We start from the raw sequence: 62450 nt of genomic DNA, 5'->3' as shown, positions 1-62450 counted from the left end.
TCAGAAAACATTAAACTCCTATAATGCAAATTCTTTTTAATCTTATTCTTTTAATTTTATTTTGCTTGTATTAAAGATGATTCTTATCAGCAAGTAATGCCTGAAACACATTATGTAAGCTGTAAGAGTTGGCAACTCAAGAGTTAATACAAAGATAAACTCAGAAAACATTAAACTCTTATAATGCAAATTCTTTTTAATATTATTCTTTTAATTTTATTTTGCTTGTATTAAAGATGATTCTTATCAGCAAGTAATGCCTGAAACACATTATGTAAGCTGTAAGAGTTGGCAACTCAAGAGTTAATACAAAGATAAACTCAGAAAACATTAAACTCCTATAATGCAAATTCTTTTTAATCTTATTCTTTTAATTTTATTTTGCTTGTATTAAAGATGATTCTTATCAGCAAGTAATGCCTGAAACACATTATGTAAGCTGTAAGAGTTGGCAACTCAAGAGTTAATACAAAGATAAACTCAGAAAACATTAAACTCTTATAATGCAAATTCTTTTTAATATTATTCTTTTAATTTTATTTTGCTTGTATTAAAGATGATTCTTATCAGCAAGTAATGCCTGAAACACATTATGTAAGCTGTAAGAGTTGGCAACTCAAGAGTTAATACAAAGATAAACTCAGAAAACATTAAACTCCTATAATGCAAATTCTTTTTAATCTTATTCTTTTAATTTTATTTTGCTTGTATTAAAGATGATTCTTATCAGCAAGTAATGCCTGAAACACATTATGTAAGCTGTAAGAGTTGGCAACTCAAGAGTTAATACAAAGATAAACTCAGAAAACATTAAACTCCTATAATGCAAATTCTTTTTAATCTTATTCTTTTAATTTTATTTTGCTTGTATTAAAGATGATTCTTATCAGTTTTAGAGCCTTATTTACACATACAAATTCTTGTTGTGGGCTTCAGCTATGTAGTTATTTATAGAATGGGATTCTCCATCAATAATGTAATAGCTACATTAAAATCAAACAATTCCACCAATGGTAGGCAATCTATGAGTTTGAACATTCCACAACAGGGTCTTAATATTTTATCTAATTTAGCACATTTGTCCAGACATAGACCAAATCTAGTCAAAGAAAGAATGATTTATTTTACACAGATTTGTTATCTGACAAAATCAGTTTATTCAATTTCAGAATAAACTATAAACCCACCCACACTTTAATTTACTTTTAAAGGCATGCAGTTGTGTATGCCTACTTTTTCAGTGTCTACATTAGTTACTTTGCATGTGGCTCTATTTACAGAAGTTGGTACAAAGTAGTTCTCCGTGCAGTTTATACAGAAATAAGCACTGCTCACCTGATCATATGATTATGATCAGACCAGTATAAATCTTTGCTACATTTACCAACTCATGCAACTGCAATTATTAAACATGAAAAAATAAGGATATCATATAGAAAGGACCTTTGTTGAGGTCCTAGATTTCAACATTTATCCAAAGTAAAAAAAAAACAGTTATTAAATGCATGCTATGCATGCTATCATGCAGTTATCCTAAACCTCTTGGTTTCAGTTACTCAGACTTTACTGTTCAATCTCTAACGAAATCTTCCATACATCAAGGCAATGCCATCTCTTAGTTTGTTTGAAGCATATCTGGTACAACTCAAGACAAAAGATTAAAAATAATGGATTGACCAAGAGTCGTAGCTTTTGTTTTTGTTCTTTCTGGGGTTTTTTTTTTGAGGAAACCTGAATAAAACTTGAAAACACTTTGCTCATAACCCCTTACCTGTCACTTCGCTTGCTTCTAATGCAGCCATCAATGATTTCTTTTACCTCTGGGTTTTCAACTTTGTCAAATGCTTCAGGTCTTATCCCCTATAAAAAAAAGAGGAAAATTCCTGTTTTATGTATGAATGTGTGTGTGTGTATGATTTGGATTTTTAATGTAGCTTTAACAATTTTGCAGTCATATTGCTATGATGTCTGCAGTGTGGCAGTTTATAGTGATGCCTAGCACTGGAGCATCATGTCGCAGACATGTAGCGTGATGTCCCACCCAGTCACATTATCCAAACATCAGGCCGACCAGTCCTAACACTAACCTCTTAATGCTGAGCGCCAAGCGAGGCAGCTGTTAGTACCATTTTTACAAGTATTTGGTTTGAAACAGGTGGGGATCGAACCCACAACCTCCTGCATTCACTAGGCCACCAGAGCGGTCTTGTCTTGTTGAGTATTTTTGGTCTCCTCCTTGGTAAATTATAACAGCATGAACATGTGAACTTTTAGTGCAGAAAATTAAAGTCATTTCCAAATTACATTTTTTCCTTCTCTTTTATAATGCCCTAATTATAGGGATAACCAAACTGAATGATATATGCATCACTTTTGTCCAGATACAAGTATGATCAAGGAACACCTTTGTTTTCTGCAAATGCACTGGTCAAACTGAAAGCATGGACAGCCAAATGATACAATAAATCAATGTAAATAAAACATACAATCAACAGATACCTTCAATAAATATCACTGAATGATCAAGTTACATCATCAGTGTGATAACAATAGTTAGTAAACATTTAAGCTGACCTATGCCAGGTGACTGAGATGCCAAACCTGTGCTCTTGTACCTGACTGCAGACTGAACTAATACTGAACTTAATAACTATTAAGTGACAAGATAAATATTGTTGTCGTCGTCGTTGTTGTTGTTGTTGTAGGGTTTAATGCCATTTTTCAGCACACAATAAGCTATACATGGCGGCCAGTATTAACGGTGGAGGAAGAACCTGAGAAATCCCCAGAAAGAACCACTGACCCTCGAGAAGCTACTGGCAAGCTTTCTCACATACCCACATTGGCCGAATCCGAGACTCGAACCCATGCAGACAGGGGTGAGATGGCAGTGATCCGTAATTAGGATATAAAGTTTTTGTCTCAGAGTTTTGTACAGAGTAAGATATATGATGTGAGAATGTTTTATATACTGAAACATATGGAACCATATTCATATGTGGTTATATCGCAAGAATTGCACAAGACTGACGTTTGCCAGTTTGCCACATCTGATTAGTAGGTGGATTCAGTCTGCCAAATCTGATTGGTTCAGTACTGTCACGTGGTTAAAAACCAATGGATATATCTTGGAGTAGAAGATAGTGCTTGTCAGATAACTGCAGAGCGCCACGAAATTCAACACCTGTGAAGACCGATATCCTTTTTAGGTAATGACGTATATAAATTGCTATAATAATAATAATAACAATAGTATAGGACTGGCAAAGCAATAATAATACTATGAATTATTTGGACGTTATTATGTTGTTGTTATGGGGTTTAACGCCATTTTTCAGCAATGATAGGCTATACATGACGGCCAGTATTAATGGTGGAGGAAGAACGCGGGAAAACCTCAGAAAGAACCACCGACCCATGAGAAGCTACTGGCAAGCTTTCTCACATACCCACATTGGCTGAATCCAAGACCCCAAATGGCGCAGACAGAAGTGAGATGGCAGTGATTCGTAATGGTGAGCGCTTTAGACCACTCGGCCACTCAGGGCCCCTTGGACATTATTAAATGGAAAAGCTAGTAAAATAAGCAATACTTTGAACATTTGAACAGCAGTATGCAGAGGCAAGCATTTTGGAAAACTACATAGGAAATGTTTGAGTAAGTAAATTAAGCTTCTAAATTGTCATAAAGTTATCTCCCATCACATTGGTAACCTGGGCTAAACAAATACAAAGCAAATCTTCAACTCATGTCTGTTGGGGTCACTCTATGATTTCCAATCATTATTTCATTTATTTAACACTGAAACATTTATTTAACACTGCAACAGACTATTATGTGCTGAGACATTATATTGAAATGATCCAGGAACAAGACATCGAAAATTAACGTCAGTATCAAATTGTTACAATACAAGAGTGCAAGCAACAAGCATTTCTTTGCAGGAGTATATTTGTCTTATCCCAATGAATAGCTTTCCTGTGTCTTAGTTGTGTTACTGTCATTATACATTTTTGTTGACTTTACTGTTGAATGGAACTTCTTCAATGAACTCTCCCTAGCAGACAGGAAGCCAAGGTTGCTTACAATATTATTTAAATACTTTCTGCTCGAAATAAGTTCTAAAGCATCTAATTTTGTTCTATTTCAGAGGGCAACTAACTGGTGGTTTTTGGCAAATAAATCACCGCTCTGGTGGCCTCGTGGTTAGAGCATCTGCCTCATATGCAGGAGGTCATGGGTTTGATCCTCAGCCGAGTCATAACAAAGACTTATAAAAATGGTACTACTAGTGGCCTCGCTTGGTGCTCAGCATTAAGAGTTTGGTGTTAGGACTGATCAGCCTGGTGTCAGCATAATGTTACTGGGTGGGACATCATGCTACATGTCGGTGGCATGATGTCCCGGTGCACGACATCGCTATGAACTACCACACTGCAGACATCATAGCAATATGACTGAAAAATTGTTAGAGCTACATTACAAATCCAAATCACACACATCCACTCACATGGAAATAAATCATAAATGTGGTATAAATTACAGGATACTAGATTCTGTGATTATTAGTTTTTTTTGCATATTCAAGACTTAAAAAATGAAAAGACAACTGAATGCTTTTGCATCTTATTTCATGTACAATAGTACATTGCAAAGGTTCCACATACATCTATCATTACAATGGAAAAAGCAACAATATCATAAACTGTTAAAATAATAACAAGCAAGTAACAGCAAGGCCCTCAGCATGATTTCTGCATGCCACAATATGATTTCACTGGCATATCAGATGAATTTATCTTGAGTCAACAGGAGATAACTTCATGACAAAGGATGTCTATATACTTACACTGGTCACTTTCCTATAAATCTGTGCAGCATTGGTGCACTCCTTGTATGGGTATTCCGAGGTGGCCATTTCCAACATGCACATACCAAATGCATAGACATCAACTGACTCATCATAGTGCTCTTCGTACATTTCTGGGGCCATGAACTCTGGTGTACCTTAAAGAATATAAAGACGTAGGAGTCTTTGTACTGGCTCGCTGAAATGGGAAAATGGGTGAGGGAAACCCTGATTAGTTAATGCTCACACCTTCATCCCGCAAAACTATAAACCTCCCAGCAACCAATTTCACATAAAAATCATCTAAAATATGTGAGGCTTATCTTATTATCAAACCTGTATAGTTTAAATCATAGCGTCAAATTTGATTTCTCATCAACACATCATCCATTTTTTTCATGTCTCTATCTGATACATGTTTAAAACTGTTTTTCTTTTGTTTTTTTTAATTTGATTTAAAAAAAACAGACAGAAAGGATGGTTGCTGGGATGTAAATAGTGATGCAAACCTGCAAAGAAAGAATTTCAAGGTATCAGTAACAGAACCTGAAACTTGAAAAAAGTATTATCTTTTTACCTGTCTGTCTTACCTCATCCCAGTGTGAAATTCATGGGAGGCATTTAAATTCACAATCCTCGCTATGAAAAACAAAAAGTGAGACAGTAAGACTCCTACAAAAATTTGAGTGAAATGTATTTTAAAAAGATGTGCATGGTAATATTTCTCAATCAAAGAGCAACAAGAAACAGAACCAACCATTCTGCATGCAATAACAGAAATACATTTGTAGCGGAAATGGATATTTACGACCTAATCAGTTGAGAATAAAAATATCTTTCCAACTAATTAAAGAAAACTAATTTTACATGTAACAGGATAAAAATGAAAAGTACATTCAAAATTTCACCAAAGGCATACATTTCTTAATATCTGTAATAATCAAAACTGTATCAAAATAATTTTAAACTGTATTTATCTTCAATTAATGAATGCATTACTTACCTTTTGTTAACAACTGTAATTCTGCACTTACATACATACATACGTGTGAGAAAACCAAACAAACAAAAGAAAATTACCTCAAAATTCTGCTTTTTCAGATATGCAGCTATAAAGGAGACAATCCAGGAATTCATGAGAAATATATGTGGCAAAAACATGATCAAAGTAAATAGCAATAGTTTCAATACTTACTTGAAGCAACTTGAGCAATGCAAAACTAAATCCACAGCTTTCATGGAGCATCAGCCAATTAGGGTACACCTATCATAAAATAATGTGATAACTTCTGCTAAAGAAGAAAGAGCCCACACTCAGGTTTCACAAATCCTGAAGCAAACAAGGAAATACATTTGGCACTTGAATATTAAACAGTAAGATTAATACTTACCAATAACACTTTTTGCAAATGATTTGTTCTTCAGCGTTGCCAGCCCTAGATCACCAATCTTGACAGAACCTGTTGTCCCTGTTATGAAGATGTTGTCACACTTCAAGTCCCTGTGGATGACAGGTGGGGTCCGAGTGTGGAGATAGTACAGGCCTTTCAAAATCTGTTTGCACCAGTTCTTCAACACCTTTGGGTTTATCTTCCTAAACCTCTTAATGTACCTTAAGAAGACAAAGCATCAAGTGTTACAAATGGCTGTAAGCACAAACTTTCCCCCAAGGAAATACATTGTAATTTGCAGAAATAATCTTTCCACCACTGCATATCCTTCTGGTTCAAGGTAAAATCTTCATCAATTTATATCTAACAACTTTTCTCTCTAAAACTATGATAATGCTCAGTGCCCATGCAAGGGTGGAATTCTGATATAATAGTTGCCTGTAATTTCATCCAAATATGCAGAGGAAGAAATCAAAGCATCAGGTGTTTAACAGGATTGTAAAGAAAATCTTTCCTGAGTTAAAATAAGATATTGTAATTAATGACAATCCATTCTTTTCACATTTTTCCGCTATACAATGTCTACTTTCAGCAATGTTAAGAAATGAACTTGTTCACAGCAAAATGTTCATCAATTTAAAGCTAAAAGATTTTCTCTCCAAAAACTATGATACAAACAAATCTGCAAAATATGTAAAGTCTATTATGGGGCAATTTGGATGCAACAGTCACTCTAGTGACAGTCTTTATTGTCCAAATATGCAAAGAAAGTGAAGTTGGCCAGGGTCTTTCTCAAGCTGATGTCTTTATACCCATCCGAGTTCTAAGAGTGTCTGCTTTTGTATTCTGAGTATAGATCAACTCTAGTGCTTTTCTTCTGTTCAAAAAGCTGTGTAAAACAGCTTAAACATAATGTTCTCAAATGTCGGATCAATTTTTGTCATTCTTTTTTGTTTTGTTAAAAATCTCCAATTATATTTCATGAGATTCCTACTTAAATTCACATCCGAATCTTGACAAAGTGTAAGTGCATATATAGCTAACCAAGAGTAAATTATTAATTAGTGGAGGTTTATAGGCTGACTGCTATTAAATGTAAAGATGTTTACCATAAAAAACCTAAATATCTGGGCCATCCAATTTTCCAGACATTACTGTTTCAAATATCTAAATAATGTTCAATATGACAAAAATTTCTAAGCCCTACATCCATTTAATTAAACCAATGTAAAGTAAAACATACAAGTTCTACCCATAAAAAAGAAAGGTGTTTAAACAGATGACTGTCAGAACAACTTTGATTACCTGTCTTTTTGTGGATTAAGTTAACACACAGTCAATAGGCAGTAATGAAGGTACCAACACTCTACTGAGAAAAAAGAATTTCCAAGATTTCAAGACCAGACCATTTCTTACTTTTGACTGCTGAATGCTGCAACCATCTGATCTTTTTTTTTTTTAAATCAGCTGCTGTCGTGCACATATTGGATGACAGCTTGGCACCATTTTCATTTAGACATCATTATTAGTGAGATGAAAACTCCATGACATAACATTACCATCTGATCATACATTCAGGGAGAATAGGGACTAGATTTTTAAGGCAATCATTATGGCAGGCATATTGGATTTATGACTGGCACCATTTTGGACCAATATGGCATGATATGAAGTCTACTGGTGAAAGATCAATTTTGATATAGCCATCCATTTGGAAAGAGTAGAAAAAACATTATTTTTCTGACATAACTTTCCATGGAGAGTAAAATATATGCATAATGGATTAAAGATTGCCCACTCAATGTGGTGGACATGGACAGAGGAGGAAGTGATTAAATAGTAATAGATGTCCACTCAGTCAGTGACCTTGACCTTTGACTTCCATTCTCAAAATCAATTCACCTCATCCTTACACCAAGTGCAAGCCATCTACAAACTTTGTTAGCTACTAATGGTATCAAAACTTGAGTTATTATTCAGAAAACTATTTTTATTCTTTTTCAGTGACCTTGATCTTTGAGCTCTGAACTGAGAAATCAGTAGAGTACTTAAACTAAATGCAACATCTATAATATAATTTGCCTTATAGTGTTAATTAAAAAATATAAACTACAATCCCACAATTTCCACTTCTGATATGACCAAGAACATACTTAAAGACTTTTAAGGGATATTAAAATATAAAATTAGTGGTTTATTTTAAGTTTTTCAAAGTTTAAAAAAAACTGCTATGGTTGAAGACACAAGGCAGTTACAAAATTATCTCCATGGTGAGCATAACATTTATTAAAAATCTGATAAATTATGCTTTCGATTTTGTTTCTAAACAAAATGAATAAACGACAAAGTGAAAATTAATACATAATTAAAAAACAAATACCTGCAAGTGCTAGGAAATTTCCCTAAAAATGTCCTGCACACTGTCCAGCAAATAATTCATTAAAGAAATTTAAACATTAACACAATATCATTATTAGGCCTGCAGTTGTCTACACAATTAATACATAATACGCTGTACACTATATAAAATATCCTGTCCTAGGACCTATACATTTTTTTTTTATTGATTTCTCTATTATATCCCCTGCACACTTTCTATTTGCACTGAACATAAAAAACGTCGCTGTCACTTTCCAACCCTTGGGCATACACTGATTTTGAAAGGATTGTTACCAGCTATGCTCATGGTATTGTAAATTACACATTCTTATGGAGTAATACTTTTCTTGGGTCTCATTATAACATATTTATGTTTTTGTCAACATAAACCCTAAAATACTGTGCAAGGAGCTGTTCAAAAGTTGACATCTAAAACTAGCATAAGTCAAAACTTGTGACAGTTGGAGATCAGCAGTTTTCTCATCAATCAGGAATTTGCAAGCATGTCAAAATATTAAACTTTATAATAGTACCATAAACTAAATAAATGTTGTGAATAATTTTTTTTAGTGACAATATGAATCCCCCTTATTTAGGGTAATGAACAGGTAAATCACCCCCAGTTGTAAAACTGAATTCACCTCACTATGATTTACAAATAAGAGAATTTAAAAGTGAGTCACTGTTTATTGTTTTAACTGCAAGCGAGCTTGCACCTGAAAACTGAGTAATAAATTAAAAATCAAGATAATACTCAACAACACTCCTCAAGACTGACGAGATTAATCCATTTTTATAAGTCTATAGGTTGGTGCTAACAATTGCCAAAGCTGCAGCACAAAGTCTGTACCCCTTCAGCTGGTGATCAGACCTATTTAATTATATATGTGATGATTGAAAAGTTATGAAATTGATATGGTATGCTGATTCTGGTCCAAAAATTTACATCCTTTTTCAGTGTAACAGATTTTTGAGCCTTTAGAATGATGTGACAAACTATCTGAACTACTTTCACGTTGCAAAGCATCTTCCTGTTTGGATCACATGCCTGACTCACTCAATTCAAAACACAATATCAAGCAAGGTTGATCAAATAAAAATTTTAAAAATATCTTTAAAGAAGTTAAAACTGTTGCTCTTTCCTTAAATGCTGACAACAATGTGCCGTTATGGGTCTATCAAAAAACTGATGGAAGAAAATTACCAGAGGTCTTTAACACTATAATTTGAGTGCTTTCTCAATCGCCTAATAAAACAGTGTGCAAAACAAGCATATTTTGTGATGTCAGGATAGAGCATTTCATGATTTTTGATTTTTTTAAAAAGATATTATTGGTTTTTTTTTTAATTTAGGTTTTCCAACCCTTCTTTTAGGTTTTCAAGGTCGAAAGAAATTTTACGTTTCTGAGGTCCGCTGCGGACCTTGTACTTACGTCTTCAATGTTCCTGAAGTCATCAATTCTGTCACCAAAACAATAACCTTCCGTCCCCTTTGGTTCACTTGTTCAAAAGAATCATAGAATCTCACAATATTAGGATGTTGCAGTTCTTTCAACATTTCTGCCTCTTCACGAAATCTCTGCCTTTCATTCTTGCTCCATTTCTTGTCCTGTAACATACAGATACAAGAATTCTAAGTGGATTAAGCCATCATAATTGAACTGAAAATAATACTGTGATGCAATTTAGATTACTGAAATTTCTTTACAAAAAGTATTTTTCTTTTTTCAGTCACGGTAACCTTGATAAGTGACCTTTAAACACCAAAATTTATAGGCCTCTTCCTTATCACAAGTTTATGCCAATCGACGTTTGGCACAGATCAGCAATGTTGAACTAATGTTATTGAGCAGAAAAAATTTCTTCTTTCAGGTAATTTGACTTTAAAGAAGCCATTGTAGCTCAGAGGTAGCAGTAAGTATGTCAAACTCAAAATTGGTTCAAATGCTACTGCCGGACCAGCCTGGGTCAGCAACAATGGTGTATCTCTAAGTAAGGCACTTTACTCCAATTACCTCAGCAACAAACTTTTTTGCTGTGCCACAAAGCACTAAACCAAGCCAATCCCTTGACCCTCAACCTTTTGATCTTGAAATTCAAGTAAATAAAATCTGCTAACTAGATTGTAGACATCTTCCGTTATTGTGTGGAAACAAAATTGTAACAACTGACGGCAATATTGATGGATGAACACCACAATACACTACCTTATGGCAGGAATATAAAAAGAACAAAGGACACATCTTTAAATGATGACCATAATATGTACCAAGTTTCAAAGCAAACTATCAAAACGGGGTGATTACAGTGGTCCCACTCTTGAATGGTCCCCCGACCAGCGACCACCCACTTCTTGCAGCCAGAATCCCTTGGCACCGATGAGTTTGTGTTCAAAATTACCCCTCAAGAATGGCCACTCCTCTAACGCAACCAGCGGCCAACATGTTAATACAAAAATGTAAAATGTCTATTCAGTTGAAATAAGTCTATTCTTAACACAAGAAGAACCTTTAAAAATTAATATTGCTTTAAATGAAGATATTAAATGCTTTATGTATGTAGCTTTCTTACAACATACATTACATATACTTCTCACAAAAAATTTAGTCCCTCTCTGGAAAGTCCACCCGTCTTATAAAGCCACTTTCCTGGTGCAGAAGGGGTGGTTGTATAAGAGGGGGACCACTGTAGTTGCAATCACAAAATTGTTTCATGCAATACGTTTAGCTGCAAGAAAAAAATGGGTAACAAGTCAAAAGAACAAGAATCTCTTGAGGGGCTGACACTCTACTGGCTGAAAAGAATTTCCTCCTTTTATCTGTGGAGTGCTGAAACCATTCAATATTCGTCAATGATAAGATTTTCAAACCAGGTGCTGTGGTGGATATATTGGATTTCAATGTGACACCGTTTTTCATTTCTGACCAACTGGGTACTGTAAAAAGTCTTTTGGTGGAAATTCCTATGTTAATAATACCCAAAGAGCTAAAAATTGTGAGGACATTAATTGATCCATATGCATTTTGAAATGATGGATGTAATCAGTACAAACTGGCGTTTCAATGAAAACCGAAGATCACAATCTTAGACTACACAAGGCTCCAAAATAAAGAACAATTAATGTATAAAAATTGCATGAACAAAGTAATTTATCAATATGCACATCTTCTGATGATAAGCGCAGTATTTACCAAGTTGCAAAGTAATCCATCCAAATATGTAGGACTAGTTCTACTTTAAAAAATCACGGGCCAAATGGAATACATGGACACAAGGATTTGTATGTATCCCTAGCTCTATAAAGCTGGGGTTTCAACATAAGCTGGAAGCCAGCTATAATCACTTTATTCATACAAAAATCACAAACTTCAATTAAAGAATTTTGAAAAAGCTCATTTTAAAAGTTGCATAATTCATCACTGACAATTCAGTCAAGATCAGCATATTCTTCCTTTCCGATTAACTAATAAATTACCCATCACCACAGCCCACCAAAGCCATTACTCCATCAAAAAACAGGTGCAGTGATTCTTTGTTGTTGTTGTTGTTTTAGGGGTTAACGCCATTTTTCAGCACAAGATAGGCTATACATGGTGGCCAGTATAACTGGTGGAGGAAGAACCCTGGAAAACCCAGGGAAGAACCACTGACCCATGAGAAGCTACTTGCAGGCTTTCCCACGTACCCACGCATTGATGCTACTTTCTGGACGTTGCTACAAAATTTCTAATTGATATAAGATCTCAATTTATGTACCACAATTAGACAAAATATCCCATGATTGGAATAAAGAAAAGGAACAGAATTAAGGGAAGGTCACTTTGCTCTGTTAAAAGTTAAGATCCTGAACTAGGTCAGAGATAGGAACCAACTTACAGCTGTTTAACATTGCATATATACAAAAACCTCACTGTATTGAGGTATTTTTAAACAAACCCTGCCAATTGACACAGAGCCAAGTCTGTTGCACCGCACAGACTTTTCAGTATTGTCCTTAAGTCAATAACATATCTCCCCTTTAAAGCTTACTGATCCCATTCATAAAGTTGGTCAAGGTTGTCCTAAATAACAAATACACAACTTGTAAAGGGTTGCACAATTCAATTACAGTCCATACCCCTTGTACAAAATATTTCACATAACTCTGAAAACCCATGTTAGTAATTTATGATATAAAGTAAAGTTTTATGAACCAGTTTTTATCACAATAACTGACGTAATTGGAGAAATTCTTTTTTTAATGCAGAAAACTGCATCCAAGAAATTCATAGGCAAATATACAACCCCTGATAGTCATCTAAAAGTACAAAATGAAAAATATAGCAGCCATTAATTAATTTTGGGTCAGCTGTTGCATGTAACAAGAAATTACATAACATGAAAAATTCTCTTCTTCTCTAATAAAGATTTTCATAATTATTATCCCAACACACACATCCATTATAATCCATACCATTTAACAGAAGTTTCGGTTTACTACTGATCAAACAAAATTTCCTGGAATCCAGGAAAAGAGTTTCTTCTTTCTTGACTGCTTACTTCTGACACAATCTCCAATATAATTCTGAAATAACACTTTCAAGATAGCCACCTAGATGACCATATTGGATATAAAATAAAAGTTTTAGGACAGGGGTGTTTGGAAACGTTGTCATACTTGACTGCAAACTGGCATCATTTGTACAAATCTGAAAGGCCCAGGTATCTAAGGCATTCACTATGACAGATCACTGACATCTCACTCCTGTCTACACAACACGTGGGCCTTGGCACAACCATCATGGGTATGTGAGAAAGCTCATCTATTGCTTCCTGTGGGTAGGAGTTTTTCCCCCATTTCTTCCTCCACCAAACAATTTGGCTGCCATGTATAACCTATTGCATACTGAATAATGGCATTAAAGCTACTTAATGCCTGGTCACTTTCTGTTGAATTTGCTCAAAATTAACAGCAATAAATACCCAAACATGATCATTTATTAATTTTAGTAGGGGTGAGTACTGAATTAAAAATCATACTGTGATATTATTCAACATTATTGCAATATATTGATTGAAGAAAGAACTACAGATTACCATTAATTTACTGAAATAAAAAGAATGCAAACTGCAAAAAATTACTTAAAATTATGAAATTACATAAAAACAATACAGAAAATTAATAAAATGCATTACAGTAGCTGCAATCTAACACAGAAATAGTCTTTTGTCTGAACAGTTCACAGTTTGTGGTTTACTTTTGGATAAACATAAAATGCATAAAACCGCAGATTGGTCTTTTCATTGCCACTTTACCCAGTGTAGTTCAAACTGAATGGCCTTGAAAATCACATGATGGAACTTACTTCAAACATTTTTTAAAAAAAAGATAAGAGCATCAACATGATTTGGTTTTAGGGCTCAGGTGGCGCTTTACAGTTTCACGTAGGGTTAGAATTTTAAAAAAAAAGATTTCCCCCGGCTTTCCTCACTAGTTATACTGGCCATTTAAAAAAGACCTTGTATATCTTAGGTATAATTCAAAGAACCTTTAATTCCCTTTATTTTGATGTATGATTGATAGGTGTAATATGGGTTATAGAGTATACAGCTTGGCCTTACTCCAGATATGCATCTTTCAAAAAGTGCAAGCTCCACTTGGCCATTTTCACTTCCTGAACTTCGGAGGTAAATTGTGTAAAAAAGAGCCAGTAACTTTTTTTTTACATTTTATATATTTGGTAATTCATTCACTGCACTTTCAGAAGCTGGTATTGTCTAGCCTGACAAAATTCATTTTCCCTATTTTAATAGCTGCTTTGGATAGTATACTTTAGAATAATTCAGGCTGATTTTTTAGCACAAGGTTGCAGTCATTTTAGTTAGCAGTGTGCTTAGATCATGTACAATTTCCAAAAGTACATTATCCAAAGAAATATCATCCACATTACATTAATGTAGCATAGAGGTATGCCAACATTCTCTCCATTGTGCATGTTTTAAATGCAAACAACTTCGCCTTACGTAAGTCACTCTCTCAAAAGTACATAATAACTGGTAAGCGCCCCCTGAACATTGTGCATTTACTATATCTCCAGCAGTGGAGAACACCCTCTCAGATGGGACACTTGTTGCTGGGATGCACAGTAAGGATTTAGCAAGCCTAGCTAAACTAGGAAATCACTGCTCATGATTTTTCCACCACTGAAGAGGATTTGAATTCGAGGGAATCAACGGAAACACGCTATAGTTCTTAACAAATTAACCCCTGGTGACGAGTATACTAGTCGTACTTTACCTCCCTGATCTCCCGTGTGCCTTGCTAAAGTGGCTGAGTTTGCATAGCTTGTATCCTGAACACCGAGTTTGAGAGGCAGTATTTATCAAGGCCTTTCTCCCGCTCGACGAGTTAAATCGGCGCAAACTATTGGTTGATTTAAAGCCATTTCCTACTAATGCAGGCAGTTTAACCAATATAATTTTAGCTTACATAGATAGAGCTCACATTGCTGAACAAAGGGAAAAAAATTCACTTCATTATCAGTTGATTTAGTGAAAATATTTCGATTTTAAAATGATGCCAACTGACGAGAATCAGCCTCTAGGAGCAGACTTTTACTTGACGGATTCTGACGGAGAATCTTCTGGATTTTCATCAGACGAGATCGATAGTGACATTGAAATAACAGCGGTAGTGATGAGAATGTTGAAGAAGATGGAGAAGAGGGTGGAGAAGAAGAAAATGAAAGAATAGCTGATCGGTGGATCATAAACAATAGAACATGCATTGGCAATACACAGGACCAACACCCGGGCCAACAACGGATTTAGATCCTGATGCTAATGAATTTAACTGTTTTGAGCTTTATTTCCAGCATTTTTATTTCAGTTGATTGTAGTTGTTGTTGGGTTTAACGCCATTTTTCAGCACGCGATAGGCTATACATGGCGGCCAGTATTAATGGTGGAGGAAGAAACCGGAAAATCCCCAGAAAGAACCACCGACCCTCGAGAAGCTACTGGCAAGCTTTCTCACATATCCACACTGGCCGAATCCGAGACTCAAACCCACGCAGACAGAGGTGAGATGACAGTGATCCGTAACGGAGAGCGCTTTAGACCACTCGGTCAGTTGATTGTAGATGAGACCAATCTCTATGCAAGATGAAAGCAGGTGGAGAAAAAAAATCCAAACTGGAGAGATGTTACAGAGAGAGAAATTAAAGCATGGATGGGGAGGAGAATTTTTATGAGTATTCTTCAGCTCCCTGAGACAGCCATGTACTGGTCAACAGATGCCCTATTTGGAAACCTAAGTATTAGAAGAGTAATGAAGAGAGATAGGTTTGATAAAATATCACAATATTTTCATATAAATGATAGTCATAGAAATCCTCCCAGGCTTCAACAAGGTCATGACAAGCTGCATCATGTGAGGCCAGTGTATGATGCCATTCAAAACAGCTGCTTAGAAAACTACAATCATCATCAAAATGTAAGTGTAGATGAAGCCATGATAAAATTTCGAGATAGGTTATCTTTTCGCCAGTATCTACCAGCCAAGCCAACAAAGTATGGAATCAAGGTCTGGATGAGGGCTGACCCAACAAATGGCTACACCAATGAATTTCAAGTCTATACAGGTAAGGATGCAGGTACCAGAGAAGTTGGATTAGCAACACGTGTCGTTATGGACCTAACAGAAAAGATTTGGGAAAGAAACCACATAGTAAATGTAGACAATTATTTCACCAGTCCCGATTTATTCAAGAAGCTTCTACAGAAAGTTGCATATGCACGTGGAACCATAAGATCTAACAGAAGAGGATATCCCATACAGCATCTTAATAAAAGAGACATTAAGGTTCAAGGGGAATTTAAAACAGTACAGCGTGGCGAAGTAACAGCCTGTATTTGGATGGACAAGAAGCACATGTACACTCTATCAACAGCAGAAGATCCAGCAGCCATAGAGAGGACAGTACAGTGCAAATCCAAAAATGGAGAAGTCAGGGACATCAGAGCGCCATCTATCGTGCCAGAGTACAACAGTAACATGAAGGGAGCAGACACGGCAGACCAGCTGAGAACACAGTACAGTACATACAGAGCAGCAAAAAAATGATGGTTGTACCTGTTTTGGTTTTTGTTTGCTATTGCAGTAACCAATGGATTCATACTAATGAGGGAATCAGTACATCATGTCAAGCAGAGCAAGAACAGACGGATAAAGGCACATCGATTGGTTGATTTTAATATGAATCTGGCAAAACTACTTATTGGAGACTACCAGGAAAGTGATAGAGCAGCACTAGCCACAAACACAGGAGGCCACTATCCTAAGAATGGTGAAAAGAAGGGAAGATGTCAACAGTGCAGTAAACAGAAGTGACGCCGTGAAGTTTTGAATATGTGTATTCATTGTAATGTTCATTTGTGTGCGGATTGTTTTAAACCATATCATGTATATCTTTTGAAGAATCGTTAAATAAATGTTTAGGAAATACATTATATTAGCACGAGTGTGCATAATTCAAGGTTTGTTAAATGTTTTATTAGTTTTTTAAATTTTCAGTGAGAATTCTAAGGAAGAAAGGCATGAAGAGGCATGGCAACGGAAATGGTTGAAACTGATGAGCACAATGAGTGCCTTGACCTGAGCATATTTCTGAGGAATGATCACTTCTGCAAACTGCTTTCCACCTGAACATTATTTCGGGGGTCACGTGCATGTAAAAGTTCTCTAAACTCTGACAAATCCACCATTCAGTATGGACGCATGTCCTTTATGATAAATCTGCACACCTTTTCAGTTATCTGTAAAGCACAAGAAGATTTCTAGGGGTACTTTGCACCAATGAGCACTGTTACGGTTCTCTGGATTGGCTGCAACATTTTAGCTTTAGAAAGATCTGAATTATCTTCACATGATGAACTCGCATTAGCAGGAATTGATGATCTATTGTCTGTTATCTTGTAATTACCACATTTCCCAGGATGGTGCTTTATTGTGTTGTAGGTTAGATTTGTGGTTCCACCGGAAAACTTTACATGAGCATCATATAGTCAGCACATAGCAATCACATCATCAATTTTCCCATCCCTTTTACTCTTTCTTAATGCAAAATGAGTCCATATGGCAGGTCACTCTTTTTAATTTTTCACCAGGTCAAACTCAGTCATGCTTGAAATGCTTGTAGCTCAAGGTCATTTTCAGTTAGTCATCAATGTCAACAAGGTGCTTATTTGCTGACAAAGAGAAATTAAAGCTTCAAACTGGATGAAGATTCACAAATATGTAACTTCCAATTACCCATGCTGCAACTGCCCAGGAAAGGAAATAGAAATGATACTAAAGTGGATTACCAGAGGTAAAGGTATGGAATTCAGTAGGTCATTGTCAATCAGAAGCAATTAGAAGTAGTAAATTATGGCTAATATTAATTCATAATAATAATATAGTTCATCTGCTACTTCTTATAAAAATTTACATCAATATCATACTATATCAATATAAGAAAGTTATATCATGATTATTGTATTGTCGGTTTGATAGCACAACATACCGGTATTTAATATTATTGTACAACCCTAAATTTTAGCAATGGCAGCCATATTGGATCAGACTGGCATCCAATGAACAAATCTGTAAGGCTTTGACTGCAACATGTTCCTTGAAAAATCATGTGCAGATCTGACTACATCTGGGATGACCTGGGGTTTTAAAAAAAATACACAACCCTTAAATTAAAAGGTTGATGCTCTACCAACAGCTACTATAACAGATAATGCACAATAGATGCATGCATGAAAGACAAAATTAAACTAAATTTGTTTTAAATTCTTTAGATCATTCAACATGTCACAAGCACAAGAAAAAATTCATAATGGATTAACTGAATAACAGGAGTATGTCTTATCCACGTAATATGTGATTGGAAATACAAATTGATACCAGCTTGCTGCTGCAGTAGCAACGATATCCAAGACAAATCAAGTTAAAAAAAGCTCATGGAGAAGAGTCATTTGTGAAAGAAAACCATCTAAAAGCAGATCCAGAGCTGAATGAAGCCTTCATTAAAGCCTTGAGGTGCAAAATGTTGTATATGCCAAATCATTGCAATAATAATGAATCTTGAAAGATGTTGGTCCTAAACATAGTTGGGTTCCATTAAAACCAGATAACAGTAACGTTTCAACACATTATGAGCCAGGTAATTTCTCCCTCAAAATGTGAAACCAGCCAGTCTTCACATGTATGCAAATTAATCAAATGACGAGTGGCAACATTCATGGGTCAACTGATTTCAGTCAAAAGGTGCAACACAAGATCTCATGATGTCACCATTATAAAGATATGAAGTCAATACCATGCAATGACAGACCATCTTCAGCTTTGCCCTTCAATTCATTCCAGCACCCAGCTGATCACCAATATTCAATGGAGACTTATTTTTATCTAATGAATGCTTTTACTTCTCAAATCTGCCTTAAAAAAGCAAGCTTGCTGCTCTTCATTCCCCCTCTAATCAATTTGTGTGCCACATGCAAATGCTGTTATTAGATTAGTTACAATCGAAATTGTTCAATGTATCACATCACTACCAGGGCGTGAAAATTATGCCGGTCCAAGGTATGTGACCAATAAAACATCCAATCCAATTAAAATCAACTTTCCACTGTCCTGCATGAAGACAGCAGCCGCAAGAATCAACCACAGTGAATTTGTATGCCACAAGATATGCACTGTAGAAGAAAAGAAACCCAGGTCCAAAACTGATGGAAATTATGACAAAAAAATAAACTTGTTAAAACTTCACAGGATCACTGGAAAAAGGTCTGACCATGAGTTGACAAGAGGTCATTTATGTTTATTCAGCATGTACGTCATACATGGAGTCTGCCAATCATTAAAGCACCTTATTCAAAGGCAGATTCAATTTTATTATTGACACACTGATTACACAAGAAACAAGCCATAAGTATATTACTTTAACCTGAAAGGTTATTTATAGTAAATGAACAAATAAACATATACTTCTCAATCAAGACTATGATTCCCTGAACATTTACAATGGTTAGTGCATAATCAGTTGTTTACCATGTCATAGGGACCAGAACTGGTTGATTTCTGTCCTGATAAGACCAGTGCTCACTGACTGCCTTCTCTTGAGAACACACAGCATTTGATACATACACTCCTAAGGCCATGGCAATGTTCATCAGAGGTAGAGCAATGTCAGGTAGTCTGTTTTCTCTGACTTTCCCCATCTCACATTAGATATCTGACAACAATGTCAAAATATCTATATAAAAAATCAGGTGACAAAGGTCAGAAGAAACTCTGGCTATCTGCCAAGTGAATACAGTAATTACTATTAGGGCTTCTAATTGGCTTAATGTATGTGAGTAGGATTTTTAATACTTTTGCAGTCATATCACTACGATATCTGCAGTGTGGCAGTTTATATTGATGTATAGCACTGGGGTATCATGCCGTAGACATGTATCATGATGTCCCACCCAGTCACATTATCCTGACTACAGGCCGACCAGTCCTAACACTAATCTCTTAATGCCGAGCGCCTAGCGAGGCACCTGTTAGTACCATTTTTTTAAGTCTTTGGTATGACTTGGCCAGGGTTCAAACCCACAACCTCCCACTTCAGAGGCATACGCTCTAACCACTAGGCAACTGGAGTCTAATTGGCTTAATGGTTTTCCAAACTGTTTCACTGAAGGAGCTTTGAATTGCAAATGTGTTTATTTGTGTTTGGTATTTGTTTGAATAACTTTTAAACTTGAAGTTTTAATTAATTAACTATAGCACTGACATTCAAAAAGGATCCACCAAAAGAAGGTACAATCCTGTGATTTGAAAATTTCAAAATATTAAAGTTTGTAAAATACTTATATGATTGCATAAGCAATAAAGTAATTGTCTCAACTTTTGAGTTTTTATTAATTTTGTTATTTTTTCTAGTCATGTGTTAATGTTAATGCACTGAAGTAAATATTCACGTATCAGCCTAAGCTGTTAGACCAGTCCTTGGCTTCACGGACCTGGTCAGTGTAGGGTCATACTGGTCCTGGACCAGCAAGTCAGAAGTGAAATTTGCAGGGCCTGAATACCTGAAGTACCCAAAAAAAAGAAAGCAATTACAAGCATCTTCATTGACTGAATTAATGGATGGTACCTCTTATTTCTAAAGTGAATATTTGAACATGGTTTAAACCAAACATCTTGATTATTTCAAGAACAGTTTAAATCTTATAACTTTTTTAACAAATCATTTCCTTCCTTCCCAACTTTTGTTAAGTTTAAAGACTTTTTTGCTGTAATTTATGATAAATGGTGGGATTGGGGGTTAAGATGACTGATCCGACAAGATTTTTAAGACATGAATTTGAACTCTTTTTAAAGGAGGATGAATATAGCTGAAAATGATAGGAAACATCTGTTTGAGGATGGTATTACCTGGTAAACCTAAAAATAGACATTTACTTCAGTATATGCTTTTTAGGTCTGGTTAACATGTAGGTATACAAGTATATTGCTTCATTACCTACAGGCTTTTAACACTGGGCTGGTATCAATATTTTGCTAAAACATTTTCTATTCTTCCCTCCAAAGATAATGTGCACATTAATACAGCAACTACCTTGTTTAAAAATACATAGAACCCCATGCAGGGTTGGCCACAGACTCAACCATAAAAATACCTATCCAACTGTGTCATAAAAAATTTCTAACACACAAAAAATGTAATATATTCATAAGTCATAGAATCACCCAAGAAGCTCATGTGTCTACCAGAAAAATGGTTATTATTATCATTTCAACAAAGGAGATAATGGGGGACATTATGGGATTCCTGCAATCCACTACTTCTTGATCTTTACCCTTGCAAGTCACTTCATTACTACATGGTTACGGTAAGCAAGTACAATAATGAATGAGAAATACTAAAGGGAGTGCCCTACAACTTTGATCTGACTCGGCATATATAAACCTTAGTGAAAAAGAGAATTCTACAATTATTTACTATAAAGAATCTCAATTTAGTACTGTATCTCAACAGATGTGTAAAACAATTAAGGTTTCATTATTAAGATAAATATTATATTCAACCATGTGCAGGGGAATCACTACAATGAGGTAGCGTAGGTACATTACAGAACTTACTACATGTACAGAGAATAATCAAAAACTTCATGAACACAAATCAAATAATATATGGTAATAATACCACCACATGCTAATTTATATCACAATGCTAATTTGTATCAATCGGGTTCAAGACAGCCCCATGCTTGATAAAAATTATTGTTGTGCGTGATCTGCAAGGTACAAGTTTCTAAAAAATTCAACGGCACATAGAAGTCAACATTTAGTGGATGGGGCAAAATATTCATGGAAATCCACTATCCCAATGTGCAACAATGACAATACTAATTTACTATGATTATCATCAACATTATTGTTGTACTATCATTCTTGTTCTTGTTGATCTGAGTACTGCTGTTGACGGTTGGTCCCATGCCCGCTATTGCAGACCATACAAGGACATTAAAGTTCTGGCAAAAATAATGTCTTTTAAACATCAGTGACAGTCCCTGTCTGTCCTTTAAATTCAAGGTATTGTATTTAAAAAAATCCAGAAATCCAATAGAAGACCCTTTCTTCTTTATTACTGTAGTATGCTAAAACCATCTGCTGCTCTTGGATTACTTCTGTCAATATGACCATGTATTCAAGGAAAAGCCACTTGATTTTCAAAATTAACATGACAGCAGCCATACTGGACAAAATATATCCTTTTAATTTATGACCAACTTGAGATCATAAGATGTCTTCCTGCAGAAAGTCCATGTCAATAGGACCATGCATTCTGGAGAAGCAGCAAGAAGATTTTCAACACAGCCATTACAGTGACCATATCTGATGTCAGATCAGCAAGTTTTACTTTAGGACCTACTAGATACCTGAAGTATGGTGAAATCCATGTATGATATGACTTTCCAAACAGAAGGAAAAACAATAAGTAGAATTTTTCAAGAAAGTCTTTTTGATGAAAATCTCATTATGATATGACCATCCAAAATTCAAGGCAAACAAAGACAAGATTTTCGAGATGGCCACAGTGGAACTCAAATGGGGTCCTGGGTGACCGCTTGCCTTTCAATTTTAGACATCTCACCTCTGTCCATGTGGGTTTGCATCTCAGGCTCGGCCAGTGTCAGTATGCAAGAAAGCTTGCCTGCCCATGTTAGTTATTCTTCACATGATTTTCCAAGGTCCTTCCTACACCAGATATACTGGCTGCCATATATAGCATATCATGTGCTGAAAAATGGTGTTAAACTCGCAACAACAACTTTCTGTATAGGAGAATTAGCAACAACAAGACTATCAATATAGGTGAAAAAGCAGCCATATTGGATGTCAGATCAACACCATCTTTATTATAAAACTGACTGGTCATTGTAATAAATTTTCTGATAAAACCCAATGTCAAAATGATATCAATTCCAAAGGCAACAATAAAAAATATTTCAAGATACCCACCATGGCATGGTGGTCATCTTGGCAGTCAGATTGGCACCATTTTTTAATTAGGACCAACCACACTACAAAGAATGTTCATTAAAAGCCTAAGTCAATATGACCATCCATCCAGAGATTCAAAAATCACTTGCCTAGGGGAATTAAAAGTTAATGCCAGACAACATTTTTTTCCCCAATGTGAATGCACAGTTGGGAAACCAAACAATGGTTAAAAACTGATCATGTTAAAAATTATGCAATTTTCTGGCTTATTCATCAATATAATTCTGATCTTATCTTGTCCCTCTGGGTAGCTACAGTAAGGTGCATGAATTATCTCGAAGTAATCACCGTCCATAATACTTGGCTCTCAGGAAGAACCTTAAGTAAGGCTCACAAATGTTTGTCTATCGTGCACATTCACTACCTCGCTTGGCTCTCAGCATTAAGAGGTTAGTGTTAGAACTGGTCGACCTGGTGTCAGGATAATGTGACTGGGTGGGACATCATGCTACATGTCTGTAACATGGTGCCCCAGTGCTAGACATCACTAATACTGCCACACTGCAGAGATCATAGCGATATGATGGAAAAAAATTTTAAGTTACATTAAAAGTTTAGATACTACAGCTGTTGTACAGTTTCACTACTGCTGAGTGCTATCATATCAGTTACTGAGACTAATGAGACTGGTTCCTAGGCTGAATACTAGAGCATCATCAAGGCTGACTACAGAAACTGTCAGTGGGGAATAAACTCAGCTTACCTTGTATTGTGTCTGTTATTCATATATTTCCATTTTATACTACAAAGTTGAGAGTGGTACCTCTCAAAACAGTCATTATCCACACATAAATGATGATGTATATTCCAAAATATGCACATATCTCTGTGATGCTGATTTCATATCATTTCAGCCTCAGGTCTTGCTTCTGGTCCCCCATTTTCTTGACATAATCCATAGCTGCCAACCCTCCAGGGTCACAAATAGTGAAAATAGGGATAAAATTAGTGAATTTTGACATGAATTCGTGAAGCGATCTTCTCGTCTGGGAATATTTGTCAGAACAAATGTTTAGCATAATCTCCAGCTGATAAAGGTACATTGTGTTCAACGAGAAAACTCGCAAACAATGCTTCGGCATTGGTAGCTTGCAGGTCTTCCAGCAATGGCTTAAAGTATTCCAGAGCTGAAATCTGCTGTGAGTTCTTAATTTTCCCAACCTCTTGACTATACCAACCCGCTTGTTGTACCTCCCTACTGATTTCAATAATGGAAACCTTTAATGTGATAAAAAATGCAAGGTACTTAGTCAATTCATTCATTGATTTATAGCTTGTAACCTGACTGTGATAAGAGTGGCCCATAACATAGTCATCTTCCTCGCGTTTCATGCTGAATGAATGTTTTCAATATGATAGACGGACATGATCAAGATCCATTTCCATATCCTGGACAAGTCCATTTTCAGCAAAGGGGTGTGTGCACTACTATAGATGTACATACATATGTCATCTGCTTCTGATATTAACAATGTTGAATCAAGCAAAAGAAAAAAATGACAAAAACAAAATTTCCTTTAAAATGGATTTAACAAGCAGTTTAATTTCTATGTTCATATCTGCAAAGGGATATACAGTGCAACCCCGCTATAACGCGAATTCGGATATAATGCTGTCATGGCATGCCTCCCAAAATTTTTGTATATTCATTCGCACATGAAAAAAAAAATTTCAAACGGGTTTGATGGTAATGCAAGTTTCATCGCTACACTGGCAAACTCTGTCAAGAGTTCTGATATTTGTTTCTGTTGGGCTTTGCTGATAGTTATTGCTTCCTAAATTGTTTTAAAAAATCAACTGCACTTGACAGACATGATTTTGGTATTCCACAACAAAAAAACTGAAAATTTGAAAGGGTGGTTTGGGGGTCCTCCTCCAATAAGGTCTCGTGGGGCAGCACCCCAGATCCAGGAGGCCGAAGGTCCACTGCCAAAATTGCATTTTACAGTCATAAAAAAACTGCTCCTGGTACAACTTATGTTCATAATAACAAAGTAATCATTTGAAAAACTAACAAACTTACCAAAAACTTTCAACTTGAATAATTTCACAATATTTATTGTCACATGAATTTGTTCTCCAACACCATTGGTGCTTAAGTTATTTCATGTGCATGTCAGTGTTCACATTGTAATTAGGTCCAAAAAAATTCTCAATTTTTGCAGCAAATAGATTATACGCCCCTCTTTTCATAACAAATCTGTAAAATAAAAACCCAAGTACATCAACTATATACAAATAATCCCATACATTCACTTGTCTTTTTCTCAAATGGACACAGCCTGTTGATATTTCATTCAAGCTCTTTGTGTGGCTTTGGCAAAGATTTGTTAGCCTTCCATTTTTGGCTCAATGAACAATTGTTTCTTTTCCTTCTCAATGAGAGCCTTTTTCCTTTCAAGCCGGTGCTTGTATTGGCAACATGCAGTGCGCATATTCTGACAGAGAGCTACATCTGTTCTCTCATGCAAGAAATCTTTCTTCTTATATAATTAACTGCACTTTTTCCAGATGCCTTCTGCGCTTAAATTTCTCCATATGCAGCTTCTTTTGTATGTGCCATTCCTAACTCTTCCAACCACGATTAACGTAGAGCAGAGGTCACAAAATGCCAGTCCTCAAGCGTTCAGTTTTCTTATAAACTAAATTTCCTTAGACTTTTCGCTCCAGCCATTCCCATTTCCATACGTTTTTTAAACCTTTATCTAAACTTCTCGTGTCATGGTCTCTCTCACTAATATATGTAATGAATACGTTACAAGAGTAATTGCGGAATGGGACCAAACAGATTGTTTCAAAAAGCAACAAAAAAAGACAGGTTCGGAGATGATATAAAAAAAACCCAGACTATATCAAGAAATATCTGATTCAAGTCAGGAGAAAAGCAGAATTCCACTTTAAAACGGAGAAAAATCATGTCTGACTGGAACACTATTCCGACAAATTATATAATCACGTTTTGCATTCTATATATGCAGTAAAGTCTGACTTCAAAGAAACACTGCTGCTGTTCACACACACTAATCAAAAATATAACAGCGCAATGTTTCCTCAAGCAAATTAACATCTTTTTCAAAAAAACTGACAGGCACATCGCTTAGAATACAGGACGGGCCCAATCTAAAACTACTGGGGCCACAGGATATCAGATTTTTTAAGCACTCGATGTGACCATCAATTCTGGAGTTGCAATGACAAGATTTTCAAGTGGCCCACTGTAGCAGCCATACTGGATGTATGAACAGCAATAAACCTGAGCATGTGTGTGTGTGTATGAGCACATGTAAATGTTCATGGCAATTCACCAAACAGTTCAGAAGTAGTAGCAACAAAGAGATTTTCAAGATGGCCACTGTATGTATGAGCAGCAACAAACTTGAACTTGGGAAGAATGTATGAGTTTACATTTTTATGGCAATCCACCAAATAGTTCTGGGTTAGTATCAATAACAAAAACTTGTGCTAATGTAATCAGACAAAACACCATCCCATGAGTTCTTCAGGTTCATTAGTAGAAGTAAAACCTCGAACAGTCCCAAAAATTATTTGTGTTCTATGGGAACCTTGCTTACTTCCTTCAAAGGGAAAGACAACAAGGCAACATTCATGTAGTTTATGTTCATTCTACTAAAATCCTGCAGTATACTATAGTGTGATACACTATTTCAAGAGTAAAAATTGTGATTCATCAACACTTCAATGATATAAAATCGGCTCTAACCACATGGCGTAAGTACACTCAATACAGGTTAATCTGAAAATAGCATCAATGGTATTACATCCATGGTTCTCAATAGATTTAAAAGCAGCAGTCGTTTGACCAAAGTCCACATAATCTCAAAAGTAAAATCTCAATAGTCATAGCAGAGATTATTTGTTAGTCATAGCGCAAACTTTTGTTTACGACTTCTCTATGTTGAATAAAGGGAATCACTTGAACAGCATTTTTGCAAGAAACAGACAAGCAGACATTGAGATTTACATAACCATTACCAATGTTTGAAAAGGTTTCTCTCTCCAACTATGCATTATTGTGCAAATATTTGATATGCTAAACAGAAATAGAATTATTTTATACTTTAGTGTGTGTGTGTGTGTATATATATATATATATATATATATATATATAATATATAATATATATACAGGGCTCGAAATTAGCGGTAGTCCGCTAGCCCAAGGCTAGCAGATTTCCCGTCGGACTAGTAACTCTCATAATGTTAATAGTCCAATGGGCTACTAAGTTTTGGTTATCAATAGTCAGCATTTGTTTATGCCATTCCCTCATAAGGACTTGACTTTGCAGATGTTCTGTAGAATCAAAGCAGTGGCCATTGTAAACACAGTCATAAAATATTAGCATGAAAAGATGAAGTCAATTTTTGCCTCGGAAAGGTGCGTTTCTATAACAAAAATCCATCCGAATTTGTGCATTGCACTTAACAGTGCAAATTATGGTCCCGTCATAAACAATGAAGTTTGGTAATTGATCCTAATTAATCTGAAAACGAATCAAATGAAAAAATGACATGGTATCACACTTTATTCACTCGACCACAGCAACAAACTACAAAGCTGTATACCACACAAAAGAACATGGCAAAAACTATTCACAGAAATTAGTTTACGTTTTTTTTTAAATTTCCTTTTTTTTTTTGCTCACTACCCAAATGCTCCAACAGTCACAAACAGGAAACTACGTATTTTATATCTCCATCGAAATAATTATAAGAATTAAATCAGTTTATTATGATTACGTTATTCTTGCTCTGACTTTCTTATAAAGGACACTGCCATTCTTTTTCTTGCTTTAAATAATTCGTGTCAGCTATACTATAACATCTCGTATTTCAAAACAAGGCACAATTCCCTCATAAGACACGCAAAATGTGACATTTGATACAAGGTGTTCAGCCACCGGAAAAAAGCAAAAGTTGAATGAGAATGATGAGGAATAATTCTTATGATAGGGAAAAGCATAATGGAAAGTTTCAGAAGAAATGGACAAAAGACAGGGAATGGCTGAATTATGACGAGGAATTGAACGTTATGTGGTGTAACTGGTGTACGCAATTTGCAAAAACACACAGAAAACATCCAGTTTTGTTGCAGGTTGTTCGAACTTTAAAACTGAATTAGTAAAAGTACATGAAAGCTGTGTGACATTGTTTTGTGAACAGGACAAGTAAAAAATGGCAGGACTAGTAAATTTCTCAATATACTAGTCCTTCTGGCTACAAAGAAATTTGTGTTAAATTCAAGCCATGTATATATATATTAGGGCATAACCGACTTTTGATCCGGAAATCGGATTCCACCGGATAGTATGAACTTCCGATTAATCGGAGTCGGACAAGGCAGGAACGACCGATTCGGATAATAAAAATAATAAAGTTGAATTTCTATAGCACCGTGTCTAACACTGCGTGTCATTCGATAGTGCGTTAATAAAGTTAAATAAGAAGTCAGAAAAGTCCAATATGGTCAACACAACGGGGTGAAACGATAATACTTGAGTTAGACCGAAAGATTTAAATTTATTAAAATATATAATACAGCCCAACCTGTTTATGTCAACATCCTCAATAATGAAGGCATAATATTGAATACATTGACACATGCTAATGAGGTATTAAAAGAAAATGATTCTTACAATCGTAAATATAAATAAAGTTAATAAGGAAACTTTCACAGCACAATAAACTTGTTTCAATCACCGATCACTTTGGAAAATGCAAGAATCGATCAGATTTCATTGCTTTTATTTAAGTCGCCACAAGAGGCCAACTTTATAGGACCAAACAAAAGCCCGTTTTATTTTTATTTGACCGCGACATTAAAGCATGGCGGCAAGATCAACTAATTGTTGAATAAAGTACAGGATGGAACTGGCCGCTTGCTGACATAAATGATTAAGGCGGGAAAATTAAAGCCTGGCGGCAAGATCAACTAACTGTTGAACAAAGAATGGGTCGGAACTGGCAGCTGGTTTCAGTGCATTTTACAAAAATAAAAAATTTCATGGATTCTTTGTGGCTTTGAACTTCGTTGCATTTTGCTATAGTCCTGCCATATCCTTCCCCTTGTGACATCGGTGTGATATGCAAAACGTGTGTAACACGGTTTAAAAAGTTAATTTGAAAAACCTTTTAATTTAGCATTTCCGATTAATTGAATCATATCCGGAATCGGAAAAATTTCATGCCCAAAATCCGGAATCGGAAATCAGTAGAAAAATGCTAATCGGTTATGCCCTAATATATATATATATATATATATATATATATATATATATATATATATATATATATATACATACACACTTGCTCAACATATTCTATTTTTAACTCATATTATTTTAAAAGCAAAAATACACCCACATAACTCTGAGAGATCAAATAACCTGCCCTGCAATGGCAGCTTTCAAACAGAATTACTGCTCTATACATGTAAATATGACAAATATCAAGTCCTTTAGACATTACTGTCATTATTCATTGTTATAACAATTTATAATGCACTGTTTGCTACACAAATATGTCTCAAGTTGTGAATCAACTGTCAAAATTACCTGTAATTCACACCATGCAACTGCCACTCCTGTATCAGTGTCCAGACCCTTGTATACTGTTTTAAAGGAACCTCTACCAATCTCTACATCGAACTTCAGGAATAGTCCATTCTCTGATGTTGCTACAGCTTTTTCTTCAGCGTCTTTCTTTTCGTCTCCCTCACCCTCCTTCTTCTCAAGTTCTCCATCCCCTTCCTTCTTCTCACTTTCTCCATCCCCTTCCTTCTTTTCACTTTCTCCATCCCCTTCCTTCTTCTCACTTTCTCCATCCCCTTCCTTCTTTTCACTTTCTCCATCCCCTTCCTTCTTCTCACTTTCTCCATCCCCTTCCTTCTTCTCAAGTTCTCCATCCCCTTCCTTCTTCTCACTTTCTCCATCCCCTTCCTTCTTTTCACTTTCTCCATCCTTGTCCTTCTTCTCACTTTCTCCATCTCCCTCTTTCTTGTCACTTTCTGATTCTTTTTTGCCTACTAAGCTTTCATCAACAGAACAATCTACTTTAACATCTACACCTGAATCTACATTTCGTGATCCAAGTTCACTAGGGTGCACACTATTTACAGTATCATCACAGACTTTGTTGCTTGATCCAACTACACTAGTAACACCAACCCCACTGTCTACTGGCTTACTTTTACTTTCTGCACAAGATTGCAAAACTGTGGTGGTTTCATTTATTGGTACTGATTTATTTGGTTTTGGCACTCTGTTCAGCTTACTTTCAAGAACTGCCACTGGATCTAAAGTTTCAGTAGTTATACCAACATTATCACATGCACTTTGTGGTAAATTGTTATTTTTAATATCTTTAGTAGTTTCTGTCACATCTGAACTGACAATCACAGGCTGACTCACTACAATGGAATTTCCATTGGTAACACATGTACTAAATCTATTATCATCTCTTCTAGTCATAGTCCTAGACATACTATCCTGCTTTACTTCACAAAAAATGCCAGTCACAACAGGATCCAAAAGATCATTCTCTGCATCAGCAGGTAAACTGTATGATCTTGACCTTGGGGATTCTAAAGCCCTACCAATTTTACTTAAAGAAACAGAATTAAGTCCACTAGTTACATGTTCAGTGCTTTGTTTCAAACCACTTGGCGACTTCTCTTTGGTGTCAAAAATTTGAACTTTGGCAGTTACGTCATCAGAAATACATTTTCTATCTCGGCCACTATTAACCACATGCCTGAATCTAGAATGTGGCGTTCCACTCTTGCTCCGTTCCGGTGAACGAGAAATATTTGAGAACTTAGGGCCCATCTCCCCTCCTGGCTTTAATAAAATTCTCGATTTTATGGGTTTTGTATATTTTTGATAATCTAAATGTTGCTCCTCTTTTTTCCTGCTACTATGCATATCTCCATTCACTGAAGATAATGCTGAGTGCAAATTTTTATTCATGTTGCATCTGTCACTTTACCAATTTATAACATACAACTGAAACTAAAATGTCCTTCCAAAGATCAGCTATAAATGGAAGACTAAGGTACAAAAATAAAAATACACTGTGAGACAAGTGCAGAGCACAGCTATTGACGGGTTTTTCAGTCTCCTGGGAGAACACTTGCATACTACTGCAGATTCCAGCTCTGCCTCAGAAATAATTACTAGGTACTAGTTATAACATATTTAGCGACTCGCGTCACTAATGTATTATCCTCGTATTCTTAGAACATGCAAACGTCTTCAAATTAATAATAATAATTACAAGTCAAACTACGCATCGTCCTCTTAATGTAATGAATTAACAGATTTACGTTCAATCGATGACAACTTATTCAAGCTGTTAAATGTGCGTTTCAGTGTTGTATGCACAGCCAATGGAAATGAATTAAACGTTTGGAAATAACCGATCGTTTTTAAACATTTCAAAAATAAATAAAATGCCTTTACGTATAGGACAACTTAAAATTTGTACACCCTAAGACATTATATAATTCAATAGCAAGACATGAGAAAATCTCGGTCAGACGGTCACCAATTAAACCTCCACTTCCGGGACAAACGGCGAGATATTAATCACTATTTTAACTCCAAAAACCCTAATATAGGGTGTATCATAGTCTGAATTTGTAATTTTATCCATATGCTTTCCTGAAGTTAATCCAGTCATTCATATTCAGCGAAATTTCAATAACTCCGTTTAACTGGAATGGCCACCAACAAGCTTCTCCTCATAACTTCTGGCGTTCAATAAATAGTCCATAATACTAAACTTCCGCGGATGAATACCTGGACTCAATCGTCATCGTTCGTAATAAATATATCTTATTATTTCAACAATTATTATTTCTTTCCTGAAATAGAATGATTAAAATAAGAATTCTGCATATTTATGAAGATTGATGACAACATAGTCAAGTAAAGATAATATATGCAAGGAACTATAACAGGTTTTTAAAGTAATTGGGCGGAAGACGATGTAATGGTTAACCTAATTCTGACTGTAGCCCTCGCTAACCTCCTGTGGGAAAACCGTATACACACCTAGTTTACCTTCCATTCTTGTATCACATAGGTAGTATAACGTAATGTGTGGATAATGTATAAAATGCAAGTATGTATTTTAAATTAACTTGCAGTCATCCTGGGAATTACCGGCTGTTTTTAATGTAATCTGGAAGTATAGTTATCTATTCATTCATATCGTGTTACTAAGGGAGTTTGTCACCATTATTTTTTTAAAATGAAATAAAAACTATGGATTAATATTTATTAAAGACAAAGTTTTTAAACAAATAATATGCAATAATTATAAGTCTTACCTAATAGTGAATCATACATGTCCTCAGATGTGTATAAATGTAATGGGACAGCCCAATGACAAATAGGTTCAAATACATACAAAGAAGTATACATTGCCATAGAAACATACCATAAAGTTTCATCCCCAATACTTTACTTTATCTTCAGTTAAAAAGCTTTAGAAATTACCTTCACAGTTCTTATGCATGCTCTTGACCAATACTGAAAAATGTAGTTATTTTTTTAAAAATGTTTTATTGCTGAAAATGATACAAAGATTATGATAAAACCCTATACCAGTAAAAAGAAACAGGGTTCTTACAAACAAAACTTAACGAAGCCTTTACTGACATTTACTTTACTCCTTTGAGATCAATCATCCTATGCTAGATTTTGTAGGTTGTATGCAAAAACTCACAAAACAATTTTGTGTGAATTAAAAAATTGCAAATTTAACAAAATCTAAATAATTGAGAACTGTTTTTAAAGTGTTATGAAAACAACAGTGCAAAACTAGGATCTAACTAGCCTGAGCACATTCAACTCTTAATGAGTCTTTCTCAAAGGAAAATACAAAACATAGACCAGACAAGCAAATAAAACAGAAAAACCATTGTGTTTGAAACACTTTACATGACTGTTTCTACAGCTATGTAAAATAGAAACAGACATGTAAAGTTTTGCAAACACAACAATTTTTTCAGTTACATATATATAGAGAGAGAGAAAAAGAGAGAGATTGTTGCGGCTTGGTTGCCAGGTGACCCTTTACCTTCACATACAATAAAAAAAACTGACCCTCACAATAATATGTGTATTAACACAGACATCACATGCACTTAATAAATTTTTTGAAAAAGCAAAACCCCAATAGCTGAACATTATGTTTAATCCAAACTGGATTAGTTAGTCGGGATTAATTTTCTCTAACCACCAAAATTTTAGCACTCCCATTGAAGTCAGAATAATTGTCTCTAGTCTGCCTCTATTAATAACTATTCTGTAAAATATCATTTTAATACACCTATTTCAAATGGCCCAATGTTTCCCAAACTTTATCTCTGGGTTGTCTCATCTTTGTCATTTCCTCCACTTGACCCTACATTAGCATATCTGTTGTACCGTTATCCTAGCAGGTCCTAATTAAAATCCAATCATGCTTCCAAACAAGAGAGGTTAACTGTCACAAGCTACCAATTTATGGTGAGCCTAGACTATATGTCAGACTTAATGGTTACCTATCATGCTGACCAAGATAGATTGTATTGCAAAAATATCTACAAAATTTTGCACCTTTACAACAACAATATTAATAATAGCAAAAATGTTCAGTAAATTTTTTTCAGCATGTTTATTTTTCAGAGAAACTTAAATTTATTGTGTATGTGTGTGTGTCTATGTGTGGGAGGGGGTTAACGTAGCTTTAACAATTTTCAGTCATATCACTACGCTGTCTGCAGTGTGGCAGATTTTAGTGATTCCAGTCACTGGGACATCATGCCGCAGAAATATAACATCATGTCCCACTCAGTCGCATTGCCCTGACACCAGGCCAACCAGTCCTAGCGCTAACCTCTTAAAGCTGAGCATCAAGCAAGGCAGCAGCGAATACCATTTTTATAAGGCTTTGCTATGACTCTGCCAGGTTTCGAACCCGGTTTGTGCAGTTTTAATGGATGTGATTTGGGTGAAAGGTAAATAAATCGAAAAGTAGAAAACACATACATAAGAAAAATTAAAGTTCACTTCAAACATTTTATGATATTTAAATGGGTGTGTATCATTTTATTAAAAGGGGAATTACAACTCAGACATATAAGGTCATATTCTTGTCATTTTGATAGTATAGTGCTGCGCCTCATTTTAGCTGTCATCGTCAACACTACTGATTATACCTTTGTCTGTCAAATAATCAGAATATGGGGTGGGGTAATAAAGTGGGGTCTGGTAATTTTGTTGTGGGAAAATGACCGTTGGGAAAATGACCGCTGGGGTTCACTCAGGGTGTAACTAATTTTACTGATTTACCCCTTAATGTTGATGGAGAATTTGCACACACACGTCTTTATAATGTTATGTAGTTTTGATGTTTTATTTTACATTATACGATAGTAATGCAGACCCCATTTGGTTATAAATCTGTCTATACTGTAAAACATTTAATAACTACTCTTCACACAATGCTACCTGACATAAATAAGCATTATTTTGCTCTCATATTCCACCTGCTTGTAGTCTCAGATATTCAATACCACATAAAGGTTCACTTCTATTCTGTTCTATAACAGATTCAAGGTTAATTTAACTAGCATCACCTCCAGCTGATAACTTTATCAGACTCAAGTTTAAGTGGACTGACATCAACTCAAGCTGATAACTATATTAGATTCAAGGTTAAATGGACAAACATCAGTTCAAGCTCATAATTACATCAGATTCAAGGTTAAGTCAAGTGGAATCTGAATAAAATTTTTGCCTATGCTGTATAGTTGTTGCTTTTCAGTTTTCTGCTGCGGCCCTCGGCTTCAAGAAAAACATTTTTCAGTGGCACATGGTGTCAAAAAGGTTGGACAGCACTGGCCTATATCATCTGGCATAAACTCCAGCTGATAACTGTATCAAGTTCAAGGTTAATTCAACTAGCATCAACTCTGAGTGCTGTATCAAGGACGAGGCTGATTCAACTCCAGCTGAGAACTGTATCAATGACAAGGTTAAATCAACTAGCTTCAACTCTGAGTGCTGTATCAAGGACGAGGCTGATTCAACTCCAGCTGAGAACTGTATCAATGACAAGGTTAAATCAACTAGCTTCAACTCTGAGTGCTGTATCAAGGACGAGGCTGATTCAACTCCAGCTGAGAACTGTATCAATGACAAGGTTAAATCAACTAGCTTCAACTCCCGCTTATAAAAACTGCAATCAGATACAGTATTGTCAGCTAGTATGAACTCCAGCTGATAAATATATCAGATTCAAGGCTAAGTGATGTACCCCTGGGGATTACTACTGTACATGGTAGATTGGATATTAATGTACAACTATGTGTCCCCAAAAGCCAAAAATTGTTTATGTACCACTTATATGTAGACCTATGTCACCTGTATAGTGCTAATCATTATGCATGTTATACCCAAGTCAAAGCAGATACACAAAATCTCTGATCCTACCCCTATGGTCGAATGGTCCTTAAAGAAAAAAAATTCTCAACATTATCCATACTCAACTGCCACAAGAAAAAAGTTTCTAATGGAGCAAAGCCTATAACAGTTACGCACATATTATCTAAACTGATCATGAATAAAATCTTTGTAAAATGAAGGAAATGGTTTCTGATATAGTTTGTGTCAACTATACAATATGTTTTATATATTTTAGCCCTGATTGCGGAAAAATGTCCTGAATGTTTCACTTTATGTTACAGAAAGTCACATTATGTACACAAGCCCCAAGCTAATAACTCATTGGCCATAGGTAATTAAGTAAATAGGTCTAAAGTAATCATCATTGACTGGCATGTCGGAATGAATTTAGATGTCAATTGGATGTAATAAACCAGAAATTCCTAAATAAGAACTGCATGTGTTGAGAATCTACAAGACTATATTTAGTACAGAGATTGGAAACCCCAGATAACTCTAAGATGAAAGTTTCTGAAAGAAGCTCAAAGTAACTGAAAACATTACGAGGATTTTTATTTATTCATTTATTTGAGTCAAGCAGTTATATTCAGGAAGATTCTCCAGTTTAGCTCATTGATTTATTCAAAGTTTGTTCATTGCCGGTTCATTTGTGCGTGTTTGGAATATCTTCCTTTTAATTAATACTGAATGCTGTATGTTTGTATTTCTCTTCCTTTCTTCTTTAATTATATGTATGCATGCTTCAGGATTATTTTTATTCAACCAGTCAGCTGGCATTGACAACATACCAGCAGAACTGATTCAAGCAGGAGGAGAAGAGATAGTCACAGTCCTGACAACAATCTGCAACAAGATATGGCAGACAGGAGAATGGCTCACCACATGGACTCAATCCTTGGTCGTCGTGCTCCCCAAGAAAGGAAACCTATAGCTATGCCAAAACTACAGAACCATCAGTCTGATCAGTCACCCGAGCAAAGTCATGCTGAAGATAATTCTCAACAGACTAAAGCCTCAAGCAGAGAAAATAATTGCTGAAGAGCAGGCAGGCTTCTGAGCAGGAAGGAGCACCACAAAACAAATCTTCAATCTCAGACTCCTTTATGAGAAATACCTTCAGCATCAGCAGATCCTATACCACGTCTTTATAGATTTCAAAAAGGCCTCTGCTAGGGTATGGCATGCGGCCTTATGGGCAGCTATGAGGAAGTACAACATCAGCTCAAACCTGGTACATGTTGTTCAGCACCTCTGTGACAAAGACCCCTGTGCTGTCCTCATAAACGACAGCAGAGGAGATTGGTTTTGAACAACAGTTGGAGTCAGACAGGAATGTATACTGTCACCTACACTCTTCAACATTTTCCAGAAAAGGATCGTGGAGGATGCCTTGAATGACCACAAGGACACTATCAGCATCGGAGGAAGTACAATCACCAACCTTTGCTTCACAGATGATATTGATGGTCTAGCAGGAGATGAAAAAGAACTGGCTGACTTGGTTGAGCGCATCGACACAACCTTCACAGCATACGGTATGGAGATTAGAGACGAAAATAAACAAACTGATGATGTTGTTGTTGTAGGGTTTAACGCCATTTTTCAGCACACGATAGGCTATACATGGCGGCCAGTATTAATGGTGGGAGAAGAACCTGGGAAAACCCCAAAAAGAACCACCGACCGCGAGAAGCTACTGGCAAGCTTTCTCACATACCCACATTGGCCGAATCTGAGTCTCGAACCCACGCAGACAGAGGTGAGATGGAAATGGTCCGTAACAGAGAGCGTTTTAGACCAACAAACGGATGACAAACAACACCTATGGCATCAGTGCAGAAATAAATGTCAGTGGACAGAAGCTGGAAAGAGTCACAAGCTTCAAGTACTTGGAATCAGTTATCACAAATGAGGGCTCCATACCAGAACTTTGCAGAATTGCCCAGACAACAGCAACAATAAAAAAAAGGTTGAGACCAATATGGAAAGATAGCAGCATTGCTTCTGGTTTAAAAATAAGGCTGATGCGCTCAATTGTCATATCCATCTTCCTGTATGCTTGTGAAATATGGACACTCGCATCAGAACTACAAAGAAGGATTCAAACCATCGAAATGAGATGCTACCGCAAGATCTTGGGCATCTCATACATTGACCATGTAACCAACGGAGAAGTCCACAACATGAACCAACGAGACATCGGATCCTATGAATACCCCTTGACCACTGTATTAAAAAAAAGTGTAAACTGAAGTGGTACGGTCATGTCTCAAGATCATCTGGACTGGCAAAAACAATCTTGCAAGGCACAGTGCTAGGGTGCACAAGAAGAGACAACCAGAAAAGAGGCGGAAAGACAACATTAAGGAGTGGACAGGCATGGTATTTGGAGATTCCCAAAGGGCAGTAGAGAACAGGGAAAGATGGAGAGAATTTGTTGTAAAGTCAGCTGTAGTGCCCCAACGACCTCTTGGGTTAAGGGTTTGATAATGATGATGATGATGATGATGAATATACACAACGAAGATACATTCATGGTTATGTAAAATTCATGCTTGTTTTTCCTTTACTGCCAGACATCGTCCTGAAGAATACATTTTATTTGGCTTTATTTTATTTATGTGTATATTTAGGAGGCAATAGTGCATGATCTGCACTTGACGGTTCCAGATGTTTAACTAGAAATCAAGGAAAGAGTACTGCAGTAGCTCAGATGGTAAGGTGTCTGACTCGTAATACAAGGCTTACTGGTTTGATACCCGCCCAGGCCAGCTGGGTCGGCTACCTTATTGCATCACTGGGAAAGGCGCTTAAGTGTCGTTTCCTTGGGATGATATAGCTAACAATGTGTTTAAAATGTCGATAAAACTAATACTAAAACGAAACGTGCGACCTGTTAATAAAATTGTTGTATTCGTTACAGCAAATATAATTATTAAAATATCATTATTATTTTTAACCAGGCAAAGTTAGCCCTAGACCCATTCTCCATAATCCTCACTTACCTATAACCTACATGTCCTAAACCAGCCAGTCTAACTTGATTGCGGACACAGCATTTGAAGGCTGTGTTTAACGCCTCAGACAGATCGAAATTTAAATCTAATTGCATTTATTCATGAAGAAGGCAATAAAAATAAAAGCGATAATGATGGGTAACCAGGCTTCCAGGAGTAAGGGTATGGATAAGAACCCCAGAACTGTTAACTAAACTAGCAGGACAGATGTCTGCTCGTCGGTCACTCAGGCAATAAAGGTGTTATCCTCAACTCAGTCAAGTTGGCCCAGACAGACCATGCTGATAAATCGTCAGGAATGTCAGCTATGCAGTAATACTTACTATGTGTACTTCTAATAGGATTTTTTTTTATTTATCCATATCGTATTTAATGTTACTCAACCTCTTCCTTTCCAGCGTAGTTTAATCTAGTGAGCTATCTTCTAATAAACTATATTCTAGAACGTGTCGTCTGCTAATAATGAACAACTGAAACGATCCCCACTCCTCCCCCAACACCAGGAATGTCAGATATGTTGTATGCATTGTACGCTTACTATATTTACTTGTAATAGGATAATAGGATATTCATACCGTATTTAACTTTACTCACCTCCTCCTTGCCAACGCAGTATTATATATATATAGGTATTATATATATATATATATATATATATATATATATATATATATATATATATATATATATATATATATATATATATATATATATATCTGTGTCTGTGTGTGTGCTAATTTCATTGATTAATGAACCTATTTGTTTAAACAAATTTTCCTAAGCTAGAAAAGAATACGAATTTAACGTCTAATCTAAGCTCCGCATGGGAAAATAAATGTACACGAATATCTTCTAATGTAAGTTAACGTTATAAAGTTCAAAATATACATTAGTTGGGATTGTCAAATAAACACTTTGGATATAGTTATACATGCAGAAAAGTTGTATATACCAGGACAATGAGTTAGACCCAATTACAGGAAGCACGTATAAAAATAGGTCATTTAACAACATATACAGGAAAACATAAACGAGAATAAGAAACACTAATTAAAAACAAATAAAAGCTTCGAGTCAAAATCAGAGCTTGAAACACTGCATCAAAACTAAAATAACTACTGTAAATATAAAATGGGGGGGGGTCTCGGTAAGATTAAATGTAAGGCACTATACGAACAGCTGAAAACCAGTTTATTTTTTTACTTGTGTTTAAATATGGTGCGCTTGCATACATCGCTCCCTGACCAAGCTTTTACAACAGACTTTGCAGGGTTTAAATCTGTTGTTGTTCGAAAGTTGTTTGTGACAGAATTCCAGGGTTTTACCAAAATTATTACAGTCCATATCCATACCCTAGTTGAAGAATGATCTTCCATTTTCAGATTTTTTCAAACACCTAATACATTGTATAAATGAAATAATTAAATCGGTACATTCAAGTTCAAGTTTTAGCTTTTACTGCATTTGTTGTTCTTTCCTTTTAGAGTTTACTTTCTTTTAACTCGAAATGTATGCTTATGGCACCATCTTGATAACAGTGATTGATTTATTGATTGTGTAACAGTTTTCCCTCTATTCGATTCATCAAATCTCGGCATTATATTTAAATGACATCGTTGATGAAGCTGTTAATTGTATTCCAGTATAGTTTACCATTTCTGCTTTACTTTAAGGTTCGAGACATAGACCGTCAAAAATATACATGTACATTTTATGTTCGAGGTGTAGACAAATAATATAATGTTATTTACGTTTGCACAAATAACTGGCACAGAATGTAATATTGGTAGCTCAGTTATTGTACCATATTAATAGTCACACAATGAATCTTTATAATATTGCTTTATTATGGCAATGATATCATCGAAAAACATTATTGATCAAATGCCTGATTGCCCTTGAAGGTACAGACATATTCACGTGCTTTATGCTAAACGGCGTCACCGGCATGACAAGTCCACTTCTACAACATAACACCCGGTCGCTTTAAACACCAAATTCCTGATTCTTAATCAAAGAATTTACTTTACTTCTTTTTTTGTGCATGTGGAAAAATAGCTATGCAATCCTCTTCTAATAGCTATGCAATCCTCTTCTAATAGTTATGCAATCCTCTTCTTGAAAATTATGGTGCATTTCTGTCTCAGTTCGATTATTTCGTGTAGCTCGCGCCTCAACAGTTTGGGATTTAAAATGCACAATATATATGATGAATGAGGAAAAACGCAACGTTTACTTTAACAAATTATAACACTCCAACAAATTATAACACCACCACCCCACCCCACCCACCCCTTTTGGGGAGGGGGATAACCTTTATTCTTTTTTTAAATGGCTCTTTTTATCCTTTTGTCTCATACGCAAGTCGGTATGTTTTGATCAAATTTGCATACGACGACGTAGTTTTTCAGTTGAACTTGTGCATCTATTTGAAATATAAATATGGTATATTTTTTTCTTATAAAAAATCTGCACAAAAAAGTTCTGCTCGTCAGTTTCAACAATTTCACTCTATCTTATCAAATGAAGCAATAAAGCTGAAGCAAAACTTCTTGGTAATACGTTTTATGTGTTAAATCAAGATAGTGAGCCAGGCGTTCATGAAAACTACAAGCACGAATTTAAAGGCACGATGGAATTATTGCATAAAGCATGTTCGGTGTTGTAGAAGGTGTTGAAGAAGAGCGAAGGAACGAACGGATGAACGAACTAAGGGAAACATTTTGAAACAATAAAGCGTGCAATACGAAACGGGCACGAACTTGATCAAATTATGGATTACTGCCCCATGCAAGTCGTTTTGGTATAAACATCGGTTGATTATATGTACGTCAGGTAAGCGTGCTATGGAGGGTTCAGTGTGGATGGGGGAGCTATGGATGGTTAAATGTCAGTGGGAATGCTATGGAGGGTTCAGTGTAGATGGGAATGCTATGGAGGGTTCAGTGTGGATGGGAATGATATGGAGGGTTCAGTGTGGATGGGAATGCTATGGAGGGTTCAATGTGGATGGGAATGCTATGGAGGGTTCGTTGTGGATGGGAATGCCATGGAGGGTTCAGTGTAGATGGGAATGCTATGGAGGTTTCAGTGTGGATGTGAATGCTATGGAGGTTTCAGTGTGGATGTGAATGCTGTTGAGGATTAAATGTGGATGGGAATGCGAGACACAGGCATAATACTTAATCTGTGTATAGCTAGCTATACTGGCACTTGATTCGGTCCATGTATGTTCAAAAAACCTGGTACATGTACTTTTTTAAAGGTACATAAATAAAGAAGTGAGACAATGAACGAACAAGAAAACAGAGAAGCAAACGCATACTTCCATTCTCACACACACACACACACACACACACACACACACACATATATATATATATATATATATATATATATATATATATATATATATATATATATATATATATATATATATACACACACACACACACATACATACATATATACATACATACATACATACATACATACACACACACACTGACACCAACACGTATTTGGTAACATCGTAATCCTTAAACGGTGTTGAGTTTTATATGAGAGCGTAGTACTATTGTTTGTGAAAATCTATTTTCATTAGCTGCAGTTGACGCTTAAAATTACTCTGGCACGCTAATATTTTCGTGTTTGTATTGACTGATTCAGAAAAGGGGAAACTTTATCAGCTTTTTGTGACAGGTGTTCTTAATCTTCTTGTAGGCTCACGAGTCTGTTAAATCTTTCTAAAGACATTCCACGCCGGGTACTTATTTATTTTGTTATTTTTATCCTGGGATCAAGTTTAAAGAGAAGTAATAGGTGTGGACTGCTTTCAGATTATACAAAGACAATTATTCTGTTTGGACTATTGAATACGTATATATTATGTATAATTAGCCTTGCGTAACGAAGTTTTGTTAGTACCACGCTCATTCAAGTACGTACCCGAGGTCATAATACAAGTTATTCCATTCATTGGATTCTATGATAGGGCCGTGGCGTTATCGCTGTTTTGCTACTGGTAGAGTGACCCACTTCAATCAATCCATTCACGGAGAGTTGGAATTTGTTATTTAACGTTTAAGTCAACTATAACTTCATTAACTCTTATACTACATTGATCAAGTTCTTTTCTATAAAAAAAAATAGAAACAGTTTTACAGCGTGTTCAAGTTTACGTATATCCCTTATTAAAACATTAATTATCATTTCTTGAACGTGTTCAGTCTGTTAAGAGGTTCCTTTGTTGTATATTTTTATGTTTTGGAGAGGGGTCGGCTTTGCGAGAGAGAGAGAGTAATTTTGGTTGATTATCTAAAAATTAAAAATACAAAATGTTAATATATTCTTAAGTATAAATGACACAAAAGTTGTAAAATGGCGCTGAACACCCCCACTCCGAAGTCTCCATAAGAATTGTTTCCTTTGTGCCGAAAAACGCATACATACTGACAAAGAGTGACGACGGTACAACAATACATTGTCACATTTTAGCATAGTCATGCTATCCAGAAAAACGAAACGGTACATTATACATGTAAAGGAAAACAACAAATAGCAAGAAATTAATACATGTTTAAAAAGGGATCTATTACGAATAAGGCGAAAAGTTTGGATGTAAGCTAGCGGTACAAAAGCACAATGCTGCATGGCGTGACAGTTCCTCATAAATGTGATGCTGAGCAAACAATACAATATTGAGGCTGAGCAAACTGACTCAAAAGAACCTGATGCATGGTGAGTTAAACAGAGCTCGTATGGACTTAAGCTTTTCGTTGCTACATTCGCCATGTGTTCGCATCCACTGTGCGCAGTATTTCTCTGTAGGACTCACGGTACTAATTCAGTTCCCATAGTAAACCTATGCAAACACTATGATATTAAAAAATTCAATAACCTAAAAATTTTGAGTGCTCATGATCAAACCTATATTTATCAGTATAGATGAAACCTGGATGTCAGCTTCTGTGTGGAGGAAAGGATATGTGCCGCGGCATTTTCAGGACCTGCATGTGTTTGAAACATGTGCTTTCAATTCTGCACCAAAGAGTCAGGTGCTAATTTTAGTAATGCGTGTTCCAAACTCAAGACTGTTAAAAGACTGAAACTCCATCAATAAAACAATGTCTCTAATTTTTTTCACTTACAACTAGGATAATCTCTCAAAAGATTCTTTTTCCTGCAACATAACTTACATTATTAACCAATCCTTGTCAGCCTAACCCATATATACTCTATTTTAGGTTCACCCATTTCCAGGCTGGTTCCCATTTTTCCATACCATTAGTACCGCGTGTCCTTTATGGCCACGTTCATTATAGGTCCATGTATGATATGATCCATTAGCCAGCATTTGTTGGGGCCGGATAGTGTCCAGCTGAATTGCATTTATTGGCGAATTTTGTGCAGATGTTTCTGATACCGCTTTTGCGATTGTTCATTCTTATGCTTAAGTTAGCTGTTTCGCCAACATGTTGAATGGCACAAATCTTGCACGCCAGCACACATATGATGCGGTTACTAACACATTCTAACATTTGGTTGACATTTTAAGAAGATTCTTCGATGGACTATTGAACTTAGCGTTTTCCTACATATTAATCCGGTCATGCAGTGCATTTACTCCTCTTTCCGTACTACGGGTTTAGTCCAACTGGTCACGCATTAGGCGGTCTCTTAAGTATTTTGGTCGATAGTAAGACAACATTGCTGGTTATTTGAAGGTCACTTTTAGACGTGATGAGGAGTCAGTATATATAACAACAACCACTGTCCTTTTGTTGAGATCTGAATCGTTCAATAAATTGAATTCATTGCCTTATTTCTGCTGATTACCAGTTTTGAAGAATGGCATACATATCAAACACGGTTCTTTTGTTTTCATGTAGGTTCACAAACGATAAAAAAGAAAAGATGCAGCATATTTTGCTACCTAAGACAGATTTGCTTTAAAAAATATTGTCTACCAAGCATAAAATGGACATAGCGACCATTTATTTTTATTGTGTTAATCTCCATTTTATCTTTGTTTTAGTATGCACATTTTTCCATTTCATATCATAACAAAGTATTATGTGGATTTCTGGGTTATTCATGCCTAGTCTGTTTGGATAATCTAACCTTGCTCATCTGAAGAAAAAAAAATTATTTATAATATATTTATGTAGGACAGTGGAGATCTGATTGTAATCAGATTGAGCTCCAGGGACTTTTAAGCTTTATCGCTAGACCTAACTTCAGTGTGCCTATGAAGTCTGATAAATGTTTCAGGAAACTTAATTAATGCATATATTTTAGGCTGCAGTGACCATAGCCCATTTTCTTTTTACCCTTTCCTAATTCTGATTCCTTCTCAAGATAAGGTTTGATCATGCCGGCAGTAAACTCTAGTTATTGCGCAGAAATCATGTGGTGTACAGACTGAACTTTCAATCGGGGGAATAAAATGAAAAACATTTAAAAAGTACTGCTTATTTTTGTTTTTAATTGATATTATCGGTACTCTTCTTTTTTATTTGGGGGGGGGGGGTAGGAAAATTACGAGCAGAAACCCAATAATAACAACCCTGGTAATAAACAATTACTAGTTACAGCCATGGTGCAAAGCCCGACTTAAGGTCGCGAGGACGTTCTGGAGGTCGCCAGGATTTCTTTTGGTGCTGGCAAAACTTCTCAAAATGTGGAAACGGGGTCGTGTGGCCCCGGAAATAATATCTTAAGGTCACAGCCAAAAAAGGTTGGGAATCACTGATTTACTGCAACATGATTTAACCCCACCTTTAGGCTTCATCGGCACACATTAACTCCTCTCTTACGTTATATTTTCCACGACGAGCTATCGAAACGTCCTGAAAACGGCAGAGACGTCCTGAAAACAGCTGCTGAGTATTTGCACGCGCGAAGAATATTTCAAACCGGTTGTTATATCCTTTTATGTCAAGCTTCCATTAGGTGTATTGATAAATTTTGTATGACCTAATGCCGTTATCAATGAGAAGGAAGGTTGTCCTACATTTGGCGGGTTTCCAAGTTTATAATCTAACAACTAATGTGTTTTCGTACAGTTCTTTAGGTTTGATGAAGATTTACTCCCTTTTGCCGATAATAAATGCACTAGTTTATTGCAAGTGCAAATCCAAACCATATCTTTAATTACCTTAGTACGAAAGATCAGATGTAATCTGATAGTTAGCTGACAAATACCACATGCTAAGTAAATTAGATAGATAGACAGACAGACAGATAGATAGATAGATAGATAGATAGATAGACAGATAGATAGATAGATAGATAGATGGAAAAAGGAAAAATATTTGAATGTCACGGCCAAAAATAGGTGTGAACCACTGATTTACTGCAACAGAATTTAACCCAACTTTCAGACATCTTCGGATGGATGGACGGACGGAGAGACAGACTTTTCCGTGTTTATGAGGATTATATTTTGCGAACAAGCCATAGCTACAAAACACAAAGACAAGTGCCATATGTTTTATTTGAAAGAATTCAGATATTTTTTCCATATAGATTCTCTCAAAGCGATGAAATAGCTATAGTTGCTTAAAAATGGCATTGCGAATAATATTTAGTGTTGCATATAACATTTGAAAATATAGATGCTTAACAGCCTTATAAATGGATAAAGTGTGTGTGTGGGGGGGGGGGGGGGTAATAAGGGTTTCAAATATATTTTAGTTAGTTCTTTATTCCGCTCACGCGGATTGTAAAAATACAATTCAGCCTCGAAAATTCAAGGTCATCGCAATACAAGTTGTAGCTCTTGAGAAAAGTGAACAGAAGTTGGTATACTCATGAAATGGTGAACATGTTTAGTAGTGAGCAAACTGAGAGCTAACACACGTGTGTGTGTGTGTGTGTGTGTGTGTGTAATATTTGGATTTTTAACGTGGCTTTAACAGTTTTTCAGTCATATCGCTACGAAGTCTGCAGTGTGACAGTTTATAGTGATGTCTAGCACTGGGGCATCATGCCGCAGACATGTAGCATGATGTCCCACCCAGTCACATTATCCTGACACCAGGCCGACCAGTCCTAACACTAACCTCGTAATGCTGAGCGCTAAGCGAGGCAGCTGTTAGTACCATATTTTGTAAGTCTTTGGTATGACTCGGCCGGGGATCACGACCTCCCGTAGCAAAGGCGGACGCTCTAACCACTAGGCCACCGGAGCGGTCTAGCACACTTGTGAACTTTAAAAAGAAAAAAATACACTGATAAATCCCACCTATAAACTATTAGTAAAGCTGGTGAGCACACCTGTGAAATCTATGGTCACACTAACAAAATTCACCCTCTATTTATTTATTTATTTATTCATAAATGCATGCATACATACATACATACATACATACATACATACATACACGCTATTTTTCACAAGTAGTTGGGAGGTATGCATAGTAAAAGAGTATATTTCCTAAGTTCTGTCTAACGTAAAATATTGTATAGAAATATAGCGAGTTTACGTCAGAATTACATACGAAATCTGACAATAGAATATCATTCTAAGCCAAACATTTATACTGTAAAAAAAAACATACATCTTCACATGCACACACACACACACACACACACACACACACACACACACATACATGCATGCATGCATACACACACACACATACATACATACATACATACATACATACATACATATGTTTCAGAAAGGTGATATGAATATTTAATGAGCTTGACATGTAATCAATAATCTCTGTACTAGGATATAAGGTGTTTCTATTCACACCTTTTGATTGATAACTGTGTAGTTAAAACTAGTTTTGTTAGAGAATAAACACGTTGAATTGTCAAAATGAAGCATACAAAGATATCATGCCGTGTTTTAGGTGAGATGCACGTTTGCAGACAAAAATTTAATGATGATAACTTGGAAATAAGCATCAGTAACCCTGACAGCATGATGATTGAGAGAGAGAGAGAGAGAGAGAGAGAGAGAAACAACTGGAAAGAATAAATCGGATAAATTTTTAAAAAATTGTATTCAATTAAATTCATTACGCAGCTTGAAGATCTCGTTAATTTTACAAGGTCGATGCATGATAATTATATAAAAACTGTTAAAACTAAGAGAAAACAAAGTTAGACTTAAAACAGCACTTTTTAACTTAGTATATGAAGAAGCTATTTTGTAATCAACCTTAGAATAAGAATGTCAAAATTGTGCATATATTTGAACTAGTATGTTTAAATGGTTTAAATAAACATTGCAGATTGATGAAAATGAAAGTAGCTCTTGTAAATGTATGTCATGTCGGCTTTTTGATAAAAACAAAAATGTTATCCAGCATGACTTTATATAATTTTAAGCAATGTACCGATAACAGACCTCCCTACCTCAGAGACGACTGGCAAAGAACATTATTTAACACATCCTTGGTGCATATCTGAAAGTCTATTAACTTACCGAAATAAATCAATTAAGTGAGCTAAATAACCCAAATAAAAAGAAAAAAATTTGCTCTTGACCGAAAGAATTGTTTAGTGAACAGTCCACCAACACCTTAGACAGCAAACGAGATAAAAGATTTCCCAACAGAGGTGTTGGTAGTCACGAGGTTGACTTTTGGCAGGCAGATACTCTTGGCGTGCAAGCTGATGCAGAACACAACAATGGATATAAATGCATTTTGACAATATAGATATTTTCTCAAACAACTCTTGGGCTAAAAAAGAGACAATAAAAAAAACGTGAAATGGCGTACGCGACGCTTTTACAAGAAAAAAAATTTCGAACAGCGAAAACCTGAGCATAAATAAGATGTTCGGGCACTAGACTTTTGCAACAAGAAACTAAGGATTTGTTGGGATAGGGAAACATTTAATACTTTTCAACTTACTTAGACAAAAAGCATATGCAGTAGAGAGGTTCAACAGAACTCTGATGACTTGTATGTGGAACTCTGATGACTTGTATATTGAAATCTTAGAACTAGAACTTTGAAGTAATTTACACAGAACTCTGAAGACTAGTATGGGGAAGTAATTTACACAAAATGAACTCTGAAGACTAGTATTTGGAAGTAATTACACAAAATGAACTCTGAAGACTAGTATATGGAAGTAATTTACACAAAATGAGGCAGAAAATGGGTCGACGTTCGACCGTAGCTGACATGCGGCATCCCATACTGATGGTCATGAATCATGTTGTTGCAAACAAGGAAGAAACCAGATCAACATTATTGTTCAATCTGATCGATCGTTTGACAACACATATATTTGAAACCTCTAAGTGGAATGCCTTCCAGACTTAACCAAGGCAATATTTAAAAACCAGACAATAAAATTCTAGAGGGAAAGATATAAGGAATACACTGTATATTGTTTATACTACTGAAATGGAACGGATATAACGTATCATTTAATAGCTGAAAACATTGCGAAATTAAAATAAAAGATATACCAAAATACATCTCTCCCATGGAGGTAATCAAACAAAATCGCTTGAAAGGCAATTGCTTATTCTTTAGAATATTACCATTATCATGTGATTGTCTGTGTGTAATTCTGCATCATGGGACAGTGAGTGAGGAGGCATTGATGCCTATCCGAATTTGTGTGACCCATTGCACAGTGCGTTGTTACAGTCCAGCATCTAAAAAAAGGTCGGATTTTAACCCAAGACAAGAACTTCACAGCAAGTTACATCGTGGAAAGTTTTTAGTTTTACACGATTTTATTAATGATTTTGACACAGCGGAAAGTTCAGTACTAAGAAACAAATGTAGAGACAATGCAGGAAAAACAATTGTGATCTGAGTCATTATCTACCTGTCTATCTCTGTCTGTCTGTCTGTCTGTCTGTCTCTGTCTCTGTCTGTCTCTGTCTGTCTCTCTCTGTCTGTCTCTCTCTGTCTCTCTCTGTCTGACTGTCTCTCTCTCTCTCTCTCTCTCTCTCTCTCTCTCTCTCTCTCTCTATATATATATATATATATATATATATATATATATATATATATATATATATATATATATATATCCATCTCTATCTAACACCAAACCCATTAAATCCCTTTATTCATTCACTACAAATTGGCATTTTCGTGCTAGATCAGATACATCTATGCAATTACTGAATAGAGGATAATAGTGCTATAGAAAAAACTGGGTATAGCATGTTCGAAAATATATTTCTATATCATTCTCTACACATAAAAGTCACAGATCAAATTTCTTACTACCTTTGTTTATATTTGGGAATGACTGTCAAATATATACCGACAATATTCACAGTCTGAGCTTGTTTGGACATCAACAGTAACGATGGTCCTTTGTCCCGGATCACAAATTAAGGAGTCATATTCAGACCCGATATATCCCTTGGCATGATATTCAGACCCGATATATCCCTTGGCATGATATTCAGACCCGATATAGCCCTTGGCATGGAATCTATGAAACAAACGTGTACGTGTCATTTGTTGGGGTCCATATGTGAATATTAGCAAGAAAATCTAATCTAATAAATAGGAAAACATGTATCCAAGCTGGTTGCAAATACGTTTATTATTATTATTGTTATGAAGAGAATACAGTTTAAACCATTAGTGTATTCAACTATCTAATTTTCTTGAAATTACATTCACTCTCTTTCGATAATGAAAGTTAACATTAATGTACTAACTAGATGAATTAAAATTATAGCATAATCTCAGCTATAACTATTATGCTGCTGTGCGTTAAACTAAATGTTGTAAATTATGCCTGATTTTGCATGCTGTTCAGTTTTGTTGGAGATTTGCATGGGGTTTTTTTTGTGTGTGTGTATATCAAAAAGGTATATTAGTCTGAGAAGAGTAGAAGACATTAGATAACTAAAAGGGGTTGTGTAATTCAGTTATTTTAGACCGATACCAGCCAAAGATTCATGACAAAGAGCTCACATGTCAAAGCAGAGTTTAAAGTCAAATTGGTGCATTATTCTCTAGAAATGACAATTATAATTATCTCACATATGACAACTCTAATAATATATACACTTTCTTAAAAAGGTGGCAGGTGAATAAGTGTTAAATATACATTAATAGCTTACTTTCGTTTTTATATAAAGGTGTTTTTTGCAAAAAATGTTGAATTGAGGAAATTTTTAAATATTGGTGTTTCTACATGGAATACGTTACTCCTTTTTAGACAGCATATAAGAATGTTGATGGAGCCTTCAGTGACTGACAAATCCTCAGTACGATATACAATACAATATATAAGTATATTAATAAAGCCTTCAGTGACTGACAAATCCTCAGTACGATGTACAATACAATATATAAGTATATTAATAAAGCCTTCAGTGACTGACAAATCCTCAGTACGATATACAATACAACGTATAAGTATATTAATAAAGCATTCAGTGACTGACAAATCCTCACTCAGTACGATATACAATACAATATATAAGTATATTAATAAAGCCTTCAGTGACTGACAAATCCTCAGTACGATATACAATACAACGTATAAGTATATTAATAAAGCCTTCAGAGACTGACAAGTCCTCAGTACGATATACAATACAACGTATAAGTATATTAATAAAGCCTTCAGTGACTGACAAGTCTTCAGTACGATATACAATACAATATATAAGTATATTAATAAAGCATTCAGTGACTGACAAATCCTCAGTACGATATACAATACAACGTATAAGTATATTAATAAAGCCTTCAGAGACTGACAAATCCTCAGTACGATATACAATACAACGTATAAGTATATTAATAAAGCCTTCAGTGACTGACAAGTCCTCAGGACGATATACAATACAATATATAAGTATATTAATAAAGCCTTCAGTGACTGACAAATCCTCAGTACGATATACAATACAACATATAAGCATATTCATAAAGTCTTCAGTGACTGACAAGTCCTCAGTACGATATACAATACAACATATAAGCATATTCATAAAGTCTTCAGTGACTGACAAGTCCTCAGTACGATATACAATACAACATATAAGCATATTCATAAAGTCTTCAGTCATATCTAATGCACAAACAAAAGAGATTTTATTCGCATTTGTATAACAAATCTATAAATAAGATGATGTGAAGAGAGAAGTATTACAAAGGACTTTTGACTCGCTTGTGTTACATCGAGTGACTAAGAAAGACAACAACGTGTACTATATCGAAAACATTCTCTATCGAAGATAACGTAAAGTAGATAAATATCGACTTTGAGAAATGAACGTTCGCTGGAGAGGATATCCACCCAATTTCGATTCTTGTATTGCCTCTTTACATGTCCTCTACTGTAAATAGAAGTAGAAGTCACCACCGTGCCATTAAACACAGCAGCTATCTCTCTTTATCTGAGTTCATCTCTTCAAGACCTCCCCCCCCAAAAAAAAAATGCAACAACAATAATGATTCCTTTAAAATATATCTTTTTCTGGTGAATTGTTGAGCAATATTGTGTAAATGGAGTAGGCAACGGAAATTTAAATTTATTTAATAATTATATCGCTTATCGTCCTCCCAGTCCTTCGCTGAAATATACCGACAACAACGTCAGTCAATACATCAACTCACAGCAGCAACCTTCTTCTGGAACCCTCATCGGAATGAATGCCCAATTGTGAGATCAGAACTAAGAACAGGCAACAAACATTACGTAGTGACAGTCATATGGATGTGTTTTTCGAAAACACATTTTTGTTGTTTCACAGCCAACGTACCTCAAGCCATAACAATGTACCAGGTAGCTCACTGGGAAGTAATATTTGAGATAAATGTCGATCAGATTTTGTTTCAGGTTGTTTGCTATTTGAAACACGTACACAGCACTGCATTCAAGACATTAACAAAAATGATCGATTATACAAGTAGTTTCGTTTTCCTATCGAATTGAACGAAGAACTAAATTTAACGTTTGTATACTCTGATGTCGTCGAGAGTCATTCCTTTCAACACGGATTCTGCCATTACTTTTACGATGAAGTAAGAAACACGTAACACATTCACGGAAATTGTGTACATCCCCATTATCTTCCTTTCAGTAAGTTGTATTTTGACAGTGTCAATATTAGTTTAAAAATAGATTTTGGACTAAATAGCATATTCTTAAAAAGGAAAAATCACGGTGAAACTACAAATTTTCAAAAGGATTCTCAAGACAGTTTGTAAAAACAGACGTGACCTATGCTTCGATAAGTCGCTAGAAACTAGGACACGGTTTATGAGATATGTCAAAATCAGCGTTTAGTGTGGTATTACCCATCTTGAAATCCATGGCCATTCGCTTCTGGCGTAGGCATTACTTCCTCCTCTACTACACAACAAGGCAAGACAGAAAAGACATCGAACAAAATTTCAGACCTCATAGACGTTCAGAAAAGAACAACCGGCAATGAAGTGGAGCTTAACTAAAAGACGTGAAAAATGATGACTCGAGATTCTCGCAAATAATCCATGCCACTAACGATGATGGCAATGCAAGATTCCCAATTTGAAGAGTTTCATCCTGTGTCGTCTTTGACCACCTCATCATCTATTGAATTTTCAATCAAAGGACAATTTGAAAGATTCCGTTGATCTCAAAACAGTTACTTGCACATGAAGGTCAAAGTTCTTAAAGTGGGCAATACCAATCCAGGAGACGATGCCACAGTGGCTCTCTTCAACATTGTCATGCATTCATTGTTCTAAGAAGTGAATTTATACTTCAATAACAACATACTTTCCGTGGAGTTATATTTGAACAGCAAACAATAGCATCAGTATGGATACTTACCACTACCGAGCGTACCAGAGACACTTTAGAGAAGTTAAATGACACAGAGTTGACCAAAGATTCCAGCGACCGTCAAGAAAATTAAACAAGGGCGCAGTTTAGAAATGATGGATCGCTTGCATTTGAACACGTGGTTGCAAGTCAGGTATTTGCCGAAAGATGTTGATTTATGCCTGAGACTGAATTGAAGTAGAACCATATTCCGTTTGATGGCTAATGCTAGCGAGTACAAAACAGTCATTGAACAAGCAAGACTTTAGGTATGGTGTGTGAAAAATTTGTCTAAAGTCGACGTCAGTCAGACCCCGAGCAGAGGGACAGCTAAGTATAATGTAACACGAATAAAACTGAAAACCTTCACCGTTCCCTCTGGACACCGATCTAAGATCGAAGATAATATTTTCTAAGAATAGACACTCAAATGTTTGCTTGGCGTCGTCAGCAATGAACAGATTCGATCAAAATCCTTTGAGTATCAACACTTCAACTTGTCATAAATAGAGGTCACTCAAGATGGTTAGACGTTGTCTAGCAGATTTTTTAACCTAATTTTTCCCAGAAGAACTACTTGATCGAGGTTTTACTTCAGGCTGTTTGAAGCCACATGACAGTTGGGTATCAAAAGCAGCCACATTATTTCGTGCGACCATTATGTAGGAAGATATGCTTTCTGGGAAGTTGATTTCACAACAGACCAATGCAGCAACGAAGGACTCTTTCACTCTATCAAGTCGACCTACTTCGTGTGGGACTTTTTTGTAGTAGCTCTGCTAAACACAGAGAACGTCATCTTGTATGTTAAAAGTTGATGATACTCTGGAAATCACCAGTTTTAGAGGAGTGATAATAGACTCTTATGATAAAAGAAATGATGGAACACGAGGAACCCATGGAAGTTGGCGACGAGGATGCTTTTTATCCTGAACAAGAAGACAAAAATGCCATAATGTTCAGATGGCTAGAACAAAAACGATATTTACTCTCCTGTTTTGCTGGTGCCTTGGCTCAAAGAATTACCGACCTGATGTAATATCGATCATCCTAGTATAAAAGCAACACGACAAATGTTGATGATGAGTCAAGAAGAAACGTCGAAAGAGTATCTGCATGACCATTTTTTTCCTCCATTGACTTCTCTGGAGATGAAAGGCATTGAAGCTCTATGACTACCAGTTCATCGACTTACTTTACAGAACTTTTCAAGGCAAAAGTCAGGTGCGAATTAATGGTTTATCATGAACCGCGAATAAGAAAGAATAGATACCTTAGAAAGTTCTGACTCATAGTTCGCTCACAGATTCTTGGAATTTTGTAGTGTGTGCTAAAGATGAAATTCACCATCAAAAACATAAAGATGCTCAAGTCTATGCTATCAATAGAAATGACAGCCCATAATAAGGAATCCATTGGGAAGCTGTCTGCTTTCCCAGCGATCACAGTGGAAATTATATTAATTGTTACTAATTACATCCTCTGGAGGACGACATATCATTGTCTTCATGAGAAGAACTACTGCATCTGCTCAGTTCATTAATGTGCTCATTATCCATGGTATGTGGACAATATTGCTTGCATTGTCTTCATCGACGCAGTCTTGGATTTTTCTTCGAACGTAAACTGACAGCTTTTAATAGCGAGTACTCTCGAAATCATTATAAAATAGAAATATCTTCATATGAACATTATAGTTATCTCTACTTTAGCTCTGAAGTATAGTGTGCATCGATGATAAAGTACTTATTGGAAGCTGAGTCTGAATCCACAACGTTCTCATAGTTATAAATACGTTCAGACTGAATGTTTTTGTTATTTGTATATAAAAAAGGCAGAAACGTACCTTTGTTCTCCTTTTCATACTTGATGTTTCAGTTAGCGGGGCTTTTGATTTAAAAACGGTGTTGTTTTGTTTTATTTAATACAAGCAAATTCATCTTAAACATGCTCTTTCACCTGCGTTCAATTGATCTTTGAAGAAGAAAAACATGCTTTCTTTCAAGTCTGCATGTCAAACAGATGGGTTTACCTTCTTGTCCGCGTCCTAACTTAAGCTTTGGTGTGTTATGATATCATCTTGTGTGATTTCATCCCCGTTCATCTTACTCTTTTCCTTTGATAGTAGGTGTGTTTTAGTTTTTAGACACTACACAAGTTTTTCTGCAAAGTATGCATCGGGTGTTGGAAAGTACTCAACAAGTTGGGTGTTGGACAGTATTTAAAAAGTAAGTTTTGGATTGTAGGGGTGTGTTTTGGATAGTGCTCCAAAAGTGGTTATTGGATAGTAATAACAAGCTGGGTGTTTCACATTGTGTTTGATTTTATCCCCTTCTTGTACACCCTACCCCGCTTGTGTGATAGTTGATTGTATTCAAGCTTAAACACCTGTACCCTATACATTGGATAGTATGGGTGTGTGTTAGGATTGTAATGAAAATGCGGGTCATTGATAATATATGTGATGTGATGGATAGTAATGGAAAAGGGGTTGCTGCATAATAGGTGTGTGTGTGTTTGGATAGTAAATAAAAAGCTGCTGCTGCTGGTCAGCAGCGTGTTTGATGGATTGCACATGAAAATTTTAGCATTATATTTTCCCTTATCCCCATACTACTCAACATGGTCATTAATTTATAGAGCAGGCTTGGGACGAGATCAATTCTGTGTTAAAGTCCTCTTGTCCCCAGAAACTTTGGTACTAATATCACCATCTCAATGTTAAACCTAAGGGCAATTGTAGCATAGGATTTCCCCCGTCCCCATACGGTCCCATAATGTATATTTATAGGTTAATGTCAATTCTCCCCCCCCCCTCCAATCGACCCACATTACTACTTAGATCCTCGGTACAATTTAATGTAAAATGTGTAAGAACGATATTAGAGTCCTCAGTGATCGGTGAATACTCCGTGTAGTTTCATCATGTATAAATCAAGCAATGAGTACATCTGTTAGGATTTTGACTTTAAATTTTTAGACAAAGTTAAGTCAAGGCTATATTTTGACACCGACTGTAAGTATATTGTACTCATGAGTCTACCAAAGATTGACCAAATTATGTAAATTATAACATTCAATGTCGAACAGTGTTGGATATGCTGTGACCAAGTTTCACAACATAGTTATAAACCAGTAGCTTGGAAAAGTCGGTGATGCTTAGTGCAAGGTGAATCATAATGTATCGTGCATATTGACATCACTACATATTGTATAATGTAAATTAGGAAATGTAATTATATGACCTTGACCTGTTATATGTATATCTTCTAAATTCTTATCACCCAGGTATCTGTACATATAAACCAAACTAAATCGTACACAGTAAGAAAATGTTACAGGACGTGTTCTGAAAGCTCTTTGTATGATACTTCGCACCTGGTTATTTTACTATGACGCCGTATATATCTGTCCTTTATCTATTAATGTGTGCATATGTACATGTGTTTGTCCATGTGTGTTTATGTGTGTGTGCAAGCTGATCCAATTTTAAAGCTATATTTAACACATTTAAATGATCAGTTTAGCAGCCTTGAAAGCTTTCTCGCACTTGACTGAATAAACATTTTGCTGCTAACAAGAATACTATTATTCAGAGGAGAGCTGATAATATAGCCTGATAGAATATAGGTTTTACATGTTTGAAGTGTTTTCCTGCGAGGTAAAGATGGCATCCAATTATTTGTCAGATTAGGAGAGGGCCATAGAGTGTTCGCAGGATGTCACATGACAATGTAACTATTGTACAATGTAATTTGTGTCTGACCGAACGGAAGTCTGCTATAGAACTTTAGAATCGAGACAATCGACATGGAGGATACATGGAAGCTTGCTACAGAACTTTGGAATAGAAACATTTCGATTGGTAGTGTATTTAGAAGAATACGACCAAAGAGCTCCTTTTTCTTCTTTTTTCAGTACAATTTAGCTCTTCCGAAAAGGGTCTTTCTCTGTCGATTAGAATAATAAGGTTATATAATTTGTACACTCTCCTCGATGATTTTACAATATATTCGCTAATTGATCGAATGACTGACTGATTGACTGATTTAATTTGGTACACACAATTGGAGTTAGCCGCGCCATATTGTATTGTCCGTATGTATGTATGTATGTATGCATGCATGCATGTATGTATGTATGTATGTATGTATGTATGTATGTATGTATGTATGTATGTGTGTGTGCATATGTGTGTGTGCATGTGTGTGTGTGCATATATGTGTGTGTGTGGTTTTAATGTTCTAAGACTGTATTTTATGTAACTTTTTTGTTCTTAATATGCACGAGTATTAACATATGCTATGTTTTTTAAGACATGTTTGCATGGTTTGTGCATTATTTTTCTGTCTATTTTACGTCGACGTTTTTAATAATTATATAATATCCTATCATAAGCTAATTTTACTGTTGAGAAATACAGCTAATAATATTTTTGTTAACTTTACTTTTTTTTCATATGAATTGAGTGATTGATTGATTGATTTGATTGATTGATTGATTGAGTGGGTGGTTGGGTGAGTGAGTGAGTGAGTGAGTGATGTCAAAAACGTTGCAAATATGTATGCTCAGCTTAAATATATGCAACTCCTTAGTATTAGATAATTAGAGGATAGACTAAATCAGTCAGGAACCGTCACATGAGCGCCGGATTGAGATATGAGGTTAGGTAGCCCATTTATATAACTTATTTATCCCGTAACAAGGATAGAATCAGCTGAATCATATATATAAGATTACGTAATCATCAGGAACCATCACACGCGAGAAGGATTGAGATAGGTCCTTACCTCGCTCTTTTATTTAACTTATTTATCTATAGAATAGACAAGGACACCATCCGGTTACGAGTGTATCTATAGCTGAGTGCTTTGTCCTCAGGATTACATAATCCGACCATAAAATAGGACACATAATCCAAGTATAAAATAGGATACATAATCCAACCATAAAATAGGACACATAATCCGAGTATAAAATAGGATACATAATACAGAAAGATATGAAAATATATGCAATTTTAATGTTAATATCGTCGATGAATTTCTTTTATTACTGCTTGTCCGCTGTATGGAGAATTACAAAGGAAGTATTTACCCACCTTTGTATATTAAAGTCCAACTATAGAAAATTTAGGACTTTTATGCAGAATGGTACCATGGAAAGTCTGATTACTAATTTAACAGTTTACTGTAAAAGCCTTCAAGATTAGAGAAGCCGTTTTATCATCAACTCCTGCTACATAAACTCTAGATCAATATACAAAATACTTCTGTTTGCTACATGCAGGGTTCTTTTTCATGTATATTGTGCCATTACTGTGTAATATATATTTGTATTGTACCTAATTAGAAAAAATAAGATAATGACTATTTGCATCTATAACACTTCCAAAAGTTACGATGTTCTTCTATTACACACTAAAACATCTTTTTGTACGGTATGATGTTTGGATATGTATCATCGTTCAGTGACCTGTATTACAAATAAACATTATTATTACTCCAATTATTATTATCATTATTATTATCATCATTATTATTATTATTATTATTATTATTATTATTATTATTATTATTATTATCATTATTATTATTATTATTATTGTTATTATTATTATTATTATTATTATTATTATTATTATTATTATTATTATTATTATCATTATTATTATTATTATTATTATTATTATTATTATTATTATTATTAATGCAGATAGTAAATTTAGAATGATTTCAAAAGACTTCGTATATTTTTCATTTTATATTTATAATGATATGCCTAGATATGTTTATATTAAATGGCACTTTGCATACGTAGGCATGAGTCCCGTTTTCGCCGTAACGCCATACAAGGACGTCTGGGAATCGATGAAAAATTATGCCTAAAATCAATATACGAACTATTTATTTATTCAAGAACTTTGCTGGACGTCAATCGATTTTATATCTTAATGATTTTTCGTTTATATTTACAATCCATCGATTCGGAACAATCTGTAGTATGCCTGTATAATATAATCAGTATTCATAGTTACAAGGGAATTAACATTGTCATTGGTGTATATATCTCCCACAAATTACTTTAAAAAGTCGTGATGTGCTCTGTACACTATGCAGTTTTTGTTCAACTGTTAAAACCCCAATGCCGCGTTTACGTGCAAAAAAATCGAATATGCAAAATCATCTGAATAATACTGAATCTTGAAAGACCTTGGCCCTAAACATCGCTGGGTTCCATTAAACCCAGGTAATATTTTATCACATTATGAGCCATGTAATATCTCCATCCAGCTGAAAAGCCATGCCATTTTTCACACATGTACGAATTAATCCGATATTCGTCGGCGATATCCGTGTTTCAACCAATTTTAGTCGAAAGTTGGAACTCAAGATTTGATGACGTCACCGTTTTTAAACATAAAATGTCAATACCACGTTGTGTCGGATTGTTTTTAGCACAACTTCACCCTTCAAAGTATTCCAGCGCACCAACTGATAATCGTATTCACCCGAGTCTTATTTTTATCTAATGCACGTCTTTTCTTCTCAGATCCGCTTAAAAAAGCGGGCTTGCCTCTCTTCATTCCCTCTCGAATCAGTTTGTGTGACTAGTGCGAATGTTGTTATTAGATCAGTGAATGATGGAATTTGTCGAATGAATCGCATCACTACTTTTGGAGCACTCCCCGAAAACTAATCGAAGTACGAACGGCTTCGTTGACTGAATTAAGAGGTGGTTCCTCTTAATTCTAAATTGGATACTTAAACGTCGTTTAAACCTAAAATCTTATATATTTCAAAGAATGGTGTATGTCTGACAGCTTTTTTAAAAAATCATTTCCTTTCTTCCAAACTTTAGTTAGATTGGAATAATGGTGAAAATTATGATAAATGGCGACATTGGGGCTTTAAGATTAGTTAAATAAATAAGAATATAAAAAGAAATTAAAAAGTAAGGATATTTATTTGATAAAAATATCTCTGTCGCGATGTGACTAAAATAAATGGTTGACGTTCATCGACAACCCAGTATCTGAAGTCTAGACTTAATTTGAGATTTATGTCGGTGAAATTGAATCCTGGATACAATTATGCACATTTTGACATTTTCCCGAATATGGAATAAATTATTATCAAGTAACCTTTTGTACTGAATCACGTTACTCGTGATAAGATTGCACGTGAGAACATATGACTAAGACGAGGCGAGGGTTTACCTACTTGAACACCACGTGCAGATTTTCAGTTAATGACGATTTCTCGATCAACAGGGGTCTTATGAGAGTTGTTGTTGTTGTTGTAGGGTTTAACGCCATTTTTCAGCACAAAATAGGCTATACATGGCGGCCAGTATTGATGGTGGAGGAAGAACCCGGGAAATTCCCGGAAAGAACCACCGACCCTCGAGAAGCTACTGGCAAGCTTTCTCACATACCCATATTGGCTGAATCCGAGACTCGAACCTACACAGACAGAGGTGAGATGGCAGTGATCCGTAACGGAGAGCGCTTTAGACCACACGGCCACTCGGGGCCCCGGGTCTTATGAGAGAGATAACGAGTTTTAAAAAAATAACAGCACAAACAATATTTGTAATGGCAATACTTACGAATTGCGAAAAAATATTTCTAATCACTCATACAAGAAAATAATTTAATCTTGTTTTATCTTTCTTTTCTTTAAATTTTGTTTGTTATTGTTTTGTTGGTATAAACATTCGAATGTTTTAAGGCCTTTCTCACAATGTCACATTACTCTAAATACGGACGAATATTGAAATCATTATATCGAAAATGGCAGACCTATCTTTGAAAATCGTGAAAACAGGATCTGTAGGATTAAGTCGTCATGGCTGGGTAGGTATTGATTTATATGTACATTTTACTTAATCACTAGAGCGTAAATAAAGTCGGAATAACTTTATGTCATTTTTGAGAGTGGTGAAAATAAAATTCACACTCTGATAAATACCCAGGCATGATCACAGTTCATTCTAATTTTCTGCTTTATATGATCGAATTAACGGATTCCACCGATAAAAGTGTTGTAAAGAGCTGGTTACATATCAAGCCGAACGTAATGTACGTTGGAAATTGATTGGCAAGCGAAGTCCCCGGAATTTACCGACGTGGTAAAACTTCCAGATCAGTACCACGTTACAGTTTCTATCTAACGACATTGCAGAAATCAGTTAATAACGACAGGAATTATAAGAATAAGAATAAGAATTTTTTATTTCAGACTACAAAGTCCATACCTCTAAATTAAAATGTAATTATAAAGTAAAAACATTGTAAACATAAAAGAACATATATATCACACATAAAAGTATACAGATACATTTAAAACAAATAATTGTGCCATACAGTGTTAAGAAGGAAATTAAATGGCACACTTAAAGAGTAATTTGTTCCACCTGCTAATAATGTTAGAATTTAAATGAATGTCATAGTAGACCACAGAGAACATGTAAAACTACATACTTTATTAAATCTGCATTTCATTTTGTTTGGGAGGTACTTATGTGTGCACAAGAAGGTTACATTTGGACTGGAAAGGATGAGAATATCAGCTGATACAAATAAGGTGTAAATCGGTACTTCCGAATGGCAATACCAAAATCCAACTCCTCGAAGTTTCAGACAATGGTTTACCAGGAATTATGATTTGAAAATAAACTGTTCCCTTTTTTGAATATGAATACAAGGTGCGTCAATGATGGTGTAACATAATCAGCGGGAAATTCAACCGGGAAGATTTATCGGTGAGCTCCACTTCATTGTTGAATAAAACATGAAGGTACTCCATTGTCGTAGAAGAATGAAAGTACTCGATTGTTGCAGAAGGGTACTCCATTGTTGTAGAAACATGAAGGTACTCCATTGTTGTAGAAACTTGAAGGTGCTCCATTGCTGTAGGAATATAAAGGTTTTCTATTGTTGTAGAAACATTCCGTGTCTTCATGCGTGGTTGTTCA

The 62450-nt window shown here is 35.6% G+C and overlaps 1 protein-coding gene across 1 annotated transcript; it reads right to left on the bottom strand.

Annotated features, from left to right (window-relative positions):
- Positions 1–1760: 1760 nt before the first annotated feature.
- On the bottom strand, positions 1761–31982 carry LOC149803871 (uncharacterized). The gene is made up of 5 exons (XM_089953683.1): positions 29782–31982; positions 10054–10229; positions 6242–6462; positions 4851–5008; positions 1761–1860 (listed from the first exon to the last, which is right to left on the bottom strand). The coding sequence occupies exons 1-5, from the start codon at positions 31192–31194 to the stop codon at positions 1768–1770; spliced, it is 2061 nt and encodes a 686-aa protein (XP_089809809.1). The 5' UTR covers positions 31195–31982; the 3' UTR covers positions 1761–1767.
- Between the last annotated feature and the right edge of the window lie 30468 nt (positions 31983–62450).

Source organism: Sinohyriopsis cumingii, chromosome 3, assembly GCF_028554795.1.
Source record: "Sinohyriopsis cumingii isolate HCF-2022 chromosome 3, ASM2855479v2, whole genome shotgun sequence".
NCBI classification, from domain to species: domain Eukaryota; kingdom Metazoa; phylum Mollusca; class Bivalvia; order Unionida; family Unionidae; genus Sinohyriopsis; species Sinohyriopsis cumingii.
This window is presented reverse-complemented; position numbering and strand designations above follow the sequence as displayed.

Excerpts from the sequence above, each read along its gene's own strand:
- LOC149803871 (XM_089953683.1), bottom strand. The coding sequence starts at position 31,194 with ATGAATAAAAATTTGCACTCAGCATTATCTTCAGTGAATGGAGATATG. Across the intron at positions 10,230-29,781 it reads TTGCATGGTGTGAATTACAG|GACAAGAAATGGAGCAAGAA; the intron begins GTAATTTTGACA and ends TGTATGTTACAG. Across the intron at positions 6,463-10,053 it reads ACTTCAGGAACATTGAAGAC|GTACATTAAGAGGTTTAGGA; the intron begins GTAAGTACAAGG and ends TGTCTTCTTAAG.